The sequence below is a fragment of the Balaenoptera musculus genome, chromosome X (assembly GCF_009873245.2).
Source record: "Balaenoptera musculus isolate JJ_BM4_2016_0621 chromosome X, mBalMus1.pri.v3, whole genome shotgun sequence".
NCBI lineage: Eukaryota > Metazoa > Chordata > Mammalia > Artiodactyla > Balaenopteridae > Balaenoptera > Balaenoptera musculus.
Genome location: NC_045806.1, coordinates 87,624,986 through 87,697,074, shown reverse-complemented (window position 1 = coordinate 87,697,074; position 72,089 = coordinate 87,624,986). Strand labels below are relative to the sequence as shown.

The following is a 72,089-nucleotide window of genomic DNA, read 5'->3' as shown; positions in this document are numbered from 1 at the left end:
TGAGTTTTTAGACTTTATAAGCAATATAGCCTCTATATTTTGACTACTTATCTCAGCCACTGTAACATGAAAGCAGCCATGGACAAGAAATAAAGGAATAGGTGTGGCTATGTTCCAATAAACTTTTATTTACAAACCAGGTAGCAGGCTGGATTTGGCCCACAGGCCATACTTTGCTGAGCCCTGTACTGTGTCCTGAGTCTCATCTTGACAACATCAAAGAAAAATGAATACTGTGGTAGCCATGAAGGTGCACCAGTCAGAGACAGCCTCCAAGAATGCAATCATCCAACAGCTTCTACATGCAGGTTCCTTTAGGGCCTGCTGTTTTTAAGCTGAGGCCATGTGCTTCTCAGGCAGCTCTCAGCCTATGACTGAGCATGGTAGTGGTACAAAGGCTTGCCATTTCTGGCCAGCACAGGACAATCTTTGCACACGAGTAATCTTTGCAGAGCGCCCCATTCAGCTGGCCGAGATTTTTTAGAGCTGTGCTGCAATCTGAGGCTTTTCTTCCCCAATTCTCCTTTCTTCCCTCTCTGTTTTCACATGTGTCAGAATTGCATCACAGTCTAAAGGCATGTAATGTGATGGCAGCTTAGACCTCAGTGGTAGCAATGCTAGTGGTGAGAAGTGTTCAAGTTCTGGACAAATTTTGCAGATAGAGCCAACAGGCTTTGCTGATAGATTGAGTGTAGATTGTGAGTTAAAGAAAGGATTCAAGGATGATGTCAAAGATGATTCTGTAGAGTGAAGCTGTGTTTTCTAGTTCATTTCTGCTATTTTTATTATTACTTGCCTTCTGTTCTCTGTAGTTTTACTTGGTTGTTCTGTCTCTGAATTCTTTTTTTTTTTTAATTTATTTATTTATTTATTTTTGGCTGTGTTGGGTCTTCGTTTCGTGCGAGGGCTTTCTCTAGTTGCAGCAAGCGGGGGCCACTCTTCATCGCGGTGCGCGGGCCTCTCATTATCGTGGCCTCTCTTGTTGCGGAGCACAGGCTCCAGACGCGCAGGCTCAGTAGTTGTGGTGCACTGGCTTAGTTGCTCCGCAGCATATGGGATCTTCCCGGACCAGGGCTCGAACCCGTGTCCCCTGCACTGGCAGGTGGATTCTTAACCACTGCGCCACCAGGGAAGCCCATGTCTCTGAATTCTTAACTTGTACACTTAATGAATTAATTTTAAGCCTTTCTTCTTGTTTTAATATAAGCATTTAAGGCTATAAATTTCCCACGAATAATATTTAGCTGCATACCATGAGTTTTGATGCATAATATTCTGTTCCATTCAGTTGTAAGTATTTTTTAATTTCAGAATTTCTTCATGGACACGAGTTGCTTAGAAGTGCATTTTCAAACTTCCAAAACTATGGGTTTTTCCTAATCATCTTTTAAAAATTTCTAATTTATCTGCATTGTGGTCAGAGGAAGTGGTCTGAAGAAGATTTTTTTAAAACTTTGTTCAGATGTTGTGTCGGCTTGCTGAAAATTCTGTAATAATTTGGCATAGTGTTCTATATATTCCATTAGGTTAAGCCTGCTAATTGTGTTGTTCAAATCTATATCTTTATTGAATTTTTATCTGCCTGGTCTAAAAAATACAGAGAGAAAATTGTTCAAAATTCCCACTATGATGTGGATTTGTCAATATCTCCTGTAGTTCTGTAAATTTTGCCTTGTATATTTTGAATCTAGGTTGTTAGGCACATTCAAGTTTAGAAGTTTTGTATTCTTATGGTGACTTGAAACTTATCATTACTTGTGATCACCTTCTTTGTAGTAATGATATTTGCCCTCAGGTCTATTTTGTTTGATATTAATACAGCTAAACCACCTTTCTTTTGATTAATATTTGCCTGATATATGTCTCCCCACTGTTTGACCTTCAACCTTTATGGGTCTTCATGTCATAGACATGTCTCTTTTTTAGTATAATTGACACACAGTGAAATGCACAGATCTTAAGTATAATCATCCTTCCTTCTTGAATATCAGACTTCCTTCTCGGATTATTTTTTTTTTTCCTGAAGCACATATTTAGAAATATATTTAGAGAGTCTGTTGGCGGTAATCTCTGCTTCTGAGTTTTAAAATGACTTTATATTGCCCTCATACTTTTAAACTTTTAATTATTAAAATATTCAAACATATTTAAAAATTGAGAGAATATAATTAACCTCCATGTACCTCCTGCCCAGCTTCAACAATTATCCAATCATACCAACGTTCTTTCATCTTTACCCCACATACTTTACCCACACCTGAATTATTTTGAAGGAAATTCCAGACATCATATGAATTCATCCATAAATATGCCAGTATAGATCCCTAAAATAAAAACTGTTTAAAAATTAAAGATAACTACAATATCATTATCACACTAGGAAAAATTAATGATTATTCTTTAATATTTGAGATTATTGAATATCCAGTCAGTGTTTTTGGCTGTGTTGGGTCTTTGTTGCTGCACGCGGGCTTTCTCTAGTTGCGGCAAGTGGGGGCTACTCTACGTTGCAGTGTGAGGGCTTCTCATTGGGGTGGCTTCTCTTGTTGTGAATCACGGGCTCTAGGCACGCGGGCTTCAGTAGTTGTGGCTTGTGGGCTCTAGAGCGCAGGCTCAGTAGTTGTGGCGCATGGGCTTAGTTGCTCAGCAGCATGTGGGATCTTCCTGGACCAGGGCTCGAACCCGTGTCCCCTGCATTGGCAGGCGGATTCTTAACCACTGCACCACGATGAAAGTCCCTCCCATGTCTCTTTTAATTGATAGGATTCCCCCTCCATCTTCTTGTTTTCCTTGCAATTTTTTGTTCAGGAAATTGGGTTGTCTGTTCTGTTGTGTTTCCTGGAGTATGGATTTGGCAAATTGTATCCTTTTGGTTTCATCTGAGTTCATTCGAACTCAAACCAACTAGCTATGTACAATCCTGAATCAAAGAACACACATATAAACCAGGCCATCAAAATTTACACTTAATTTCTTCCAGAGGTATGCAAACAAGGATGGCATCACTTCCATCCAATGTGAAGTGCTAGGTAATCAGGCATCCTCCGTGTTTACTTACTATTCCTTTACAGTGTTTTACATGTATACCAAATGGTGACTTAAAACAACTAACAAAATTTAACAAAAAGATCAGATATCAGATAAAACTGGTAGACAATTTAATTTAAAAAGTGAGGAAAACATCAACTACTTGAAGAAATGTATGTGGTAACGTGGGGAAAGGCAGATGGAGAATTTGAAATTTTTAACTTAAAAACATATTTCTTTAAAAAATCAAGGAAAATGAGAACCTACTGTATAGCACAGGGAACTCTACTTGGTGCTCTGTGGTGACCTAAATGGGAAGGAAATCCAAAGAAGAGGGGATATATGTATACATATGGCTGATTTACTTTGCTGTACAGCAGAAACTGACACAGCAGTGTAAAGCAACTATTCTCCAATAAAAATAAATAAATAAAAATATACAGTTAAGACAAAAAAAATCAAGGAAAAGCTAGGTGTCAAACTCCTCTGCTACAAATGATGGTGTTTTAAATTATATAATAATTTACTTAATCTGAATTCTTTGGGGAGGTTTTAAATGGTCATACTCTCAATGGAAATAAATCTTTTAATAACTGTCTTATTTAGATATAGTCCTCTGATGACAAGGCAATTTTCTGATTGCACATGAGATAAATGGAGTTAATACCATTAAGCAAACATGAAACTTTTGTTGTACTGTGATCATAGATGAGTCACTAAGTAAAATGATTAATCACAAATCAGTGTTGCTAGGTTCACTGAGTGACTATTCTTCCCTTGCAAGGCAGTTAGAAACTCTAAATTTATAAGCTAATAAGTTTATTCTAGCTATAAACAGATACAAGCATCAGAGTATTCAGGAAATTTGTACGCAATTAACCTAAAATGATGACTATCTTAAAATATATTTTGGCATATTTCTATCATACAGGGTATTGTACAAATATATAAAATGAAATCAAATACCTGCAGATAAATTTTGAATAATGGAATACTAAGAGAACTATTTTAATGGAAGAAAATTTTAAAATAAGAGAATTTCAATACATGTCACTACAACATTAAAGAATCATAAATTATCTTCATTTCATCAGCCTATAAATGGCTGTACTTCATGTTGCAATGACTAGAACTTGTAACCTTAATAAGTAGCATTATCATGACCTAAATCATGTTGAAAGGAACAGGGCTTTACAAAGAGACAAACAGTATTCGTGCTTTCGATAAATGTCCTCTTTCAAAAACAGGAGAAAATGAAGAACAACATTGTTTGGATTTTGTAAAGAACTCTATTTGATTTTAAATCTTCATTAATCTCAGATTAACAAAGTTATTATTAATATTAAATTAGCAAAGTTCTTTGCACATGTGCAAGGAAGGAACCATGGGGATGTAAAAATGAAAATGAAGATAAGTGGGGAAGACAAATAAACCCTGCTAATTGTAAGAAAGAATGGCATACAGGCTAAAGCTCCTTTAGATTACTTCCTTCCTACTTTCTTGGCATTAAAAAATAGCTTTCCTTTAATGAAATGCATCTTGGTTCCATCTTTTGTGAAACTCTGAAAACCAAAGCAAAATAATGTAAGCTGTGTGAGGGCAGAGACTGTGTCTGCTTATTTACCACTTATCTCCTAGTGTTTACCACAGTGCCTACTATATAATAAGCATTACATAGATGAGGAAGCAGCAGCTGAGTTTTCCTTTGCAGGATAACAAGGATGCAACAGGAAGTTATTTCATTGTATATTTAGTAAATAATGTATGAGTTATCTATTGCTGCATAACTAATTACCCCAAAATTTAGCAGCTAAAAACAACACACATTTATTATCTCACAGTTTCTGTGGGTCAGGAATCTGGACATGACTTAGATGGGTGCTTGAGCTTAGGATCTCTCACAAGGCTGCAGTCATTCCAAGGCTCCACTGGGAAGGATCTGCTTCCTAGCTCACTCACGATTGTTGGCAGGATTCAGTTCTTCATGGGCTGAACAGGCCTTGGTAGAACTACCAAGGCCTCAGTCCCTTGGTTTCTTGTCATGAGGGCCTCTTTGCTGAGCATGTCACAGCATGGCAGCTTGCTTCATCAGAGTGAACAACCAAGGGGACAAGAGAGAGTACAAGCAAAACAGAAGTCACAGTCTTTTGTAACCTAATCACAGAAGTGACATCCCATCCGTTTTGCTGTATTCTGTCGGTTAGAAGCAAGTCACTAGGTCCAGCCCACACCTAAGGGAAGGGGATTACACAAAGGAGTGAATTACCATGATCTTTGGGGGCCACATCAGAAGGTGAATGCTATAAATGGTGAGTAGACTGATTGATTTGAGTGTAGGGTAAATGAAGCAATGCACAGATGATGAAGCTGGAAATAGACGGGAGTCAGGCCGACTGTGGAGGCTCTTGAGGTGTCCTAAGTTGTCTGAACTTTGTTCTGATGCTTGCTACTCAAAATGCAGTTCATGGACCAGCAGCATTCATATCACCTAAATACTTGCTAGAAAGACAGAATCTTGGGCTCCTACCACAGACCCATTTAATCAGTCTGCCATTTTAACAAGATCCTATGAACATTAAAGTTTCTAAAATGCCGCTCTTGTTGCTGAGAAGGAGAAAACAGCTTCTGTGAAAAGATTGAACATGGAAGGAAAAGGAGTAGAAATGAATCAAAGATGACTATGTTTTTTGAAAATACAAGATCGGATTTGGTCTGATCATGGCATTAGGAGATTTACAGAAGAATATGGTTGACTCTCAATATCAGTGGTTCCCACACTTAATTCTGCACTAGAATCACCTGAGGAGCTTTTCAAAAGCTCCTTGGAGAAATTCTGATTCTAGGGCTGGAGCATCATGTAGTGCCAAAAATAAAGCGCTAAAAATACAAAAGGGTATGGGTAGGTCAAAGGGACACTGGAGCCAACCTTTAAGATGGGGGGGGGACGGAGGTCCAAGAGGGAGGGGATATAGGTATACATATAGCTGATTCACTTCATTGTACAGCAGAAACTAACACAACGTTGTAAAGCAATTTTACTCCAATAAAAAAGAAAAGAGTTCCTGACATCCAAAGTTGGAAAAATGTGAGCAACAAAATAAATAACATAGTATTAGGTTATAACCCAAAGTATAAAATAAATATCCATGAATCCATACTGATATAAATGACTGAATAAATAAATAAATGGAGAGGCAAATCTCCAGGAGGTAGAATGTATTTCCTCTCACCACTGAGTATGGGATGGACTGAGAGACTTGCTTCTGAAGAACAGACTATGAAAAGGAAAACATAGTAGCTTTGCAATGGCTAACACTAGCCAGGTGACCAAAGCTAGCATGACTAGTGTTAAAGTCATGTTGATAGGATGCACCCTTCAGGATGATGTGATGAGAATGGTACCTCACCTCCCCAAATCTCAAAACCCCAGTTTAACCATGAGAAAAACTTCAGACAAACCCAAACTGAGGATGACACTCCACAAAATACCTGACCAATTCACCTTATATTTGTCAAGATCATGAAAAACAAGTGAAGACAGAAACTGTCACGGACTGGGGGAAGCTAAGTAGATGTGATGATTAAATGCAATGAGGGATCCTGGATTGGATTCTGGAATAGAAAAAGGATATTAGTGGGAAAACTAGTGAAATCAAATCATGAATGAAGAAATAACTCTGAATAAATCTGTAGTTTAGTTAATAGTAATGTACCAATGTTGATTTCTTAGCTTTGACAAATGTACCATAGTTATAAGATGTTAACATTAGGGCACTGGGTAACAGGTATACAGGAATTCTCTGTGCTCTCTTTATAACTTTTCAGTAAACCTAAAATTATTCCAAAATAAAATGCTCATTACAAAACAATAGATGTCCAGGCCTCACTGCCTGAGATTCTGGTTTAATTTGTCTGGGTGGGTGAGGGGGGTGGGTGGTTAAGCATGATTATTTTTAAAAAATTCCCCAGGTGATTCTGGTGTTCAGCCAGAGTAGAGAATTATTACTCTATACTAGTGGTTCTCAAACTCAGGTATGCGTCAGAATTCTCAGCAGGGTGGAGGTGGAGCGTGTTAAAACACAGATTGCTAGGCCCCCATCCCCTGAGTTTGTGATTTGATAGGTCTGGGGTGGAGCCTGAGAATTTGCACCTCTTAAAAGTTCTCAGGTAATGCTGATTTTGCTGGTGTGGGGTCCACACTTTAACTACTGCTCTATACCAAAATCTTATAGTGATTTCTCTCAAAACAGTGTGAAAAGTAACAGCATGATACAAAGCAGTGTTATACAGTGCAAAGAGCACTAATCTGGGCTTCCCTGGTGGCGCAGTGGTTGAGAATCTGCCTGCCAATGCAGGGGACACGGGCTCCAGGGGAGCCCTGGTCTGGGAAGATCCCACATGCCACGGAGCAACTGGGCCCGTGAGCCACAATTGCTGAGCCTGCGTGTCTGGAGCCTGTGCTCCGCAACAAGAGAGGCCGCGATGGTGAGAGGCCTGCGCACCGCGATGAAGAGTGGTCCCCACTTGCCGCAACTGGAGAAAGCCCTCGCACAGAAACGAAGACTCAACACAGTCATAAATAAATAAATAAATAAATAAATAAAAAAGAACGTGAATTTCTAAAAAAAAAAAAAAAGAGCACTAGTCTATAGCTCAAGAGACTTGGATTCTAGTCCTTAATTTGTCATCATTCAGCTATAGGACGTGGACGAAGCACTTCATCTCTCTTAGCCTCAAGCTTCTCATCTACAAAATAGGGAGACTGGTTTAATGACCATTAAATCAAAAAATCTATACCTCTTTCAACTTTTCAGATTACCATCTAGTTCTGTTATCTCAGACTTGATAAACAATTCCATAAAATCTAACCCAATATTTCTAAAACATTAGTGGAAGATTTTCCTCTAGAATACATGCTATGATTATGAAGTAATGAAGGCTATTTTAATCAATAAGCCAGAGCTAATATATTCAAATTAATAAGATCTACATTTCATGTCATCACCAAACACCTAGTCCAATGATGTTGTCATTGCCCAAAATACTTTTGGAACTCTTTTTTAAATATACATCAAAGCCAGTTTTTAGGCCATACAAGAAAGACAGTCTTTTAAAATCACACTTCATTGACCAAATGTAGCCAGCTTTCTCACCGGCACGTAACCACCAGACAGCCCTCCAAATGACCCTTGGTTATTTCTAAAAACCAAAATTGCCCTAAAAGAACAGAGTCTTAGCCATTAGGGGAAAGAAAACTCGTTTGAGAACTTGATGAAAGATACACTGCCCTCCCCAGAAAAGTACATCAGCATGCAAAAAATTTTTGCTGACAATTTTAATCCCTAGACTCTTAACTCAGAAACTCCCAGTCTGGGGAAATAAAGATGTACCACTACTAAGAAAATCTAAATGTTCTGAAAAGACTCAGAAGGAATCCTTTGGAGGCACCTTCTCTGAAGGAAACAAATGCACAATAGGAAAAGCATTGGGCTTGGGGTGTGAACAAGGCACCTCAGGATTTGGATGATTTGGCTGTGTCACTAACCAGTTTGGAGCGAAGAAGTCACTTTCCTCTGAGTGTCAATTTCCTCATTTGCAAAGTGGAAGAGGAAAAGGGATTGAGCTACATCAATGGTTCTCCATGTGTTCATTGGACCAGCATCAGCATCACCTAGGAACTCATTAAAAATGTCTACTGAATCAGAAACTCTGGGAGTGGGGCCTGGCCATCTGTGTTTTAACAAGCCCTCCACGGGATTCTGATGTACACTCAAGTTTGAGAACCACCAAGCTAAATGATCTCTAAAGTCTCTTCAAGCTCTCAAATTCTACAATTTATTTGGAAAGTATAAACTTCAGTAAGTTAAAATAGAAAACCAGAACCAATAGTCTCGGTCACATCTGTTGAAAAAGATTTTCTAAAATTAATTTCTAAGGGATAAAAGCATAAGAATCTCTATTTTTACCTTATGTCCCCTATAGTACCCATGCATAACTCTTTACAAATACTAGACATTCATATCTTTACCATGTGGTCCAATTTGGCTGAAAAAGAAAATTTTTCAACCCAGAGGTAGGCGAGACAGAAAATACCTGGTTCAGCTTATCTTGAACAGTTATTTCCCTCCCTTTTGCCTGCTATTCAAATTATTCCATGGCTTTACTAACAAAGTAGTACGGAAAAAATCTGGACTTTGTTTTTATCTAAAAGCAACAAGTATCTCGTTTTCACTGAAAATGTGCTCAAGACACACCATCAGGACTTATCAAGCAATAATAAAAATTATTATTCTACCTTAGTGCTAACAAAAGCAGAATGATTTTGAAATTAAGACTAATGGTTATGGTTTTGATTTCAAACAAGTAAACCAGATATTTGATATTAAGGAATTATTTTTAATGAGATATGATGATATCATAGTTATGTATAATATAGAACTATCCTTATCTTTTAAAAATCTGATACTGTAATATTTAAAAATGAAGTATGCCACCTGCGAGCTTTAGTATCATCAGTGTTAAGGTGAGTGGGTAGAGAGGAAAAAGAAAACAAGATTGGCCATGACAGAAGAGTTGAAATATGGGTATGTGGGGATTCATTTTACTGTCCTACTTCAAAATTTCTATAAGACAAAGCAGAAAATGTACCAATTCAATTGTCTGCTGTTCTTAAGAGAAAAAAAAAAAGCATATAATGGGATCCTGGCCACCAAATGAATAAACTGGAATGTTAAAAATGTTATTCACCCATTACAAAGGGAAGTAGCATTGTACCTAAATCTAGTATCTATCAAGCTATTACTAACAAACACAGATAATGTAATATAAACATTCCACTTACCATGAGATTCAAACTGATAGTGAGGGAGAAGGTAGAGATTGTCAGACCTAAGTAACAGTGATTCTATTAAGGCTCTCACATCACAAGAATAAAGAAACACTCTGAGGGATGATTCTGAAATTTACACTTCTACGTATTTGTAAGCACAGTTTTTAAAAAATGGAGTCTTTAAAAATCTATGTCCCAGTATTGTCACTTAAAATTGATTTTGCATCAGAGAATGATAAACTCATAGAAAGCTCCATGGTAGCACTCTTTGAAATAATCAGAACAGAAACTGGCACCCAATTTCCACGTTATTCAAACATTAAATTGTATTCATAGTCAAATGAAATAGTCAATATTTGAGAAATTTCTCCATTAAACCACCAAGTTCCCAACATAGATAGTGGCTTTAATGAAGTAGAAAATGAAATACAGCTCACTCTTCCTCTCACACCAATCACTAATAAATGATTAGTGGGCAGCAGTTCTGAGTCACTGATTACTGTTTACTGGTAAAATGATGATAGTGGTCACTGCCTAAAACATCAAATATCTAGATCAGTACTATCCAACAGAACTTTCTGTGATGATGGAAATGTTCTGTAGCTTTTCCAATATAGTAGCCTCTCACCGTATGTGGCTACCGCGCACTTGAAGTGGTGCTAATGGGACGAAGGAACTAAATTTTAAGTTTAATTTTAATTCATTTAAATAGCTACATGTGGCTGGGGCTACCATAATGAACAGCATATACAGCTGTAGACTACCTAAGAAACACACAGACACAGACACTTCACTTAATATCTAACTCACATTTATTAAAAATTGAAGATTACAGAAAAGCATGAATATTGGCTTTATTAAACAAGCTCAATTAACTTACCTTTGACTAACAAATCAAAGCATTTAATATCACAAAAGGAATTTTGAGCATGAGGTCAATTCCAACCTCTGAAATTAAAAACAAAAGAAAAGCAGCTAAGACATTTTCCGAAGGAGAGAGCAACCACAGACCTCCCTCTGGTGGCAGGAGATAAAGTTGCTGCTGAAAAGCTGACCTGCTTCTGTACCTATACATAAAACTGCTCACAGACATTTATATAATTATAACTTAAAAAGACTCTAGAACAATATATAAGGAAAATAGATCTGGTTTTTTGTAAACAATGTTAGACCTAATTTTCACTTACTATGAATGCTAATCTCTCTAGAAATCTGATCTTTCCAGGAAAAATAATGATTTGCCAATGACATTTGGGAAATTGGAGCTTTCACAAAACAAAAGTTTATGAAGCCTTAACCAAACCATGAGCAAAAGAAAAGAGAGAAATTCTTCTCTGTTGATAAATGTTCTGGGATGAGACATGAAAAGGAGTAGAATCAGAAGTATAAAGTAGTAAGCAGCAGTGGGTTTGTAAGAATTCATGGTACATCAAAAGAGACAGTTTAAAATAGTACAAGAGTTCTTAATAACCAAAACACTTTTCATTCTGATAATCAGTTTCAAAAGACAGCTCTGCCACATTGCCATTTTAATTACAACCATATATACTCATTTAGATTTAACTACTGAACTACTACTTTCAAGTACAAGAAGAAACTCAAAATAGAAATGACTTGCATTACAGCTATTGCTTTTCCCTCACAGCTTCAGGAAAAACAGCTTTTATATACACTGTAGTAAGTACAGAATGTACAGAAGACAGTTATATATACAAAAGTGCATTAATATAGTAATACATTTAGCAGAAATACAGGAAAAAAATCCTGGTTAACAACCTGATACATTACAGTATTTAAGACTACTTGAAGATTCTCCAAACCAGTCAACTTCCTACTTGCTTTGGTTATGATATTGATGCTACATAACTAACCTTTGAAACTAAAACAAAAAATTGAAAGTTTTAACCGTTTGTGAAATGTTTTACATATACTTGTGTTTATCCTTAATAGCTTTTGGAAACAGTTCTATAAAACTCCCAACACAAAGATTTAGAATGGATAATACCTATATCTAAATTAGAGTACTCAAAGGAGAAATTAAATTGATCCACTATAGGAACAGACATGGTCTGCTCCATTCCTAAAAGCCTCAGCTTGATAACCTAACCCCAAAGTCTCAACTTAAATCCAATTGGTCAGCTACTATTAAAGAGCAAGCAGCTCCACAAAACAAGCCATGGCTTCAGGCCACTGTTCCTTAGAACAATTCAGAATAGGTAAGTGTTAACTTGTCATTTATACATATTAATTCTACATCTACCTTTATATAGTCAAAATGCATATGTATAATTAGAACAACTCTCCTCTTTTCTACCCCCATCCCTCACCACAAAAAAAGAACACAGATTTCCACAGGTTCCATTGACCACAAAGATGTAACAAAGAAATTTAACAATAAAAAGTATTACATATTGAAATCAGAGAAGACCAAATCAGTTCCTCCAAGTTCAGTATGAATATCTAATTAAAAATTAATTTACCATTATGTGATCTAGGTTAAAACATTAATAACCTTAATTTAAAATATAATTGTGAAGGGGGGCTGAAAACAAATAATTTTAATATTAGAAAAAATATGAAAATAAAATTTTAGTGAGTCAACTCAGCTATACCATGCAACCTCCTTACTCTTTTTTATCCTTAAAAAAAATTTTATCAAAGTAGAGTTGACTTCTTACTCTTAATAGCCAGTTAACCTAGAGGAATTTTCATAGTTCCTTCTAAGCCTTTTGGAATAAGTAAATAAGTAAGTTATTTTCCAAAGAAATAAGAATTAAGCATTTCTAAGGAGCTATGTTCCAGATACTGACAGGGATGCCTAGGTCTAAATATCTCTCAGATACCTCCTGCCACTTAGCATAATTTCATTGTAAAGATAAAACTTATCTTACTTTGTCAGACTTAAAATGAATCCAAAGTTACCACAGTACATGTGTATACAAATACTTATTTTCTACCTAATAGTCCTTTTAAGGATTAAATTTACCTCTAAGTTTAGACATGTTGAATGTCAGTGTAATCAACATCACTACTACTATTTGAATGTAACTGGAAATTTTCCTATCAACCATCTCAAACTATATACTGACTTTAAGTAACCCCCTCCCAATTCGAAGCAAACGTTTTTTCTTCTAGATAGAAGTGCTAAAAGGTAATTTGTTAAAGGGAAAAGGAATGTTCAGCTATTACATGAATGAATACAAAGAATTCCTAAAGTTAACAAGAGAATCAACTTGCTATATAATCTCTGTTCTTGAAGTACTTTTGCCTTGAAAATTATCTTTCCAGAGTTATCTGGTTTTAAAAAGTATTCTCGGGAATTCCCTGTCAGTCCAGTGGTTACGACTCTGCGCTTTCACTGCCGAGGACCCGGGTTCAATCCCTGGTCGGGGAACTAAGATCCCGCAAGCCACACAGCGTAGCCAAAAAAAAAAAAGTATTCTGGTTTATGACTTTTTTCAGGGGAAAAAATAAAAGAATACATTAAGCTATACTTTAGTTGACTTCAATGTCCTTCCATGACCTAGCTGGGCCAAAAATCAAGTTATGCAAATGAAACTTGAGATCTGAAGGTTTTTGTTTTGTTATACACTCTTATCATTGATTACGTGGTTTGATTTAATGCCTTTGCTTACTGATATCCAACAGCATGGGCATTTTATAAAACGAATTACAACATTTAGATTACTTTTGAGTTTGGAACAGCCTGATATTGACGAAAAGTACAGAGTTCACCTTTAAGGCACATGAGGCTATACAGAGTAAGCCACTAACAAAAAATTCTGCTAGAGAATCCTGGGAACAAGACTTCTATATTTGTCATGTACTAACATTTTTGGCTTAAATATGAAGACATTTGATCAATTTCACAATTTTTAAAGCTCATCAGAATCTGGATACCTTTATACAATAGTTTCTTGAAATTTTTCCTTCATGAGGGGTTTTAGCACTTTTAAGAGCTAAATAAAATGAAATGTCCACCCAATTCATGGAGTCATCGAATTACAAGTCAGTTTCTGGGATTAATTCAGCAATATCTAGTTAACCCAAAGGACTGACGAAACGGACAAAACTGCCAACACACCTAACTAAAAATAAGACAAGTCTCAAGAAAAAAAAAAAGTTATTTTACTCTAAGTTCTTCTTGGGATAGAATGAATTAGCCCTTTATACTCCACTACACATTATACTACATTGCCTTACTTTAACTCCATTGCAAAACTGTGGAAAAAGACATGCCATTTTGTTTAAACTCAAGGTTCACACTTTTAAAAGCTGTGGTAGGGACTGACAGGCTTCTACGAAATCTTTTTTTTTCCAGTTTTGTTGAGATATAATTGACATACATACGAGATCTCTAATAAAATGTTTCTGGATAAATCTGATGTGACTTTATCATGCCCTTAGTTAACAAGGCTTATTTTTTATCATGCCCTCAGTTAAGAAGGCTGATTTTTAAAAGGAAAGACTTATTTGCTCCAACATCAACTCTCTACAGATGAGAACTGACACTGGAGCAAATAAATCTCACATTTTTATTAATTGGTTAGTTGGGGTTTATATTTAAAAAGAAATAAATATTGAGTTGGATTTGTTTTAAATTGAACTCAGAAAGAGACCAGACTGAATTTATTACTTATTCCAAGAAAGAATTCAAACTTCAATTACCTACAGGAGGCAATAAAACCAAAAAAAGTATAGCACATTAACAAAGATGAGAATTTTTTGTCTTTTTCTGCTGTTTATTTGGGGGGGGGTAGGTAGAGAAAAACTTTGTAATCTCCCTCTTCGATGATAAGCAAACCCAAGTTGCTTAATTTCTTTTCTTTTCATTCTTTCAATCTCTTCCAAGCCAACTTAATGAGCTATCTCTAATTTATGGTACCGTAAAAACAGCGCATCCAGTTTACACAAAATTTCATGGCGCACTTTACTATAAACACTCAAACCTTTATAAACTTTAAAAATTGGCTCTGTGGTGCTTTGGTAAACTTGTTTAATAGTGACTTAAGTTAAATCTAGGGTAGTAAGACTACGTGATTGTTGGGAGAATAGAGGAATTGGTCTTATTAGGATTTTCTTCTACTGGTCACTGTCAAGTAAACTGTTGCCAAGTGTTTAATAGATAAATGCTGCTCTATGATCTCCAAAAGTAGCCTGTTTTCCTTGAAGAGTAGGTAAAGAGAACAGGCAATCATCCCCTGGAATTTTGCTTTTGCTAAGAGCAGGTAGAGAATTCACCTGTATTTGCTCTTCTCTCCATTTACTCTTAATATATTTGGAAGGGAAAACAACGAGGTGGACCCTTTCTGTCTTCCTCAGAATATTCTGGGATCTATCCCCAAGCTCTCTTTGGGCCCTCTAAGCTAGTTAGAAGCACAAACAGGGGGTAAGAGGAAAGTCAGAAGGACTACTCCAACTGATAACCATATATACGTATATACTTTTTAGTAAAAATTTGAAGTATGAATTTAGTAGTCTTCGAAATGTTACAACCATACCACAGTCCTCAGCAAAGCTGCAATATATCAATTTTTTCCTCAGTTTCAATTCTTTAACCTTCGGGGAACCAAAATAAAATCAAAATTTCAAAACACATGACTGTAAGAAAAGGTTAAGCCTTTCTATCAACTGAGAATTAAGAATCTAAGTTGTTAATCTTTTTAACAGGTTACTTGATATGATACAATGTAAAAAAAAAAAAAGTAGGACTCTATCAACCGCTGACTCTAGAGTTTAAAAAATTATTGATTACAACTCCTCCTACAAAATTATGATTACCTCCCAAGTTTCCACAACAAAAAGAAAATTATGAAAGTCAGAAAGCAGCTTGATTGTCAGTAGTATCAGTTTCCTTTTTTTTTTAACCCATGTGAATGTTTAAAGATTTGTGGAAAAATAAAAGGAATCACACTACTTCTAATGTTCATAACAAACTCTCCATGAAAACATTTAAAGAGACTCCATGAGTTCACATTTAAAATTAGAGTTCTATTAGTAGCCAAGAAGCTAAGTTTTTTTTTTATATCTCACTGCTCAGTGTATTTCTAGCGATTTATAGAGTTTAGCAGAACTGTAAGGGTTTTCTTTAGTTAATTTTGAACATTAACCTGTTCACATGCCAGAAGCTGTTACACCAAATAGTTAAAAATTAGAGCTGTGCTGAAAATAAAAAGACCTACAAAAGAACTTGATAGAGATATTTTCTGCCTTTAAAACCGTTTCACAGCCTAAAATTTCAAAAAGCAGTGGAAAAGCAGAATTGGTTGTTTTGCTTAATTGATTTCTCCATTTGAATATTAATCAACATAGCATCAAGTCTAAAATTCAGCCACTAGTAACATTATTTTCTCAGTAGTCATCACTTGCAGAAAGGATTCTGAATTTACATAAAGTGAAAAACAAAAACAAACCTAACGAAAGATATCAGGGCCTGTTTTTACACCTTTGAGTTAATAATGAATGAAAACAGATAGAACTAAACCTAATGAAGGCACTATTGTAAACAGCAATCCACACCCTACCCCAACCTGGAAAAAAGATGTCCACTAGGAATTGAGAATTATGCTACGGCCCTTTAGAAAAACTAAACTAAGAAATCATAACATTAAGAAGGAAACTGAATTATGATCTCTACATATGTATACTGACATAATAGACTATTTGTCAGCAGTACCTTAAAGTCTTCTAAACTGTAAAAGTACTAGTCTTTGAAAAAGCCCACTTAACCACCCTGAAGTTTAAATAGTCAAAACATTTACTAAATCAGTGGTTCTTAAAACTAGAGTGTGTGGCAGAATAACCTAGTGCCTGTTAAAACACAATGCTAGGCCCCTCCCACAGCATTTCTGATTCACTAGGTCTGGGGTGGGGCCCAAGAGTATGCATTTCTAATAACTTCTCAGCTGATGCTGAAGCTGCTGGTCTGAGGACCACCTGCTGAGAACCACAGACCTAAATTATGAATAGTACATCAGCACAGCCCTAACCAACAAAAGTTTGGTCAAGATGCATGTAAACAAATAAGGATAGAATAATGCTTAGAAAGAACGCGGATAAATTCACCCTTATTACATCAAAACATCTACATCTGCTTCGTGGTCTTCCTCAGTCACTTTCAAGGACAGCACTTCTTCATTAAGGAATAGCCCACTGAGCCTCTCCTTCCGAGCCTGCCTCTGCTCTTTCAGCTGCCTCTTGCGCAAGGCCTTCTGCTGTAACTTCCGCTGCTTGGATCGCTTCTGTCAAAATAAAAATTTCTAAATCAGTGAGGTTCAGTTCTGGCCTATCTACCCCAAAGTATTTTATGGATCAAATTCTATATTTTCTGATTAGAGATGTTCAAATTCCTCTGCAGTACAATCCTGGTTCCAGTAAGTGAGCCATTAGCTTAGACATGAAAATGATTCTTCAAGATTCTATTTCAATGGTATTTGACCAGTGAATCTTCTTATAAGGAAGGGTTGAAACTTGATCATTTGACTAGTTATGGATAACCAATCATTTCTTAGACATTTTTATATCAAATTAAGGCACACTGGTGTCAGTGCAGGGGAAAGATGTAGTGAACAATACTGAATACAAATATAGAGAACATTGTCAAAATCTCTAATGCTTATGCTTTTAAGGTGCCTTTCATCCAAAAGCACTAGCAATTTTACAATGGCTGGGAAAGAACCATGTCTTTTTCATATTAAGCAAACACCATCTTAAAAGTCCATTAGAAACCCAGTGGGTACTCTATTCCTTGTCACTGGTGAACTGATGCCAAAAAGGAATGACCACATATCCAAAGGAAACCCATGGCAACCAACAAATCTGGCTATGTTTCTGCTACTTTGGTAAGAACCAGGGAAGGAATCACTGTGTATCCTTGTCACCACTGGGTTCCCAAAGAGTTATAGAGAAACCCTTATCATCCATAAGTTGGCTCCACACTGTCGCCACTGCAAGGAACCGAACTCCCCTGCTAAGCGTCACAGAACCATTCTATATACATTTAAACTTCTTATTTATGTGCCCAATAATATTATACAGAATTTTTTCAACTGTCAGAAGAGTAGACAGAAATTAGAGAAAGCATTATTACATTTTAAAAAGAGCTAAGAAGGAACATTCAAGATTAAAACATTAAGAAAACATTTAACACACACAAAAAACATACAGAACATTTTTAGGAGCTAATAGACAGCAACATCAGCAACATAGTAAGGTCCGCTTAGTAGTAAGCTGCAGTCAGTATTGCAATCTTGAGACTCACTCATTATTTCCATCAATTTATCTTACTTAAAACAGACATAAAAATCAGATAAAATTGAAGGTAATATGGCTGTGGGTCAAAACAGCATTTCAAAGCACTCAGCCTAGAGGGCTTTGATCAGTAGGAGAGAATCCTGCTTGTTCAATTAAAACCAAAACCCACAGGCATCTATACAGCAGGATAATTATAACTCTTCAAGAAATTTATATGAAGGAATACTAATGTTAATATTGAAAGGTAAAGTTTTGTATTGATTAGACGTTTTACTTTTGAATCCCGAATCCGCTCTGCTGCACTTGCAGACAAGTTGCTGTCACTGTGTGCTCGACTCATGTTGGCACTGGAGTTTGAAGCAGAGTTTCCAACACTGGACCCACTGCTGCTTGCAGAACTGACCATGCTGGCACTGCTGCTGCTGGCACTGGCACTGGCACCGCTCACTCCACTGGTGCTTGCGCAACTAAAGTTGCTTCTCTTCCAGGCCTCTCTTGCAGGCCGTAGGCGAGGGCTATGCTCCTTGATATAGTTTCTGACCTTGGAACAGACAGACAAAAACTGGTTACTGCTGTTCCTCGACATTCTGCCTTCAAAATAATGGAGAAAAGAAGAATATTGTACTTAAAATTGTCAAAAGTGCTACAGATGCACATAGGTAGAAAATAAAGACAAAAGAAATCTCTAAATGTAGAAACAAGTACCAGAAAAATTGACAATGTTCAAAATTCTAGAATACATATTATGAAGTTAGATTTTTAAAAGCATATAAAATATAATCAGTAAATGGAAGGCTACTAGCCTCTAGAATTTAGGATTATAAGAAAATAACACTCAGAAACAGAAACTAACAATAAAATAAAATGCATAAGAGTAGGCATTTTTTAAAGGTTGCACCTTAAGATGATTTAAGTAAGCTGCTGATTATATCTAAGATTAGAGTGTTTCCTAGATCTTAGCTAGGGGCCCACAGTACCTGTCTTCAAATGCAAGGCATCAATTTACCATACTAATGAAAAATGGGCTGGAATGTAGAAAATTATAGTATGTCTGTTGAGAGAAATACTGAGAGAAATTTTTCATAAATGATGATAAATGCAAGAAAATAAAAATTAGAACATAAGTACGCATTCAGCTATGCATCAGAGAAAGAGAAGTAAAGAAGATACCAGAAATGTGTACCTCAGAATAGCAGAAGGAAAATTCATTGTTTTATCCTAGCCAGGCTCAATTACAGCATAAGACTATTCAGATCCCCCAGCTCAGATGTTCACTCAAGTACAGCTCTCAATAATCAGTATTTTGATTCTGTCAATTGGTCTTCTGTAAACTGAGTTAGAATAAATCTATACTTTAGCATAACCACCCCTTAAATTGTGAAATTAGGTTTCAAAATCTGCATAACTAAAAAGCAGGTTCTAGATCCACATGGTCCCAGAAAGGTACAGCCAGGTGAGATGTACATAAAACCTCTTAAAACCACATGTTCTAATATTACATTTCACAGCAGTGATTTTGACCTTAATTATTTATGTATTTACATATGACTATTCAAGTATACATGTTATAAAACAATGGTATTTTCAATAGCTGTACAATCTGTATTTTCTTTACATACCTGCTTCAGTTTTTCATCTGTGAGACAGTTAAGTTCAATAATAAACTCACTGTCTGTAGGGGAGATTTGAGCAGAAGGATCAATTATTTTAATAATATCAAGTTGCTCCCGAAGACCCATCTCAGTACTGACTTTACGACTCAGATACTCAATATATTCCACCTATATGATGAAAAATTATAATAAACAAGATCAATGCCAAAACCTCTTTTAGTGTGTAATTTTTAATGTTTTAAATATCAGAAGCACTTAATATTATATTTGTTCCCTGCAAAACAATTAGTTAGAGCTCAAATTCATATTTACTAAGCAATCCACATTTATCCAGTAGCTTTAAATAGGCAATAAATCAAGCTTCACATATGTGTGGTTTTTTTTTTTTTGGCCACACCAGGCGGCATGTGGGATCTTAGTTCCCCGACCAGGGACCAAACCTGCATCCCCTGCATTGGAAGCGCGGAGTCTTAACCACTGGACCACCAGGGAAGTCCCCCACATATATGCTTTTAACTAAGAATGTTGAGATCGCTACCTGTTCATCATTTGTCATTGCACTCCAAGGAAGTTCATCTAAATTCCGGTGCTTGTTTTTCTTTTTAGGAAGCAGGCAAGGTGAACATGGAATACTGGGTATGACATCAGAAAGTACATCACTCCCACTGGCAATGTCACTGCCTGGTAACTTTATAAAAATAAGGAGAAGGGGGCAGGGAAAGAAAAATTAAAATAAATTTAAATGCCACATGTTTTGCATTGATTAAAAATGACTTTAATAAAAGACTAATGACAAATACAGAATCAGAAGACACTAACTCTGATCCACTCCTATGTTAGACAAAGCAGCAACATCAACATACTCTTTGTATATACAGTCACTTATTCAATGAGAGATATTTTCCAAAAGCTTAAAATCACAATCAAGGCTTGTTAAAATGCTAACTTAAGAGTCAATCATCATTAAGGTTTTAAATTCATAATGTGAATGTAGGACCCACACAGCATAATGAATAAGGAGCACTAGTCTCCATCTCAAGAGACCTGAGTGATCTGCCACCACCTGGCTCTTTGCCAGACACTGTGCTAGACATACTGCCAATATAAAGACAAATCATGGCCCTTGTCCTCATGTCTGTATTCATAACCTCGAGACAATTAAACTAATTTAAAATATGTTGTTAATATAAAGAAAAATACTTTAAAGACCAGAAGTATTATAAAAGAAAAATTAGAAAAAAATGGCAAGAGACAACGTGTAGACAAAGGAGAAAGCAAGCAAGCCTAACACACAGAAAATCAAATCAGCAAAAATATGTGCTATAATTTTATACTGACTATTAAAAATCAGTTAGAATGGATTTCATTTTTTAACAGCTTTGTTGAGCTATAACTGATATACAAAGAACTGTACATATTTCATATATACAATTTGATGACTTTGGACATATGCATACACCCATGAAAGCATCATCACAATCAAGGTAATAAACATATCCATCACTTCCAAAAGTTGGAATGGATTTAATTTTAAATAAGTGTGTTTAAGTCATTTTTCAGAAAGATAAAATATTTTCTTCTACCATGGGTACATAACAATCTTCAAAAATAATGTTTTCATTTTTACAATGCACAAAACAGCACCTTTTTGTTGTTTTGGTTCTATAGACTTTGCAATTATATCTGAACTCTGGGTGATTACTAGGCTTTTGAAGTTACCAAAACATAAAAGCCATTTTATCCAAGCAGATTACTGCAATCACATGTGTTTGGCCTCCTATTGTATCCACAGCACTTTAATAGGTACAGGGAATCCAAAGGAGTGTAAGTCGTGGTCCTTACACAAGAACTTTATATTCTACTTGGAAAGATAATACAATAGCACAAACATATAATTTTTGTGCTATAATATAAACATAGTGTGAGTTGAAGCTACAAGATTAAAGCTTAGAGAACTACAAGGGGGCAGGCACTGGGGAGTCAACTGCATAGAAGAGATGAGTGAAGCCACAAAAAGGGGGTTGATCACTACACAAGGTGACCATGATGTTTAGAATGAAGTTATCCACGTTAGCTATTACTCTTAAAAACCACATTTTCACTTTGACTGTCATTGATGAATCTAAGCATATAAGTGACATCCAACAACTCTGTATGACTTCCTTTAAAATCTCATTAACTAACACTGCTTGTTCACCCTTAGCCCAAATGTTACCTAGTCAGTGTAATGAAAGAATGATTGCTGAATGCACACATGAAGGCCATCTCTTTTTCAGCCTTTAACGTCAGTAAAACATTTTGCTATTTTCCCTTTGAAAAACTTCAAATCACAACATTACTATGTTAAAGATCTCCCTGGGGTTCCTAAAACAAAATGAGATGCTCCTTATCAGATGAAAGGCCTCCCCTACTTCAAGCTCCTTTGATAAATTAGGTAGAGAAAGGAACTCTCAAAGTATCTATACTCTCAAAACTTAAGAAAAGAATTCATCTAAATCTTTAGCCTATATCGGCTAAGTGCCAGACTGTATGTTAAGCATTTTAATTTGTGCCTTTAATTCTGTTTACATGTTTGTTGGGGGGTGGGTGGTAAAAGATAGGCAATTAATGATTCTTTGGCCATTTTTTTCTGGGGAGAGGTTAAAAGATCCCAAACAGAGTTCAAATCAAATCCCAGCCCCACTGCTCACTAGTCATGTGATCTTGTGTAGGTTAGTTCCCTTCTTTGAGCTTCAGAGTCTTCAGTAAGTTATGGTTACTGTCATCCATCTCAAAGGACTGTTGAGAGATTTACGTAAGGTAACATGCCTGGCACATGGGTGATACTCAATAAATCGCAGTATGTCCCTTTTTCTATACCTTGCCATAGTTTTAAACCCTTTTAAAAAAGGAGCATAAACCCTCAGAGAATACCTCATGTTGCTAAAGTGGCTGGGTTAAATTTCACAAGGTAGTCTCTTGGAATGACAGCATGGGGAAAAGGAAAAGGTATTCAGGTAAGGAGAATAAGTTAATAAAACCATAGGTGGAAGAAAAAAACATAGGATGAGGTTAAGGAGACCAATATAATTAAAACAGAAAATCAGTGCTAGGGATTTGAAAGTTTAACAAACGAACTAGAGCTGTTATATGATATGAAGAAGTAGGCCAATAACATTTCTAAGTAGAAGTAGTAATGATGAAATTGGTCTTGAGGGTAGATGAGTTAAAAAGCAGTATGGGGACAAAACAGAGGAAAGACTGGAATTAGGAAGCTCTTTTCTTGTGATCTGGGCCTGGACTAAAGATGGGAGCACACAGGGAAATTTTCAAATGAAATATAATTTATAAGATTATTTGATAACTGAATGGATAAGGATAATAGTCAAATGGCCATATGTGAGACCAGAAGAAAACTGGCAACATTTCACGGTCATACAACCCACCCTGGTTAACATACAACACTTAAAGACCTCATTTTTTATGGCAAGAGACCTGAAGTAATGTTACATAGATCTTCTAGACCTACACCTCATTTTACAAATAAGGGAAAAATGATATCCAGGGAGGGTCATACGGTTAGTGGCAGCATCCAAAGAAGGACACAAGTCTAGTGCTTTCGACTATGTCAGCCTGTCCTGCCCTGCAGGTAGTTTGGAATGAGAGAAGAATGCAATTTGGGATATGGAGAGTTTGCAGTGATAATGAGAAAAGCAAGTACAAGTGTCCTTTGAAATGACAATAATCATTTTACAATACACTATAAGACATGTCACAAAGCAGAGTCTTTTTTTTTCCCCCATGGAAACACTGTAATTGGAAGTTGCATTACTGATCAAGGACTCAGCATCAGATAATGGGCTAGCACTAAATAATAAGGTCATTCAACTGGAAATGTCAAGTAGTCAATTGGAGATATGGGATTAGAGCTGCAGATGTACAGGAGAATTAATTGTATGTGCTCCTGTGTATTTATTAGACAGCAATTTTCCATTTTATAACTGATAATATACTTCAGGATAAAAATGCTTAATAATTCTCATCTCGTATTTTTCATGGACAACAATATTTGGTGTATCTATATTAGAATCAGTAATTGTGACAAGTAAGGAGAATTAAATCAAACCTCTGCCATATTTTCTGCAGTATGCAGCAAAATTTTATGAGTAAGCTCATTTCTGTAACAGCTGATGCGCAATTTCAAATTGTACCTCTAGGTTTCAAGCATGACAGCTGAATTACTCACTCTTTAAATTTTCTATGCTTTCCTGCTCAACAATAAAATAATTTCTCAAGTTCTAGGACTAGTCAAATATATCTTTAATAGTAAAAGGACTGCAAGCAAAGAAAACTATCAGCAAGGCAAGATGTTTTCATGCTCCTTCAAATGCTAAAATGCTACTTCATTCTAAGGTTAAAATCCTGCCTTATCAAGCAGTTAGCATTTCTCTTCCCAGAGAATCTATGAATCATTTATATTTACTTTAGTAGTAACTGAAACATCTGTTTAAAAGAAAGATTTAAACAGATGAAGATTTTAATCACAACAGAGGTAATACGAATTTTTAAACTACAGTCAACGATTTTTAGCCTACATTAATCCTAACACATAATTTGTAATTATCTTCTGGGGTAATTTATTGTTCATGATTATGAGATCCCACAAAGACAAGAGAGCATTTTAAACCTTTCAGCATATTTAAACGGCAAATATCCATGGTAACAGAGTACCTACACTCCAATTTCAGAAGTGGAAAACACATTACTAAGGCAGGCCTTATTTTTGTTTCAGTGTTGTGAGTCATGTGCATTAACAGTGAGTGGTCGGGGATAGTTTTCCACTCTACTCATAAAATTAGTGAAGAAGTCAGCAATTAAAATTAAAAAGCGCCTGCCATTTTGCAACATTACGGATAACTCTAAATTAAGTCACATGAAATAAGCAGAAAAAATATTTATCAGAATTATCAGAACTCCATTTGCTTATACTGTGTTAAGAATCCTTGTGGTCTTATTTTCAATACAAAGTGTGCACTTTAAAAAAATGAGGCACTGGGAAGTAGGGAAGGGAAGGAATGGGAGCTTGGGATTAGCAGAGGCAAACTATTATATATAGGACGGATAAACAACAAGGTCCTACTGTATAGCACAGGGAACTATATTCAATATGCTGTGACAAACCATAATGGAAAAGAATATGAAAAAGAATATATATATATATATATGTGTATGTATGTATAACCAAGTCACTTTGCTGTACATAAGAAATACAGCATTGTAAATCAACTATACTTCAATAAAATTTTTAAAAAATGAGGCACTGAGAAATAAAAAAGTACCCACACAAAGATGCTCACTGCTGTGTTATCTATAATAGAAAAAGAACTGAAACAGACGTAAATAGTGGAATGGTTTCATAAGTTCTGGCATACTAGAGTACCAGGACTATTATGTAGTCATTAAGTGAATAATTTGCAGATCATGAAAAAGTTTATATGTTAAATGAGAATTTTATTATAGTATCTTACCCAGAAGAAAAGGGAACACTGCCCAACTCATTCTATGAGGCCAAAGTGATACAAACACATCACAAGAAAGGAGAACTACAGACCAATATCCCTTATGAATACCGATGCAAAAGTCCTCAACAAAATACTAGCAAACCAAATCCAGCAGCAAATTAAAAGGATTATATACCATGACCAATTAGGATTAATCCTAGGAATGCAAGGGTGGGTCATCATACAAAAATCAATGTAGTACATCAAACTAACAGAATGAAGAAACTGCGTGATCATCTCAACAGATACAGAAAAAGTGTTTGACAAAATCTAACACCCTTTCAGATAAAAACACTGAACAAACTAGGAATAAAAGGGAAATGCTTCAATATGATAATAAAGGACATTAGTGAAAAACCTACAGCTAACATACTCAAAGGTGAAAGACTGAAAGCTCCTCCCCTAAGATCAGGAAAAAAACAAGGATGCCTGCTTTTGCCACTTCTATTCAACACTGTACTGGAGATCTAGCCAGGGCAATTAAGGAAGAAAAAAAAAAAAACTATCCAGATTGGAAAGGAAGAAGGAAAACCATCTCTATTCAGAGATGACACGATCTTAAATATAGAAAACCCTAGAGAATCCACACAGAAAAAGAGAACTATTAAAGCTAATATGTAAGTTCAGCAAAGTTGCAGGATACAAAATCAATATACAAAAGTCAACTGTATTTCTATACACTAGCAATGAATAATCCAAAAAATGAAATTAAGAAAACAATTTCATTTACAACTGTATCAAAAGAATAAAATGTTTAGGAATAAAGTGAGCCAAGGAACCATAAGACTTAAACACAGAAAACTATAAAACATCATCGAAAGAAATTAAAGAAGGCTTAAAGACATTCCAGCCCATGTTCATGGATTGAAATATTTAATAATACTGTTAAGACAGTAACATTCCCCAAATTGATCTACAGATTCAATGAAATCCCTATCAAAATTCCAACTTCCCTTTTTGCAGAAATGGACAACCTGATCCTAAGCTTTGATAAAGAAGAACAAAGTGGGAGAACTCACACTTCCTGATTTCAAACCTTATTACAAAGCTAGAGTAATCAAAACATAAGGATAAGGATTTCCTGGCATAAGGATAGATATATGTATCAATGGAATAGAATCGAGAGTCCAGAACTAAACCTATAAACACCTATGACCAATTCATTTCTACAAGGGTACCAAGACCATTAGATAAGGAAAAAACTAGTCTTTTCAACAAGTGGTGCTGGGACAACTGGATATCTACATGCAAAAGAATGAATTTGGAAGTCCTACCTCATGCCATATACAAAAAGTAACTCAAAAGGATCAAAGATCTAAATGTAGAAACTAAAGCTCTAAAATTCTAAGAAGGAAACAGATGAAAAATCTGCATGACCTTGGATTAAGCAATGGTTTTTAAAATATGACATCAGAAGCACAGAACTCTAAGAAAAAATAAATTGGACTTCTATAAAATTTAAACTTTTGTGTATTAAAGGACACTATATCAAATGAAAAGACAACCTACAGAACGTGAAATATTTTTGCAAATCATGTATATGATAAGAGCCTAGTAGCCATTACATATAAAGTACTCTTACAATTCAACAATAAAAGACAATGCAATTTAAAAATGGGCAAAGGATCTGAATAGACATTTTCCCCAAAGAAGATATACAAATGGTCAATAAGACATGAAAAGATGCTCATCATCATTAGCCATTAGGGAAATGCAAATCAAAACCACAATGAGATACCACTTTACACACAGTAGGATGGCTATAATAAAAAAGACGATACCAAGTGTTAGAAAGGATGTGGAGAAACTGGAACTTTCATGTATTGCTAGTGGAAATGTAAAATGGTACAGCCACTTTGGAAAACATTTTGGCAGTTCCCCAAAAAGTTAAACATAAAGTTATCACATGACCCAGCAACTTCCAGTGTATATCCAAGAGAATTAAAAATATACGTCCATATAAAAACTTGTACCTGAATGATCATAGCAGTATTATTTATAATAGCCCCAAAGTGGAAACAATCCATCAGTTGATGAATGAATAAACAAAATGTTATGTATCCATAAAATGGAATATTCAGCCATAAAAAGGAATTGCTATGGACTAAATGTTTGTCACCCCCCAAATCCATATCTTGAAGTCCTAATCCCCAACATGATGATATTTGGAGGTGGGGCTTTGGGAGGTAATTAGGTTTATACGAGGTCATGAGGGTGGAGCCTGTGTGATGGGATTGGTGACCTTATAAGAGGACCAAGAGACCAGACCTATCTCTCTCTCCCACCTCTATGTGAGGATACAGCAAAAGGCAATCATCTGCAAACCAGGAAGAGGGTGCTCACCAGAACCTGTCCATGATGGCATTCTGATCTTGGACTTTCAGGCTCCAGAACTGTGAGAAATAAGTGTTTGTTGTTTAAGCCACCCAGTCTATGGTATTTGTTATAGCAGCTCGAGCTGACTTAAGACAGGAATGAAATACTATATGCTATAACATGGATGAACCTTGAAAACATTATGCTAAGTGAAAGACCCCAGACACAAAAGGCCACATGTTATATGAGTACATTTATATTAAATATCCAGATAGGTAAATCCATAGAGAAAGTAGATTAGTGGTTGCCAGGTGATGGGGTCAGGGGGAAATTGGGACTATCTACTAACAGGCATTGGTTTCTTTTGGAGTGATAGAAATGTCCTGGAATTAGATAGTGGTGATGGCTGCACAACACTGTGAACATATTAAAAATCTCTGAATTATACATGTTAGAATTATTAAAATGGTATATTTTATCTCAATTTTTAAAATTTTTAAATAATTTTTATCCAAATCATATTTACAACTGTATATGAAATAGAAGCATTTGAAATAAAATAAAATTTAAAAATAGAGGGGCTGTGGATTATATTTTCCTCTTTAAAAGCCTCTCAATTTTCAGTATAGCATTGTTTATAACAAGAAAAAACCGAAACCAACCTAAATATTCATTATTAGGGAACTGATTAAATTATGATGCAGTTATCAAAAAGAATGAGATATAGTACAGGTAGTTGAAAAAAGCACAGGGCCAAACAGTGGCTGAAGTATGATCCCATTTTTGTGTGTCTTTTTTTTTTTTTTGGTGGGGGGTGCCCTCACCGAGCAGTATGCGGGATTTTAGTTCCCCGAACAGGGATCGAACCTGTGCCCCCTGCAGTGGAAGCGCAGAGTCTTAACCTCTGGACCGCCAGGGAAGTCCCTTTGTGTGTTTTTAACGCTGTGCAAGCATACTTGTATCTGCACGAGCTCTTAACAGTGGTAACCACAGAAGAGTGGGACTTGGAGACTTATTTTTAATTTTATGCTATTTGGTATTATTTGATATTTTAATAAAAATTGCTTGAAATAAAATGTTTGATTCATCTTTTGGAAAACAACTTCAAGTATTTAGATGGCTTTCAAACATAGTAGATATTCAAGTATTTGTTGAATATAACAGTTGCTGTATGCAAGAAAAGCTTTTTCAAACGTTATTGTGTTTTACAATCAGAAAATGGATGTTGCCATAACATGATCTACATTTTCTGAAAGACTGTTTGGAAATGCTGCCTTATGATGAGTGCAATTTGCCACAAAGCCATTTTATGTGGTATATGTGCCACAGAAGAAAAAACATTGTTAGGTGAAAAACATCTCTACGTATGAAGAGAATACAAAATGAGAAATTATATTCCTAATAACAATGAAAAATTATGTATTATGTAGTGGTTTGTGATCTTAGATCTATAACGTGACCTTGATGTAAAGGTATTGTGCCTATAAGGACATGAAGGCCATTTATCAATAAAGAGAAAATTTGCTTGGATTAATGCACAGAAAGGTACTAATGATATATAATAATAGGAACATTATACAAGTATTAAATTACATGAAAATGTACAAAAGGTACCTGTAGCGTGAGAAGCCTAAAAGGTACGTTAGCAAAAATAAAGGATACATATTTCTTCTAATTCTTAATGCTGTCAGAGAATCTCCAAGACTGAATAAACACTGGAGAAATTTACTTTAAGGTAGAGATGAAAATACCAAAACAGAAATTCATACTTCTACTTATGGAGTAATGATGGCAATATAAGAAAAAAAATCCTACCTGCCATTCAAATTCGCTATCTGACCAATCCCAGTATGTGCTAATAGAAGAAGAGACATCACTGCAGACACTCCCCTCAGGGAATAAATCAAAAGACGTGAAGTCCTGATCATCTAATAGGGAATAGCAATCATCTTGATCTCCAACAGAAACTGATGAAAACAGCTCCTCACTGCATTCTGAGCTGGCCACACTTGTTCCACAGGAAGTTAAGTTCCACCTTAAAAACAACACAAAAGAAATCACAACAGAAACTACAGAATCCACACAATTTTAAGATACAAATAGGATACGATTAGTACATTTATGAGGAATATGAGCATATTTTTAGATACGATAATGATATTGTGATTATTTTCAAAAGAGCTCTTATCTTTTAAAGATATATACTAAAATATTTATGAATGAATATGTCTGGGATTTGTCTCAAAATTATAAGGAAGGGGCTGAGGAATGAGTAGGGGTATAGATAAAGCACACTGCCATATGTAATTGTTGAAGCTGCACGATGGGTATATGGGGTTCATTACACTATTCTCTACTTTCATATCTGTCTGACTGGAGCCGGACTGAGTTCAAATTCTTGCTCTGTCACTTGCCTGCTGTTTGATCTCAAGCGAAACAAATCCTCCCCAAGCCTGGGTCATCATCTTTAAAATGCGGTTACTATTTACATTATATGAGAATGCATACAGAGCACTCAGCAGACATAAAATGTGCTCAATACATGGCAGCTATTATTATTAAAGAAGAGAGTAGCCAGTGCAGGGCAGAGAAAAGCACCAACAAAGTACACAGGTAGAAGCTCAAAGTGTTTCTTATATTTAAGTAACCTTTACATATTGATGATATACAGGATCATTGCAAAGATGTTGGAACAAGAAAGGAGTGACGAATAAGATTAAAATGACCAATAATTCCACTAACTAACAATAACTGATCCATAATGTTTTGGCACTTTTTTCTACATGCATATGTATATTTTTACAGAATCAGCATTGTGTGTGTGTGTGTATGTGTGTGTGTGTAGATAGATATTAGTATCCTACTTTTATTCACTTAACATTATATACTGAACATTTACCCAACTATATTACTTGAAAACATTTTAATGCCTATATAATATTCCACTGATTAAATGTATCATAATTTATTTAACATTACTCCTTCAATAATAGGTACTTAGGCTGTTTCCAATTCTTTTCTTGGTATTACAAATAATACTGAGATGAAACCGTTTTGTTTATAATTATTTATCTAAATATATAATCTCTCAACATAGATTATTTGAAAGGAAATTACTGAGTCAAAGAATATGAACACTTCTAAGGGTGACAGTATACTTAGCCAAGTGCCTTTTCCGAAAAGGCTGCACTAATTTGCCTTCCCCAAAGCAGTCCATAAAAGTGCTCATTTCACCACAACCTTAACAGCACCAAAATTTTCATTTTTAAAAATTTTACCTAGCTGTTAGGAGAAAAACATTTTTATATCAATTTTTATTTCTTTGATTACTGGCAAGAGCAAAATGAAAAATAATTATTAGCTATTTTGCTACAGCATTTTACTAGGTATTAATATTTTCCTTGTTGATTTTGTTAGAGTTCTTTATATGTTAAGGATATTAACATTTTGTCTGTATTATTCGTTGCAGTATTATATATTTTTAATTTTTTTATCTTGAAATCTACAAATCTGTTTTCTTTTATAAATTTCCACTAGCTTTATATTATTAATGAGATAATCTTCATTGCTTTGGCAGTAGCCTAGGGAAATTAACCCTTAAGACATGATTTAGTATATCTGATACTAATAAGGTACTAAAATAATGACTTCCTGAAGAAAAGCTTGTTATTACCTATTATTAGGTTGTTTCTCACCTTTCATTAAATCCAGTTTTTTCCTGAATTGTGTATTCATTTTTTAAACTTCCCCTCTTATTTTATATAGCTAATCTTAATTCCAAAGTTCTTGATTTACAAAATTTGGGCATCCTGACAATTTTATGGCACCTTTTCCTTTGTACTAAAGGTAGAGTATTTTAAAGCACTGAAACACACACACACTCTAAACTATTATAGTTCAGTAATATAAAAGCAGAAGTCAACAAACTTTTATAGATAGGCAAAAACCTAAAATTCACCTAAGAATCCTAGAATACCTTGTAATATTACCTAGTTTCATCACATGCTTGCTAGGTAAGCAGTATCCTCATTTTTAAAAAATCAACAAACCTGGTAGAATTAACCAAATTGCCTCAGTCATGCAATAAGGCAATAGAAAGCTGTGAATGACAATTACAGTGAAAGTTCTGTCCTTTCACACACTCAACAAACATTTAGTCAGCATCTTCAGTGCGCCAAAGCACTGTGTCATGTACTAGGAAAAGCTGTTAGATAATTGTTTTTAATGAGAATTTCTCTTTAGCTTCGAAAACTTAGTAGAAATGTGTTTCCCTTCACGAGTAATAATGACTCTTTTTTAAAAACTAAGCCATATTTAATAACCTAATCATTAGATCACTGACAAGGGAGTCAGGAATTTGCTTGGTTTTGTGCTCTTACCTTAGGGCAAAATCAGGATGTTCCTCAGTTTTCCATATCTATAACTTTATAACAGATATTACAAGGTTCTGGGTATTCTTAGAAGCCTTAGCTCCTTGTTCTTTTCTTTTTTTTTTTTTTAATTAACAGCAGCAAGGAAATTGGTCTCATACTTGAAACAATCATTTACAAAATAGAAAAATAGTACTTTGAGTTTTTAAAAAATTCTATTATCTTCTAATATGCAAACATTCTTATTATTTTAAGACAAGGTAGATAAAAACCAAGTAGGAAGTACTTTCATCCACTGCTGGTGGGAATGTTAAATTGGCACTGGCATAATCTTTCTGAAAAGCAATTTGGTAGTGTATATATAAAGAGCTTTAAAAAGGTTCATTCCTTTGGACTCAGTAATTGCCTTGCTAAGAATCTATCCGTTTCCCCAAATAGAATTTTGGAAAAAAGATGTATACACAAACATGTCCAAACAATATTATAATAGCAAAAAAAGGAAAAACAAATGCCCCCAAAACATTGGGAATAATTAAATGATATATCTATATCTGAATAATGGTGTTTTAAAAATCATATTTTCAGGCTATTTATTGAAAAAGAAAATAAAATGTAACTGCAAATAACCTAGTCACAAATTATATATATAGCCGGATCCTGATTTTTAAAATTATGTATGTACAAAGAAATAACATTAAAAGTAACAACAGGGAATTCCCTGGCGGTCCAGTGGTTAGGACTCGGCACTTCCACTCCGGGGGTGGGGGTTTAATCCCTGGTCAGGGAACTAAGATCCTGCTAGCCTGCTAGCGATGTGGCACGGCCAAAAAAAAAAAAAAAAAGGTAACAACATCAAAATGTAGACAGCTGTTATCTTTAGTGAAAAGGATCATAAGTGGTCTTTACAGTTTCGTATATGCCCACAATTTTCTATAATGAACTTTTATAATAGAAATTTAAGAGATGCTTTTAGACTGTTCTGTTGGTTTCAAATGTGTAATGGAAGGGCACTGTGCACGTGTGCTCAGCACTGAACTCTTCAAATTTACAAAGCCCTTACATCTTACTCCACTAACAGAAAACTACCTAACACTAAGATCCTAGCTATAACCATGCAATTATTCACAAAGGAGACTTTCTCCATATTTTAAAAGAAACGTTGAAAAGAATCCATGAAATGGGGTTTAACTCAATAACGAGGCTTGCTGCCCAAATTTTAATTTAAAAAAAAAAGCCAAGAACATTTATCTGCAAGGCTTTTTCAGCAAGAATACACAGATGAAAAGATTTCAGCGGTATTTTTCTAAAATTAAGAAAAGCATGTGCACCACATACATTCTTCTGCAGCCCTTTCTCTCTCAGGTAGACCTATTACCTCCCAGGATAAGAATCCAGCCAATGAGCACTGTGGAATACAGTCCTACTGTCAAGTTAATGAAAGTCATTCCAAATCCATGCCATTTATTCTCAGTTAACAGTCCTCTTTGTATTCCTCACTGACTCCCTGCCAGAATCCCCATACAGCCACCCTGACTTCTGCTACTCCTCTGGAGCCCAACAGGCCATCAAGGTCCCAAGTTAGAGCAGATGACACAACCCCCCTACTTTACTCATTCAAATTTCCAACTCTCCTCCCAGCGACCTCCATTGTCTTGGGATCCTCACCCATCCCTCCTACCCCCTCTACAGTCTGGGAAGTAAACAACATTCCATGTCATTTCTAAGGCTAATTCTTCCATTTGGCCTTTTGAGTTAATCCCATCCATCTCCTGTCATCCCACCTGCTCTTGTATTTTCAATTTCTCTCTTTCCTGTGGGCTGCTTCTAAGGAGCTAAAATATCTGTTCTTGGAAAATACATAAATAAACAAGGCAAAAAACAAATGAAGAAACCTTCACTTTTTTTTCCCCAAATTACCACATCTCTCCTTCCTTTCCCTGCTAAATTTATTGAAAAGTGTCTTCTATTCTCTCAACCTCTGTAACCCCACAGTTCCACTCCTATCACACTACTGGAATCTCTGTTCTAGAAATCTACATTTCTAGCCTAAATAGTTCTCCAAAGCCTGATCCCCATTCTCAATTTGTCACAACAAGCCCCCAAACCAAATTCCTCTTGCCTCTGTAATACATCTCACTTCATGAAACGTGGTTCTCCCACCTGTAACTCACAACTCTTCTGCACCTCTAATTCTCTAACAAGACAGGAAAACTGTGGGTAGAACAAAAGGCACACGGTAGTCTTGGGCTTTTGCTAGTTAATGGTGATTGAAAATGGGGCTCTGAAATCACAGAACTGAGTAACTGCTTTATACAATACGTAGTTCATTTTGTATCCTGCCAATAGGGTATACAAAAGTGAGGCACTGTCCTCCCACATGCTTTTCACAATTGTTCAATGTCAAAGTACTGATGTACTCCTGAAAGAGGAAGAGAATAACACACTGAGTAGTTCATATTAACCTCCTTCATCTCGCAACTTAATTACAGAACCTACCAATATCATTATATTTTTTTTCAATTTGCTAAATGATATCCTTTTTTGATGACAGTGGAAGTTACCGTGGACAAATGCTAAGAGAAAACCCACAATTACACCAGAAAAATCCTGTCCCCCAAACTAAAAAAAAAAAAAGCCTTAGAAACTATATATATATATTCCATATTGATATTTCAATTAAAAATGAAATGTTTTAAGTTTTTTTGGCTTACTGAAGTTTATTTTATTCCCCCCAAATTCTAGACAAACCCAACTTGGTGATAAAATCCTAAAAGATACTCCTAGAAAAGTGAATTCTCAGGAAGCTGGCTATGTTCGTGTAATTTATTTTCCACTGAACCCAGACCAGTGACACACCAATCTAAGTCACAGGTGACTCTAAACGCAACAAACATTCAAACTTAGGAATCATAAGTAATAGTGCCTTGACTCTTTTGATTAATGAAGACTGCATAGATACCCCAGAGTCCAGTAAACGAGCAGACACAAAATCATCATCACCATAAGGCCCTTATCAACAGCATTATTTAAACAATCTCCATAGTTTTGTTATCAGGTAACAAGGAAGAAGCAAAATAAAGGTAAATCAAGTACCTACCCACTGACAAGCTTTCTATTTTCAATGAAACTTGTTTTATAATGATTAAACCCAAGGCACGATATCAGAACTCAACTATTCAGATCTGATTTGTTTTGGATTGTTGCTTGAATTGGTGAATGATGTGCTGTGACCCATACAACTCCAAAATAAAAGAACTCCCTAAACTAAACTTTGCCCACATACATGATTTAGCTGTTTTCTTCTCCCTGAAAAGAAATAACTGGAAGCATATGGTCCTCTCAAACGCCATCCTGAGGAGCGGGGTAAGAAGGCAGAACGTTCCAGAAGGAGAAAAGATTTAAAAAGCAAGGTAGCCTAGGGCAGAAGCATCACCTGCTGTAAGAATTGCTAATTCTGCTTCCCCTTATCTCAGCTGAGGAGGGTACAGAGCAAGATAGACTAGACCTCCTGCTACCATTCGAAGCCTTGTGAAAAGTAGGGTAGCAGAGGGGGGTTTTAAGAAAGCAGGCAGTAACTAGAAAAAATGCTTGACTTGGGAAAACTGGGGCTGAACAAGAACCTCCCCCTCTATCTTCACCACCTCATGCTGGAAACAACCTTGACCCTACCAAGGTCTGTAAGACAAGGGGTAGAAAAACACAAGGAAAAAATGGGGAGGAGGAGAAAGAACAGAACAAGCTGTAAGAAATGTATTATTCACCATGCTTCCCTCCCCATCACCCCCACACATTTTGGCAGCACTTACCCTCAGCCTCTGTCCCCACTCCTTTGCCCTCATCATCAGAGCAGGCTAATTCTGAGATCATTTAACTTTCCTGTGTATATGATTTATTCCAGTGCTGCAAAACTTAAAATATCCAATATGTGCACAAGTATTCTTTTACCTTATTTTCCAATGCAAACAATTCTAAGCACACTTGATTTCATAAATATGTTACATTCATGCTATAGTCACATCATGGGTTTCTGTGAGTTAGTCTAAGAAACCATAACAACCATTTATAACACTGGAGCCATTAGTTCTGTTCCAAGTTTCATCACTGGCTCCGAAGGAGTAATCCTGGCTTTGCCTGACTCGGTTTTATTAACTTTAACACAGTCTTTTCTCTCTGGGCCTCAGTTTCCTCATTTTTGCAATGAGGATTTGGAACAGTTGTAACAAGTTTACTACCGTTTTCTTTTCAAATGTGTTATAGCGATGTTCTGTATGATTATTTAATTGTAACACCTTGTTTCCAGACTATAACTTTCTTTTAGGTAAGAATCATATTTTATATATTCCTTGTACTTGGTAGAAGGTTAGTAACTCTGTAGATTGATTTAAGGGGTTGGGGGGAGCATGCAAAAGGCATTAGAATGTGGAAGGATTTGTTTGTGTTCATATTGTAAAGTGGACCAGAAATCAGAACTAGACTCCTTAATGCAACTCCAGTATTTTCCATAGCTGAATCCCTCTCTCTCTCCCTCCTCCCTTGTTCTCCACCCCCTCCCAGGCTTCTGTGTGTGTGTATACACATATATACATATAATATGCACCTATGTTATAGGTTGGGGTATGTGTAAAACATCTTCAAATCCCCCACATTTGATATAACACAAATGCCTGCATCAGAGAATTCTCCAGAACACTCTACCTTCCAATAAAACCAGTTAGGGGATGCACCCTCTGAATAAATTTGTATAAGCAAGCCCATCCTAAGCTTCGCTGCATCCTTCCACTGGGGGAGCAAACCAAAGGATGTGCTTCAGGAAGGAATCTTCCAGATTTAAGCTTATACATTTTGGCAGGGCCTAAAGCGCTAGGGCAAAGAGTTCATTGAGCAAAGAAAAAAAAAGAATCGCCTGGTTTCCTAGAGCTTCACTAAAAAATGGGGGGTTGGGAGGTGGAAATAGGGCTATGAAACAGGTTAAAAATTGGGAAAAGGTAGATTCTAGCTTTTAAAGTGCCACCTTTCAAAAAGATCGACTTTTGATTTTGAGCCATCCGAAATCCTCTCTATGGAGGACTGGATTGTACCGGAAATGGAAGGGGTTAAACTTTTGAGGGTGGATGAAAACAGGGAAGCATCTAAGAATCAAGGGTTGGGGTTTGGGATTCACAGGGTACAGATGGGGCGGGAGGGGGAAGGGAGGAGTCGCTGGGTCAGAAGATGAATGGGGGAAAAGAGAGAGAGTAAAATGCCGGCCAAAAGGAAAATCGGAGGACAGGGGTGAAATAGTGAGGGGAAGAGGGAAGGAGCCCGGGAATGAGCGCTGGGCGGAGGAAGGTGGGGGAGGGGGCGACTGGAAACGCAGACCCGAGGCGGAGGGCCAGAATGGGGGGAACCCGGCGTTCTCCGGCTGGAAGCAGGGGTGTGGGCAGTCTGCCCCTGCCCTCAGCGGAGGTTTGTACCTGTTGGTGTGGAAGCGGTGGAGCGGATCCGTGCGATGGCAAGACGAGAGCTGGCAGCCGAAGTCGCTGATGTCCAGGCAGCCCGGCTCCTCGCTCGGGCAGGTGCCCACCCCGCGAGGGGGTCCCAGAAGCGGGAAGGGCTCCTCGGGGGTTAGAAACTTCTCGTACGAAGTGGTGGCTGACGCTTCGTCGGACATGGTTGGAGATGGCCTGGCTCGGGCTCCCTCTCCGGCCCCCGACTGCTCCCGCGACCGTCCCTGCCCCCACTCTAACCTGTCCGCTGTCGCCGCCGCCGGGGTGTGCCCGCCGCAGCTCCCTGGCAGGCTGCGCACCGCGGCCCACCGCTGCCCGGGGAGTGCCGAGCGGCACGAAGCGGCTGCTCGAGGCTACAGGCGCCTGCCGGCCACTCAGTCAGCGCCTCAGTGGCCTCTTTAACCACCTCAGCCGTCGCTGCCGCTGCCCGGCCCAGCCCAGTCAGCGCAGCGCCGCGCCGCCGCCGCCAACCGGCCCGCCCACTGCGCTCGCCGCTCGCAACTGCAGCACTCAGCCCGACACCCGCAGGGAAGGGAAAGGCGGTGGGAACCCGCTCCCTGTGCCCCCTGCTGGCGCGGAGGAGGAACTGAATCTCCGCCCGCCGCAGCCCGCGCCTCCGGCTCCGCCCCGCCCCGCCCTGCCCTCCACGCGTCGAATCAGGGATTCCAGGCGCTGGAGAGGCCCGGCGCTTCAGGTCAACCTCCTCCTCCGCTTTCTCACCCTCGGCTGATTACTAAGCAGCAAGCCGCAGTCCTGAGAAAAGGGACTTAGCTAAGGTCACACTGCGGTGCGTGAGAAAGAATCCGGAGGCCCTGGTTCCCAGCACACTCGATCACCCTGTCCCAATTCAACAAGTAATTATTGAGCTTCTGAAGTGTGTGTGCCCAGCACTGTGCAATGACCTGCAGGGGAAGTGGGCCAAGTAGGAAGAAATAGTCCCTGCTTCACCCTTGATCACCTAACCCCAGAATTGCGCAACAGCCACCAGGCTACTTAGAGTTGCTGGACACGTAGTGTTCTTTTGTGCTCTGTGCTCTTGCATTCTGCTTGGAATGCCCTGCCGTTTCTCCACTGCTAATCCTTAAAGCCCAGCTCAAACGTTACCTCCTCTGTGAAGCCTTCCCTGACTCCCAAATGAGACTTAGGTATTCCCGCCAATGCTCCCGTAGAAGATATATTATGGCGCTAAACTTGTTCAACTTAAATCAACTTACATGCTTTTCTTTCTTCCTACCTGTTTCTCTTTTCTCTGTTTTCTAGACAGCGGTTCCAGATCTTGGACACGTAAAATTTTTAAAAATAGTCGGAGGAAAACACAACATTGCCAATTACTTATTTTGCCAAACAAAGACAATTTTTAAAACTACCTACTACTATTTTATAAAAGGAAGCACATTTTAATATAAAATGATAAGGGCATAATCTCTCAATAAAAAAATATATTTAGCTTCATGGGAAAGCATCACAATGAACTTTGAGGGAAGCATAGAACTAAAGTAGGTGGAAAGGAGAGGAACAGTGAAAGAACGCAGGAGGAAGGGAAGGAGAAAGGGGGTTGGAGAAGTGGGGAGTTTTCACACGAGCCCCAAACAGTCTTAAACTCGGTGCCTTGTCCTACCAATGCAACTTATAATGAAAACAGCTCCTCAACCACTCCTTAAAACGTCTTGCTTCAGTTATTTGGTTACCCAACTGTTGAGTATGTGTGTCTTCTTTCACTTAATTTAGAGATCGTAGAAGTGAGAGTGATGATGGTTTGACCTGTGGTCCCAATGCACCCATTCTCAGGGGCCTGGGACTAGTGAGACAGAATGGCCCATAGCTTAGTCCCCACAAACAAGAGACTTGATTGTCCAAATGAAGCAAGAGTCAAGTGCTGCATTATAATGTAGGTACTCAGGTAATAGCACCAGAAAGTATTAATAAAAAGCTAACAAAATAGCCTAACTTAAACATATATTTTGTACACATACTTTAATAGGACACTGTTTTTCAAACTGGAATCCAATGACAGTCTGAGTTTTTCTACAAGCATGTCTTACTTTTACATCCAGTGTTAAGCATATTCTGGAGTGCCTGGATGACTGAATGATAACAGCTGCCACATAATTTGGACATGTATTTGAGTCTGTTTTTAAAATCAAGTTGGCACAAGGTAATACTACTTTGTCATAAGTTAGTGAGAAAATAAATGAGGTGAACCTCCTACTTCATGGCTTACTGTACAAATGAAGATTTTCCAGTAGTTTGCGAGAGGAAAGTGATGGGAAAGGAGAGTCCTCACAAGACATACAAGCATGCTGAAGGTCAAGAGCACACGCTGGCCAGTCAGTAGTATGTTCAGGTTTCTAAGGGCAGTTTTGTCTCAGCAAACATCATGTATCACATTAAATGAACATTATTTTTTATTTGTGCATAATTTGTAAATTTACGTTGGTGTTGAATTTGTATAAGAGCTTTATGAACAGCAGAGTTCATATTTAGTTTTGTTTGTTTATATTTAAGAAATAGTAGTATAAAAAGAATTTACATAAATGATTGGGTCTGAGAGAATGTTTTTCTTTTAAGAGTTCCCTTGAATATATTTTTCAGCTGAGAAACAGTGATATAGATAATGACAGTACATAGAGTCTGTGCACTATGTGTGTAATGTTTACTTAAATACGTGGTAATTATGTACTAATACATCTTTACTATGCTCTTAGCCACTAGGAGTTGATGACTGTTGTGCATCCTCCCTTCTTGCCCCACTTCAATTTGTTTGGTTTGTCCCTTGGGTGTACCTAGTCTGAATGCATTTACCCAATTCGTCCCTCCCTTCCATTATAATGGAATGGAATAATTCTAATATGTATGTATTAGTTCCCTACCTTCTTTGAGGGTCTGGGCCTGGAAGGAAACTCTGGAGTGATCTACCTTCCTCAGATGCATAACTTAGCACCCAGAGAGTTGATGAACTGCAAGAGTGTTGTGAGAGACTGAACAGGATTGAGAATTGCCAACCAATCTTTATCGTTTTAGTTACTATTGGATAAAAAAATATTGAACTTGACCCAATGATCTATGATCTAACCCTTATAATTTTTTCATGTGATTGATGGATGCAACGTATGAGTGTGTATGTATTGACATCTATATCTACATCTATATATATTAAATAATATATATATTATATATATAATAAGCTCCCCAAATATCACCAACACAACCTGAAAAACAAAGCTTGAGTATATTACTTATCACAGCAAGGGAGAACATCTATTCCACAAAGATTTGGCAGTGTCTCAGAGGGAAGAGGTAAGGATAGAATTCATTAAAATTGGAAGTTTGGTTTAAAGTAGAGATTTCAGTGTGGAGACTCGATTACGATTCAGAATCATGATACAACAGTCCAAGAGTGGTGGAAGCAGCAAGGCAAGAATTGAGGTAAGAAATTCAGAGAATCTTAGGGTGCAAACTTTGTTGATGCTTCCCATTGAAGAGTTAGTGGGTCTTTTGGGAAATTCTTATGAAGGGTATATGGTCTGTGTCTAGACTAATTTTTTTGCATGTGGATGTCCAGTTGTTCCAGCACCATTTGTTGAAAAGGGTATCTTTTCTCCATTGTACTGCCTTTACACCTTTGTTAAAGATTATTTTATGTGGGCCTAAACTGGGACTCTTTGTGCTGTTCCACTGATCTATTTGTCTAGTCTTTTGCCAATACCACACTGTTTTGATTACTGTAGCTTTTATAGTAGGTTTTCAGGTCGGGTAGTGTCAGTTCCCTGACTTTTTTCTTCTTCTTCAACATTGCGTTGGCTATTCTGGGTCTTTTGCCTTTCCATATAAACTTTAGAATCAGTTTGTCGATATCCACAAAATAATTTGTTGGGATTTTGATTGGGATTGCATTGAATCTATAGATCAATTTGGAAAGAACTGACATCTTGACAATATTGAGTCTTCCTGTCCATGAATGTGGAACATCTCTCCATTTATTTAGTTCATGTTTGATTTCTTTCATTAGAATTTTATAGTTTTCCTTATATAGATCTTATATATATCTTGTTAGATTTACACTAAGTATTTCATTTTGGGGGTGCTAATGTAAATAGTACTGTGTTTTTAATTTCAAATTCCACTTGTTCATTGCTGGTATACAGGAAAGTGACACTTTTGTATATTAACCTTGTATCCTGGGGAAGTTCTTGGGATGAGCAATCAAACCATTTACCTGGGCAGGACAGTCCTGAAAATAAAGAGATGCTCATGAAGACAGAGGAATAGCAAAGTTATATTAATATAGACAGTAAAGCATAGTTTTGGTTCTCAGAGTCCAGGCTGAGTGTGGGGCTAGTTTGGGCTCTCAGTTTTTCCTTAAATACATCATTAATGTCTAAGGTGTGATCATTCTTGATTTTCACTGTTGCTTGAGGTGTCACAATCATATTTCAAGTTTCTGTCTATGGTTGTTCCAGTCTCCAAGTTTCCCACAGTGGTTGTTTATATCTCTGTATCAGGTTTTTCTGCTCTTTCTGCTATATAACCATTTGCTCGATTGTTTGACAGAACAACAGCTGTGATGGAGATCATAAATCTGAAACCGCAAAACAAACAATACTAAATACTAAAGGAAGGATTGTGATCAGATTTTGTATGTTTGATTATGATCAGAGTTTGTGGTACACTTCTCAGCCAGGAGCCAAGAGTGCCTATATTAAACCAAGGGAATATATCCCATCTCTGATCTGAAGAGTCTGCTGAACCAGCTATGAGGTCATTCTCCAGATTACCCAATTTCTGATTTCTTGGTTTACTTCCTGGATTTTTAGTAGTATCACAGATCTCAGAGAAGTCTGCAGGGATGTAAGCACAACATTCTACTGTTAAAGTAGCTCACATTCTCCCTCAAGAAGCCAATCATATCTGAGACAGTTCAATTCTGAACCATGGCCTGCTCAATTCTATGAACTTCTGAGGCAAGAAGTTCTATCATCTTAGTGGCTGTATTAGTTTCCTAAGGCTGTTATAACAAATTGCCACAAACTTGGTGGCTTAAAACAACAGAAATTTATTCTTGCACAGTTGTGAAGGCTAGAAATCTGAAATCTGGCAGGACCACACTCACTCTGGAGGCCCTAGGGGAGAAGTGGTTCCCTGCTTCTTTCAGCTTCTTGTAGCTGCCCTGGCATTAATGGGCTTGTAGCCTCATTCCTTCAACATCTGCCTTCATCACACTGCCTTCTTTATGTGTCTGTCAAATATTCCTCTGCCTCACTTTTATAAGGACACTTGTCTTTGGATGTAGGGCCCACCTGGATAATCTAGGATAAGGTCTCCTCTCAAAATCCTTAAATTTATCTTTTTTTTTTTTTTTGCTTACCATATATTGTAATATTCAAAGAGTTCAGGGATTAGGAAGTGGAAATATCTTTCAGGGGGTTACCATTCAGCCCACTGCAGTGGCATTGTCTAAATCGCTTGATATTCTCTGAACCACAGCATGTAGGATTTGCTCTACTTTCTGGGCCTTTTATAAAGCATGAAATTAAGAGGCCTGAGGAGAGGAAAAAGAAATCCAGAATTCCCCAAAAGTAGTTAGGGTTTCAGTTCTCTAGTCAGAGTCCCCCTCCCTTTTTTTCTTTCTTGAATTAAATTATCTGCTTATCCTTTTTCCTAGAAGACAAACCAATGGGCCAAAATGTATGATATAAAAGACAATCCCGATAATAAAGCCAATTCCCAAAGTTTTAGACAAAATATCTATAAGGATAATGATTAAGCTTATTTTCATCAGACAGTAAATGTTACATCTGATTTACAAAAAAAGATGAACATAGTTTTTATAGAGGAAAAAACTGTAAGATATGTAATAATACAGAGATATAATGTACATTCTATACCATGAATATACCAAACATACAGGAAGAATATATATTGACAGAATATCAAGAACACCAACTAAAGAGATTCAGTAAATCTGGAGCAGGTACCAAAAAACCTTTATTTTAATGGAACTCCATAGGTTAAGTCTGATGCACATCCTCATTTAAAACCCACTGGCCTTGAAGATGCTAGATTCAAATTAATAAGAAGTAAGGTTGTGGCCAAGAAACGGTTTAAAATAGTAATTGAAATTATAACCGATAATGCTATACTGCTATTGCCTAATATTCTCAGGCAAAGAATCACCAGGACTCTGAAAAATAGAAACATCATGGAGACCAAGGGCCTTGAGAAATCTCTAGGTACTTCCCATTTAGCATACAATTTTGAAATTTTTATGTTAATAACATTTTGCCCATACAGATTTAACCTGGAGAAGGCTGAGCATCTCTTCTGATTAGATAACTCTTCCCATGCGTCTCATCAATAGTAACATTGAATAAAGATAATAGTTTCTAGCATCTTTTTCCAAGGTGAAAGAACAAGTTTTTGATTGTCCAGGGGCCTGGTGGAAAATATATCCTGAAAGTTATTTTATTTCATTTTACATTTAGGAGTCAATCTTAGGAAGGAAACAAAATCAAAAGTCAGGAGATTTGGATACTTAAAATAGGAGAGTTGGTGAAAAGAAACGATATTTGGCTATTCATATGAAAGGAGCAATAAAGCATTTAAAAATAAACAAAGAAGTAATATGACTATCAAGAACATTAGCTCTTTCATAAGTGAGGAAACTTTGTTTTCTTAAATAATCAAGGACATGATAAAGTCAATACAAAGCACAGAAAATTATTCTGGTAAAACATGAGATCTTTTTTATCTAGGCAGATTACATGGAATAACCCTTCATATTGTAGGTGAAGGAAATGAACAGCAAACAATGTCTTGTACTATGCTAGGCCCTGGAAATACAAAATAAATGTGACATACTCTAAACCATCCAAGATTTTACAATCTAGGTAAGGAAACATATATGAATTTTTAAAAAGTGAAAAACATGTGACAGAGATCGCTAGTTGTCTGTCACATACCTTTCTCCCCATTCTTTCTAAGTGATAAAATGTGGTTTTGTTGGGGGGTGGCTATGTACCCAAATGGGAAAGAATGTAATCTCTCAGCCTTCCTTTCAGATAGGGGTGCCCATGTGACTAAATATAGGTCAATGGTACGTAGGTGGAAGTTGTTGGGTGGGGCTTCCTAGAAAGCTTCATAATTTTGTCCATGTGTATGTGTGTGCACATACATGCACTGGGGTGGGGGAGGAGGAGTGATGGTGCTTATGAAGTTGCTAAGCTGGGAGGCATTACCTTTTTACTCATTCTTGCCTAGGACACGGGTGTGATGGCTGGAACTACAGCAACCATATTGTTACACTGAGGAAACTTTGCGTTAGGAAGGCAGAGCTTGAGCTTGGAAAACATAGCAAAAAGATGAAAGGAGCTGCTGTAACAATATTGAACTGCCTACCTTCGGATTTCTTTTATGTGATAGAAAAATAATGGGTTTCTTAATGACTGGCAGACACAATTGCTAATTGATGCAACATATAATTATAATGTAGTAAGATGTAAGGTCTAAAAGAGGTATGTATAAAGACCTATGAATGCACATTTAAGGAAAGGATGAATTCTGCATAGGAAAAAGGAGACTGGGAAGGTCTTCACAGAGGGAGTGACATTTGGCCTGGGCTTTCAGAATATGAGTCTCTGTCAACTAGGCCAGGAAAGATGGGCATTTTGGATCAAACAGTGACACTGAAATTTCATATAATTTCTGTGGTGAAACTGGTGAATGTTGAAAGATAGATGAAGGACTTAGAAAATGTTTTTTTATTAGAAATGGATGATGTGATATTAATCATATACAATCATGGAAACCCTTAAGGGTTGGTGGCTAGAAAATGTTTGAGAAATACCAACAGAGGGTACTATTGTAATAAAATGTACATATCTGCCCTCATATAATTTTCTTATTATTTCTGAAAAAGAAATAAGATATATCATTCCCCTGTATAATTCTATCCATTCCAATGTTTTAGCACTTTAAAATTTTTAATGAGTAATTCTCCATTCTTCAATTGCTCTTACCAAGACTTCATTTAACCATTATTACAAGTAAGTTAGGAAAGTCATCTCTCCTCTTCAGTATACCTGTGTTATGCAAGTTAAAATAGTATTCTTTCCTATGCTATACTGAAAATCTTGTACAGAACTAAAATACTACATAAGACCTATAAACATTGAGATTTATTTGACTAATGTAGAAAGGGCTTTTCAGAAACAACCAATATTTCTCAGATTAGTATAATATATTAGTATATTAGTATATATATTAGTATATTAGTATTTTTAAATAATGATATTTTATTCTTACAAAATAGGAAACGCTTATTTCAGTTACCAAATCAAAAACAACCACTTAAAAGACCCTCCATAATCTGACTTTTTTCAAGGGAGGATACAATCAATATATTTTGCTAAATAACAAATAAAAAGGAATTGAAATAAATAATAACATAACATACAAATAAATACATGTAAATAAATAAAAATAATAAATAAAAAAGGGAATTAATGATGAGAGGTAACACTAAAAGGAATATATTCAAATATACACAGAAATAAGTTTTCAGATATGTTTGGGTCTTAATTTAGATGGAAGTTAATTGAGAGGATAATCCCAGTGAAAAGAATTGCCTTGGCTCTTTTATTTTAAGCCAGAAGAGTGGATTTAGTTAACTGTTTTGGTATGGGTGGCTTTACAAAGGATATATAATAGGATTTATGTGTTGGAGGAAAAAAACCGAATGTGATACCAGAAGTTAAGGATTTTGTATGTCTGCAAATGTAATTTTAAAAATCTGGTCATTTTCAACCTGAACCCTTTTTCAACCTGAACCCTACTCAACCAATACCTATATACTTCTACAATATTATGATCAAGGTTTATAATAATGACCCCAATATGTCTTCTGAGTCATAGCAGAATTATTAAATTAGGATATATTTTTATTATTTGCAAACTGGCAATCTGGTCTGTTTTTTTAACACTTCTAGATTAATCAGAGCATCTTTATCGGGTATCCAACCTTGGGCTTGTTCTTTGGCCATCTTCAGTAACAGTTTACAGTTAACAGAAATGAAACAACCAACAACTGATAAATTTAAGATGCGTGTTATTAGAGCAAGAATATCTATCACAAAATAATTACAATCTAACCAAATTTTTAAGGAGTGTCACATAGCTTTTTCTAACAATTATAAGATTTTTTTCAGATTCTGTATTGAAAAAGAACTACAATGAAGCATGAACGAATTTACTTTCATTTCTAATTTCAGAGAATGTAGTCTGTTAATGTCAGCAAGACAAGAGATGTTATGAATAGGCTGAGCCTCATTTTCATTTGTTAGGTCATATGTCCAAGTTTAATTTGAGGGTCCCTATCTAGTTGCATCTTAACTCACCCCTGGCTTCCCCAGAGATGGTTATGACTGTTCTGCCTACAATGGGGGGCCTACAGAGGGCCTTGCTTGCTTAGTCCTCTGATAAACATGAGATAAAAATAAGTCTTAGGAAAGGAAACCCTCCTACACTGTTGGTGGGAATGTAAATTGGTACAGCCACTATGGAAAACAGTATAGAGTTTCCTCAAAAAACTAAAAATAGAGTTGCCATATGATCCAGCAATCCCACTCCTGGGCATATATGCAGAGAAAACTCTAATTTGAAAAGATACATGCACCCCAATGTTCATACCAGCACTACTTACAATAGCCAAGACATGGAAGCAACCTAAATATCCACTGACAGATGAATGGATAAAGATGTGGTGTATATATACACAATGGAATACTACTCAGCCATAAAAAAGAATGAAATAATGCCATTTGCAGCAACATGGATGGAACTAGAGATTATCATACTAAGTGAAGTCAGAGAAAGACAAATATATGATATGAGCTGTATGTGGAATCTAAAAAAATGATACAAATGAACTTACTTACAAAACAGAGAGAGACTCAAAGACATAGAAAACAAACTTATGGCTACCAGAGGGAAAGGGGGTGGGGGAGGGATAAGTTAGGAATTTGGGATTAGCAGATACAAACTATTATATATAACATGGATAAACAAACAGATCCTACTGTATAGCACAGGGAACTATATTCAATATCCTGTAATAAGCCATAATGGAAAATAATATGAAAAAGAATATATATCTATATATATCTGAATCACTTTGCTGTATACCAAACTAACACAACATTGTGAATCAACTATACTTCAGTTAAAAAAAAAAAGTCTTAGGGAGGGTTGCCTGAAGCAGAGCCTGAGACTGAGGTGCGGGGAGTGTGGGTTCTTCATGTGATTTATCGGGGGAGTGCTCTCAAGTGCAGGGGAGTGACGGAAGCAGGATACGGCAGGGGGAAATAACTTAAGCCTACTGGAAACCAGCTTCAACCTGACCCCACAAGGAGTGCTGGGATAGGTTTTGCACCACAAAATTGGTCTACCTTGAGGTAGTCTGGCATTATATACTCTCATCATCAGTCATTGACTGCAGGTTGCAGGGGTGTGTGGGGAGTAGAAGTCTTGTAGAGTACTGAAGCTCTTATTCTGCAGAGTGCAATTATCCAGAAAAGGAAGTGGGCATAGTTAGCTGCTAACACCCACAGCTGCTGGGGGTGCGTCCATCTGCCTTGCAAAGGGGGCCTGAACTGGGCACCAGCAGTGTGTGTACACTACAGTATAGAAACACTGTCATATGTGTATTAGGACCCCAGATCAGCCCTTAAGAAACATAACTGAAAAATACCACAGAAAGCACTGCAGAACTTGAACACAAACTATGTATGACACTTTCTAAAATTATGTTATGAGAAAAACTGGGATGAGATGATGGGAACACATCTCCCTTTCTAACATTGGGTTTAGGAATATCCTCTCCCCTTACCTACTCTCTTTGCTAAGCAGTAGCAGCTGGTGGTGGCTTCTGTGATCAGGGTAAGATGCCCAGCAGTGAAAGAACAGGGTTGGTTGGGAGAATTTAAAGCAGATGAAGGCTCTGGAATGGGGATATGTGGTTTAGGGTGAAAGGAGCTGTAAGGGCAGGGTCTCTTGTTTGTGTCTGAGATCTGCACCCAACCTCTCTGCTTTGTTTATTTCTACTGGCCCTAGGGACACCCTTGTCTGCTTGTTTTCCCTCTGTCAACACTTTTGCTTTGCACCAGGCCTCTGGAACTGGACTTCTCTCAGCTTTACCCTTATGCTGACATTTTCTAATAGTTTGACACTAGAAATAATGGAGGAAATTAAGTTAAAACCTTTCTCATGCTATCTCTCCTTCTTCTTTTTAAACTTAGCCACTTTTTAAAAAAAATTTTATTGGAGTATAGTTGACCCACAATGTTGTGCCAGCATGACGGCCTATATGGGAGAAGAATCTAAACTTAGCCACTTTACGTAGAAAACCAAGCCCAGACACGTGTGCTATTGTTGGGTGTTGTGAAGAAAAAAAGGCAAGTTGATTCTTCTGCAATTCAAGCCCAGAGGCTTTCCTGGGTGTGCAGGGTAATGAGTTCTGAAGTGCCATAAAGGAGTAAAGAAGGTCAGGGAGCTACAAAAGTGGTACAGGAGTGGAGACAAAGCAGTACTTGGTTTACCTTCAGCAAATTTGGGGACTTACCTTCTTCTCCTTCCCCAGTCCCTTTATCATCACCAGTCTTTCTCCTGAAAACAACCATTGTGGACGGCCTGAGAATAAGTTGGGAGGTGGGAGTGGGTAGGTGTGGAGCAAGCGTAACAAGACCCTGGGTACTGTAGGTTCTGAGGGAAAGGAGGGTATTCCTTTTTTGTTTTTATCTGGGAAAGAGGAGATTTCCCTGTGCTCTTGGGCTGAGGTAGAAATACCTTATTCTACCTGCTGCTAATGTGGAAATTACTACCACTTTGTCTGGAGTCAGAAGAGTATATTAAAGAGTCTCTTGGTGCTGTCTTAAAACAAGCAAAATCTTTTATAATATCCAAGTTTTAGAGACTGATGGGGTGAGTTGGGGGTCCTGCACCTTTTATCTCCGGTGGCCTTAGGCAGTATGGGCAGTAATGGGGCCTGTGTGGCACAATAGGGCACAATAATTGAGCTCACTCTGACTTGCTATTTTAGTCATCTTTGCTGTCAGCCTTCAAAGGAGAGACACTTGCTTTATTGCCTGCTGTCCCTTCTGTCTCTGAAGAGAACCTAGCCTTCCTGACCTGCATGGATATTGAGGCAACTCTTAGGGAAAAGAAGAGCACTCAGAAAGAATTTACGGCCGTTTTCTCAGTGATATTTGAGAAGGGCCAAGACATCTCTGAGTTTAAGTCTCGGCTCTATTTGTTATTAGCTCTGTGACCGTAGGCAAGTTATTGAGTTATCTGCTATCTCACTGGCCTGAATTTTCTCTTTTTTTAAAAAAGATATATGAACCCTTATGTTCTTTTTTTAAAAATTAATTTATTAATTTATTTATTTTTGGCTGTGTTGAGTCCTTGTTGCTGCACGTGGGCTTTCTTTAGCTGCAGCGAGCGGGGGCTACTCTTCATTGCAGTGCACAGGCTTCTCATTGCAGTGGCTTCTCTTGTTGTGGAGCATGGGCTCTAGGTGCACGGGCTTCAGTAATTGTGGCACACAGGCTCAGTAGTTGTGGCGCACGGGCTTAGTTACTCCACAGCATGTGGGATCTTCCCGGACCAGGGCTCGAAACCGTGTCCCCTGCATTGGCAGGTGGATTCTTAACCACTGCGTCACCAGGAAAGCTCCTGGCCTGAATTTTCTTAGCTGCTTAGAGAAACAAAGAGGAGGAGAGAGAAGGATAGTACTTACAACTACCGCCAATTATCATGAGGATTAAACAACAACAACAAAAATGGGTGTAAAACACTTAACATAGTACCTGGTCCACAGACGCTCAAATGTTAACCATGATTGTCGTTTATTATTTATCAGCGAGAAGGTCTTAGCTGAGAAGACATATCCATTAATGTCAATAATTATAATTTCTATTTCAATATACCGCTTAACTCTGTGCTAGGCAATGTTGTAGGTGCTGCTTGCATGTGACTTTTAAAATTCTCACTACAACCTACTATCATACCCATTCTACAGATGAGGAAGCCAAGGAATAGCGTGCTTAAATCCCTTGCCCAAGATTCCACGGTTGCATAGTGGTAGAATGGAGATTCAAACCCAGAAAGTCAGGTTTACAAAGCCTGTGCCCTTAACCATTGAGGTATGCAGTTAAATAATCAGACAAGAATCAAAAGGAGATGGGGAATGGAGGGTAGAAAAGGCACAGGTTTAAGGTGAACAGTTAGAAACAGGAAATTTAGAGTTTTGGTAGGTCCGGAAGCTTAAACGCATCATTATAAACCGTTCATGTTGTCAACTTAACAAGTTAAGCTCCTATTTAAAAATGAGTTAGTAAGCTTACAAGTCAACTTACAAGCAAGTTGAGAAAATCTTCGATAACTATAACTAAGGGACAGGCCCGGTCTTTTATGTATTTTACCAATTAGGTGTCCGGGATTTCACGAAGCAATCTGCGTGCCAGGGGGCGTCGATGGGCCAATGAACATGGACGTGAAGGGGTTAATACCGGAGTTTGGGGGTGGACCGAGCGGAGGCGAAGAGGACTGTGGGAGCTCCGTTGTACGTCGCCCCAGGGCGCCTGGGAAATATCCAGTGCGCGTCTCTATTATGACCAACCCTAAGTAAGGGCCATCGGCAGGCTGGATGTGGCCACTGCCGGCGCAGCTGCTCTCAGAGGCCGGAAGGCAGGGGCCGTCGGCCGCCACCGGGAGGGCGGACGAGGCGGAGGTTTGTAGCACTTGTTTTGGGCTGAAGGCGTAGGCATGTCCTGCCTCCAGCCGCGCTGGGACAGGGGAACGGAAGTGAGAGGGGGTGAGGAGAAGGGGGAACTGACAGAGTGACGGACCCGGCGGCGAAAATTGAGGGCGTGGGTGTCGGAAGGGGGCGTGTAACTGTGTTACGTAGGTGATGAGTTGTGTGAATCTTTTGGGAAGTATTTGGGGATGGGAGAGGTGGCGAATAGACGAATGGAGGGTAAAATCAGCAGGGTGAAAACGTGTTGTTGGCGGGACACCAGCACATATGAATCGTACCTATATGGGATGATTTTATTGGAGTGATTTTATTGGGCTTCTGGTTTCAGATTCTACTTTTGATGGGTTGACTCCCTTTAACAAATTACCAAGTACTTGCTCTGTGCTGGGTACTGTACTGGAAGCTCTGTATGAGGAAAGGAATTAGCCTTTATCCTCGACACTTACAGCTTGTCAGTTACTATATGCATTTGGAGACAGGCAATTACAGTACAAGGAGATAGAGATACCCCAAGTGTTTCGATAACCTGCTGGGTGCCACAGACTCTCCTGAGGTTGCCATCTGGGATGATCTTTGATGTGGTGATTTGACATATATTTTAAAGATAAAATAAGCAGGGCAAAACTATGTGCAATTTTCTCCAAGCGTGTTCCCTCCCTGTTTAGCTCGGGTGCAGCTACCTGGAGGACTGAGTAGCACTTAAGGCCCAAACTCGTTTATTCCTGGTGAGAACATTTGTCCATCACAGTGGCACTTCCAGGACCCCTGCTGGAGAGTCACTCTTAACTTGAGATCAAGGCCTCCCCTTGCACGCATAGCCTGTAAGCTCTGGGTAGGACCAGAGTGCAGAACTCAAGGGCTCTCTGCCTTAACCATATGAAACACTTCTGTGCCAGCTCTTTGGTTTTCTAGCATACTCAGTTCATAGCAGGGAATTGTGAATTTACCTGGAATCCTAAGCAATCTTTTTAAAAGTTTGAATCATCAAACCTGCTGCTTTGTTTACCAGAGAAAAAACAGTATAGCAGACAGTCCAAGTCAATGGTTCTCAAACTTTCCTGTGCATCAGAATCAGCTGGGGGGCTTGTTAAAACATAGATTACTGGATTCCACCACAGAGTTGCTGATTCGGTTGGTCTGGGGTAGGCCCCCAAATTTACATTTTTAACAAGTTCCCAGGAGATGCTGATACTGCTGGTTCCGGGACCACACTTGGAGAAGTACTGGTCTAAACAGAACTGAGATGAGTAAACCAGAAAGGACATCTCTAGGGAAGACTGGGCACACTCCTAAAGGTTAGACAAGTCTGAAATAAGTCATGGTAGATATGAAATAAAACGGATGTGTTTTTGTTGTGCATTTGTATGTTTTGAATGGAAGAGCAAAGATGAATCTTCCTGAACTAAACAAAGTAAGGTTTGCATCAGCTTTTTCTTCACTCATAGGGTTCAGAGTTGCTTAAATTGTTTAAAAAACAAAGTATTTATTTCCTTTTCAGATCCCTTTCTGAGTTATATTCAAGTAGCTAGTTATTTACAGAACTCACACCCCTGCTTGTGTCATCACCCCCCCCAAAAATGAGGTGTTCTAACTTGTGGTAATAAATTATGTTTGAAGTTAAAAAATGAAAAGACAGTTGGGACAATCTAATGAACACAAAGATTTGTATAAGCAGCCAGAATTGAGATGGTGTGATAAGTAGTTTTATTTATTTTTTCACCCTCAGTGAAACCCCTTCCTCTTCAGAAGAAATAATCAGTTTATTCGCTGTAAAGCACAGAAGGGACCAGAATTCTCACTGTGCCAGAGATTAACTTGAAACCTTCCTTGAGGGATTGACCTAAACAGCCTACTGGATGGTGGCAGTCCCCAGTTCTACCTACCCTCCATACCCTCCCACGAACCTGAAAAAGGCCAGGACAGATTTTTAGAAATGTCACTCATTCTAGACCTGTCAATGTTGGATCCCAAATTTCCCCACAGGCCAGTTACAAAACCAAACCAAACCCCAAAACCAAACATGCAGACACACATAAAACACACAAAAAAGTCCAAATAAACTGGCCTGGGTCTATTGTGAGCCTTTTCAGGGGCCAGCAAGATGCTAGGATGACCAGTGCCCTGGATGTTTCAGAAATCTAAAGGGCTGTCATATCCACATTGCAAGGGAGTCAGCAGGACACTGTAGGGGAAGAAAAAGTTTTCCTTGACTCTCTTAGGGTCCCTGGCTGGGTCTGAAAATTAAACTGACAAAGACAGATTAACAAGAGAGAAGCATACAAATGTATTTAATGTAAGTTTTCCATGACACAGGAGCCGGCATAGGGAAATGAAGACCCAGAGAAATAGAGCTGAGTATTTTATGCTAGGTTTGACGAAGAATGGGAAGTCATGGAGAAATATGACAAATTAAGGAGTATGAGGGAAGTGTAGTAAACTGGGGGAGACTTAACAAGTCCTGTTTGTTAGGATTTTTCTCTGTATCCCTTTGTATTTGGAGATAAAGATTCTCCTTTCCTCTGGATATAGGGAGGGAACCTCTCACATGAGGGTTTTATGACCTGTCTCAGGGGAGAAGAGGGGCAAGAGGTCAAGTGTCCTTCTTGTTTCTGCCATTTACTCAAATTCCTTCAGCTTTAAAATATTCATTGTGCCACGGTGCCATATTTTGGGGTAGCGTGTTCTGAACCTTGTCGGCAGTCACACACACGACTCTTGAATATCAATTAAATTTCACTTATGGTTGGTGAGCCTTTCAGTTATACTTGTGCACTGACTCCTCCCCTCCTCACCAGTCCTCATCTCTGCCTAATTCGCACTTAGTCTTACAGACAGTATAATTTTCTATGAAATATGAGGAGATAAAAAGGAATAAAATAAACCTATTATTTTGAACTATGTATCACTGTGTCCTGAGTGATTCCTAAGCAGGAATGATTTAATTTTGTTGCTTGAACACTCAATAGCTTATGGACCCTGTGAGCAGACAGATGGATGCTGAAGAGAATTGGGGGCCATCTGTGTCAGAGCAGCAAACACATGATTACTCCAGAATTCAGATTCAGACAGGATTGTTTGCAGTCCAGACTTCTTGCTTGTTACAGCTGATTCCCTAAACAACTTTAAATCAGTATGTATCTGTCACCTGAAGTGGAGTGGGGTTTTAGGTCTGGCACTTAACCACAAGGCTATGGATGTCATTGTTTTGTTTGGAATGGTTTTTCTGAGGATGAGACTTCTTACATCAAGTGAGTGAGAACTATAAAGTAGAGGGGAGAAGGGTGATTATCATAATTAATATCACGTTTCTTTGCAAAATAAGATTAGAGAAAACTGAAGAACTCACTAGGAGGAAGGGGAGGCAGAAATATATTCTGGAATCTGGAATCTGCAACTGATGAGCCAGTTGCTGCGTGTATAACTTATTGCTTTTCCCACAATAGAGGCCTAAACACCCATGTGCCTGCAGCCAGGTTCCCCTTAGGTCCTGTGATCTGTTGCGGACAGGGTAGCTATTGCCGCTATTTATCATGATAACTTTTCTGCACTTGATAAGGTGATGAAGAAACCCTGATAACCTAATCTCATATAAATATGTATTTTTTTTAAAACGATGGAAGCATTTTAATAGCCTCTGGAGATCCAAGGAATTCATATAATTGTCTTCCCAAACTGCATGTAAAAGAGCCAAATCCAAAGTCTTACTGAAAGCTGGAGTTCAGGAGGTCAGAAATGGCCTTGCCAGAAATGTGTTTTCTAATTTCAAGGTCCTTAGAGGAGTTCCAGTGCCCTGCAGCCAAAGTTCACCAGGAACATATCTATGGTTTAACAAGTCGGGTTGATTAGTTAGTGAGTTGAGGGAGAATGCACACCACGGGGAACTCGTGAAACGTCTCAGAGGGTGTTAGAAAGGACTTATTACAGGATTTGGACTTGTGTTAGGTGATTTGGGGGAGGATTTAAAGAAGCGAGGCTTTGCTCTGGGTTGGATTCTGTTAGGAAGTAACAGACTGTACATAAGGGTAATTGCTTATTATTACCCCTATGTAATACATAGGGGTAATTCCATGATTGGGTATCTTAATGAATCTTATCTAGGAGGATAGACTAGAAGGAGGCTCATCGGTAAAGTAGCAGCTATTAGCCAGGATAGGAGGACGTCTGCTTATTTTGTGGTTTGGTCAAAGTGCATGTTTTGTCTCTTTTCAGACATGACTATGCAGTAGTCTTGCTTTTGTCACAGAGTGGCCTTGTCTGATGTTGGTGGTCTGTGAAATTGGTTACGCTCATCAGGAGAACAACAAGGCCTAGCTGTGAGGGCCAGGACAGCTCCCATATGTCAGTGGCTGCTTTTCTCCTCAGAGTGATCAGTGCCAGGTCCAGCAGCCTGTAGGAGACCAAATTCCCTTTCTGCCAGGAGCCATATATAGCAGAGAAATGGTTAGATGTGTTGAACAGGAAAGATTGAGGGTTGGGTGTGGATGAAAGCATCTGGTTACCCTCTAACAGAACTTAGGAGCCTCAGTGAGAAATAGCAGTCTCCTGAGATTGTTTCCCTTTAAAAAAATCATAAGAGTATACTTAAGCAAGGTAAGTGGATGGGAGAATATAGCAGATTGTATTTTTCAAAGATGGCCAGAACAGTACCTCTCATCCCATGCTCTCTTCTATAATGTGACCTTGCCACCCTTCCATTGAGAAGTCGGGTTGATGTCCCCTCTGCTCTGAATCTAGGCAGACTTTGATTGTCTAAATCAATAGAATAGGGAGAGATGAGACTCTGTGACTTCTGAGGCTAGGCCATAAGAGGCAGTGTGGCTTGTGCTTTATCTGCAGGGACATTGACCTTTAGAGTCCTGAGCTGCCATGTAAGAAGTCTGACTACCCTGAGACTGCCATGCTTTGAGGAAGCCCAAGTTCATGGTGAGGCCACCTACAGGTCCTCTGGTCAGCAGTCCCAGCTGATAGCAAACATCAACCAGGAGACCTGTTAATGAAGACACCTCTAGATGATTAAAGCCCCCAGCTGTTGAGTCTTCCCAGCTGAGGCTCCAGACATCATGGAGTAGAAGCAAGACATCCCTGCTGTATCCTGAGTTCCTGAACAGAATGCGAGAACAAAATAAAATGATTGTTTTGCACCACTGAGTTTTGGATTGGTTTAGCACAAAGCAATAGTAACCCAAACAGAGGTAGAAATGTTGGTTAACACAAAAGAAATGGAGTGAAAGGAGCAAGGAAGGCAAGTAATTGTAAGAGGGAAAACGGGCTAGGGACAAAGCATTTCGCTTTGCTGTTGCTCCTGCTGCTGCTGAGCTCTTTGATTCCAGAGTGGACGGAAGAGGGAAGAATGGAAAGGGAGGTTATTCAGTACACTAAATGAAACTTCTGTAGATAATTGCACCTCCTTTTAAAATAAGATCTGGAACTATTCAGTTATTTCTTTAATTGAACATCTTGATTAACAGAAGTATGTGGGGTTTTTTTTTTTTCCATAAGGAAACAAGTAGTGACCCTAATTAACAGTATTTATTAACCAGAGGGTGAGGGACGATGCTCTCCTCTATATCATTGTATGAGGTTGGAGGAAATCACAGTGTTATTTCCAATGACATGTATAGAAGTTTTATTCTTTTAATCTGGCAGAATATGGTTCACTTGTAAAGCCTCCATATGTGTCTATATTTTACACACACGAATAGCTCTTGCTGGGTAAGTCATTCAATCTGTAAGTTAGAATAGAAGTCCTAGTACTATTATTGGAATTGTGTAATCGGTGGACACTCAGAAGATATTGGTTATAAATGTTGAGTACAACCACCAACTGACCTCATGGTTATGGGCCAAGTACAGAATGTCTCAGTCTCTTGTTTCCTTGTAAAAATTCATGTGAATTTGGTGTTTGGCTCTTTCAATGTGTTCCAGCCACACTGAACTCCCCCATTTGAACCTTGATCACCCCTCTCCTACTGCTGGTTCTGCTTATTCCCTCTACATTCTTCCTTGAAAAGTATTCCTGTCTGTTCACACATATCCTAATCTTTTCCAACACTCAAGGCCCAAAGTCAGTGAGCGCCACTTGTTTGGAAACCTAGATCTCGTGTTCTCCTCTTCATAACCTTTCCTTGTTTCTCTTTTCTGCCACCTTCAGTTTGCATTATAGTTATCTGGGCATGTGTCTGGCCCTCCTACCAGTCTGTGAGCCCCTGGAAAACAGAATCTATATTAGATTGATTTGGGGGTTCCCCACAGCTCCAAGAGGGATGTTTTGTTCATCTTTAGGATCTGCAGAGAGGACACCTGAGCCTGGAGATGCTAATGAAGATCATATAGCCAATCAGTGGCAGAGCTAGGGCCAGAACCCGGGTCTCCTAATTCACCGCTTGTTTTCCACTAGATGAAGGAGAAGAAGAGGAAGCAGGGGAGAGGAAAAGCAGGAGGAAGTAGTATGCTTCATGAGCACAAACCTTTGGTATCTGTTTCATTCACTATTGCATTCCCCAGTGCCTAGAGCAGTGCCTGGCACATAGTAGGCACTCAGTAAATATTTACTGAAATAATAAGCAATTGGGGTAAATAGGCATTCATGTACAGGGATGATAACAACGACCTTAGGGGGCATGGGTATTGTTTACTTATCACAAGTTCTTATCTCATGCGTTGCTTTGATGCGTGAAAGGAGAAACACAAAGCCAGAAAACCCCAGCTTTTCCTGCGCTTGTATTTTTCCACTGCTCTCTTGCACCACTTATCTTTCCCTGGTAGCAATTCTGAGGACTGTGAGACAGCTCCCACTGAACTCTTGCATTAATGTTCTGATAAAAGAAAAATATGATGTGCTGGGCACAAAATGTCATTTTATGTAAAAACCTTGGGAAAGTTAGTATTTCTTTAAAAGAAAAAAAAAAGAGCTCATTACTAATGGCTGCCTTTTATTGGCCTTGCTGGGGGCATCACAGTGGGACAATATGGCTGGGGTCTAGGGTTGCCCAAGAGGTCCTGCTCTCTCAGTAGAGCTGACCCCAGGTAATGGAGGCCATAGGTGTGGCTGAAAAACAGGTAATAGGATGGATAAAACCATATACCTTTTAGCCCCTGTACTTACTGGCCTGTGGTCATCATCCTGATAACTCCTACCTCAAATCTCACTAAGGAAAATCCCATATGCCCTCCCTTCCCAATCTGAATTCTTCCTCCTTTGGCATAGTGATCTTTTGTTTCCTTGCCTTTGCTTATTCTATTCTGAGAAAGGTATCTTTTCCTTAGCTCTACTCCAATCTTTCTTCTTCCTGATTCCCACACCCAGGGCCAAAGTGATTTTGACTAAATTTATATAGGAAAAGTATCTCCTTGTCTGTGGTACCTGAAGGTACAGTTTGTAAGATTTAAAATCTGGGGCAGTGGGAGTAGGAAATGCACTTTGGCCTCAGTCTAGTCCTAAGCCACATGGTTTATAAAAACCCCTCCATCTGAGGAGTTAAGGGAGCTTGCCCAGATGAAAAGCACAGCCTCCGGAGGAAGACTGCCTGTGTTGCAGTTTGGGCTCCACACCCCATAGGCTTTGATGACTCTGGGCAAGGTAGTAAACCTCTCTGTGCTGTAGTTTTCTTATCTGTAAAATAGAGAGTTGTTAGGGGGATTTGCAGAGTTAATATAGGTGAAGCACTTAGGATGGTGCCTGGCAAACAGTAAGTGCTGTTTATTTTATTCTTTTTTTGTATTAGAGTATAGTCGATTTACAATGTTGTGTTAGTTTCAGGTGTACAGAAAAGTGATTCAGTTATACATACACATATATCCATTCTTTTTCAGGTTCTTTTCCCATATAGGTTATTACAGAATATTGAGTAGAGCTCCCTGTGCTATACAGTAGGTTCTTGTTGATTATGTATTTTATATATAGTAGTGTGTATATGTTAATCCCAAACTCCTAATATATCCCTCCCCCACCTTTCCCCTTTGGTAACCATAAGTTTGTTTTCGAAGTCTGTGAGTCTGTTTCTGTTTTGTTTTGGATTGTTTGTTTGGTTGGTTGGTTTTGGCTGCGCAGCGCGGCATGCAGGATCTTAATTCCCCAACCAGGGATTGAACCTGTGCCCCCTGCAGTGGAAGCACGGAGTCCTAACCACTGGACCACCAGGGAATTCCCTGTTTCTGTTTTGTAAATAAGTTCATTTGTATCATTTTTTTTTAGATTCCACATATAAGTGATATCATATGATATTTGTCTTTCTCTGTCTGACTTCACTTAGTATGATAATGTCTAGATTCATCCATGTTTAAACAGTAAGTGCTGTTTAAATGTTAGGTGTCATATCTGTCATTATTATTAGTAGTAAAATTATTAAAACAGACCCTTGTGTGTATGTGCCATCAGAAACCTAAGGGGAGACGTGAGTGGCACCCCACATACGTAATAAATAGGTGTTAGAGAAGCCAAACATGCTGAACAGACCCAAAGAATTAAGGAACTATATCTAAGAAAGTGTTTTCAGGAGTTTTATTTTGGTTGTTTTAATCTTGTACTAAAAACAAATCTCAATTACAAGCCATCGCTTGTGCTTTTGGAATCATGTCTAAGACACAACTGCCTAATCTAAGATTGGGAAGATTGACACCTATTTTTTCCTCTAGTTTTATATTTTAATCTCTTACATTTAGGTCTTTGATCAATTTTGAGTTACTTTTTGCATATAACGTGAAGTAGGAGTCCAACTTCATTCTTTTGCCTGTTAATATCTAGTTGTACCAGCACCATCTGTTGAAAAGACTATTCTTTCTTATTGAATGATTTTGGCACCCTTGTTGAAAATAAAGGTCTGAGTTTATTGCTGGACTCTCAATTCTATTCCACTGATCTGTATGTTAATCCTCCGCCAGTGCCAGTCTTAATTACTATAGCTTTGGGGTAATTTTTGAAAGCATGAACTCTGAGTCCTATTACTTTCTTCTTCCTTTTTTTTTTCAAGATTGTTTTGGCTGTTCTGGACCCTTTGAATTTTCATGTGATTTTAGGATCATCTCATCCATTTCTGCAAGACAGCAAGGAGTTTGATAGGGATTGCATTGAATCTGTAGAACAATTTATGGAGTATTGCCATATTAACAATATTAAGTCTTCTGATCCATGGGCATGGGATTGTTTGTATTTATTTAAACAATTGTTTTGTAGTTTTCAGTATACAAGTCTTGCACTTCTTTTGTTAAATTAGTTCCTAAGTAATTTTTATGCTATTATAAACGGAATTGTTTTATTAATTTCCTTTTTGGAGTGTTCATCGCTACGGTATATAAATGTATTGGATTTTTGTATGTTGACCTGCAACCTTGCTGATTTTATTAATTATAATAGGACTTTTGTGAATCCTTTGGATTTTATATGTAAAAGATCATGCCACCTACAAATACTTCTTCCTTTCCAACGTGGATGCTTTTTATATCTTTTTCTCCCTTCGTTGCCCTGGCTAGAACTTCCAGCACAATGTGGAATAGAAGTGGCAAGAATGGAAATCCTTGTCTTGTTTCTGGTCTTATGATCTGTCTAGGTGTGAATTCCTTTGAGTTTATCTTGGAATTTGTTGAGCTTCACAGATGTATAGATTAATGTTTTTCATCAAATTTGGAGAATTTCAGGCATATTTTCTTCAAATATACTTTCTGTCCCTTTCTCTTTCTCCTCTCCTTCTGGGGCTCATTATGTGTATGTTGGTATGCTCATAGGTCTCTGAAGCTCTGTGCATTTTTCTTCATTCTTTTTTCTTTCTGTTCCTCAGTCTGGCCAATCTCAATTGACTTGTCTTCAATTTTGATGATTCTTTTTTCTGCCAGCTCAAGTCTGCTGTTGAGCCCCTCCAGTGAATATTTTATTTATTGTACTTTTCAACTCCAGAATTTCTGTTTGGCTCTTTTTAATAATTTCTGTCTCTTTATTGATATTCTCTGTATGGTGAAACATCCTTATCATACTTTAAATCTCTGTACATGGTTTGATTTAATTAGTTCTTTCAACATACTTATAATAGGTTATATGAAGCCTTTGTCTAGTAAGTCTAATGTCTCAGCTTCCTCAGGGACAGTTTCTATTGACTTTTTTTTCCTGTATTTGGGCCTTCCTTCCTTCCTCCCTCCCTCCCTTTCTCTCTCTCTTTCTTTCTTCTTCCTTCCTTCCTTTCTTTCTTTCTTTCTTTCTTTCTTTCTTTCTTTCTTTCTTTCTTTCTTTCTTTCGTGTGTCTCATATTTTTTGTTTAAAAGTGGACATTTTGAATACTGTGGCAACTCTGGAAATCACATTCACACTGCAAGGGTTTGTTGTTGTTGCTGTTTTTTGTTGTTGCTATTTGTTTAGTGTCTTTCTTTGACTAATTCTGTAAAGTCTGTATTTCCTGTTGTGTGTAGCCACTGAAGTCTTGCCCAGTTATATCACTGTGGCTTAGTTGTCAGCTAATAATTGGTCAGAGGTTTTCTAAAGTGTCTTGAACCAATAACCCTCCCACTTTTTGCAGAAAGGCTCTGCGTGTATTGTGGTACACTGTCAGTGCTCTGGTAAGCGGTTCACAATTATGCCTTAGCCTTCACTTCCTGTTTTCACAGACTCTCAAGGTTAGCCAGAGGTGAGACATGGGAGCCTTCTAATGTCTTTCCTGGGCATGTGCACAGCCCTTAATGTGTGTGTACTTTTAGATCCTCAGGAATGTACTGTAGCTTTTCAAAGACCTTTTTGGACATCTCATTCTCCAGATCTTCCTTTTAAGTTTTTTGGTCAGTCTTTTGTTTTTCCCAACAGGTATCATGGCCTAGGCAGCTGTGATGTTAAACAATTGCCACTGATAATGTTTGGCAAATGCCCTGTAAATAGGGCTTTTCCCACTATCTCACGCCCTGCTGAATCATGTCAAATAACTACAAGCCATGGGAAAGAGGCTTTTTCAGGGAGCTGACAGATCAAATAGTCATAGTGCTCTGAGGATGGGAGTTTTTGAGGAGCTCCAGGCTATTCTGCCCCCACCAGTGACTGTTAGGCAGCTGGCTTTCATGGCCTTTTACCATGGGTGTGAGGCTGCTGGTTTTCAAGGCTACCACTGAACAGGAGAGAGGGGGTTGAAATAGGGCAAGTTAAAAGGCCCCAAAGATCAGTGTTCTTAGCAAGACTCAGTAGTTTTCTTGAATAAATGCTCCTCAGATTGTCTGCAAACTTTTGAATCATTTCCAGTTCTGAAAAAGTTGATTTTAACACTTTTTGCCAGTGTTCTCATTGCTGTTTTGCAAGAGTGGATCTTCAGAGGTTCCTACTGTGCCATTCTGAAAGCTCCTACTCATAGACTTTTATTCTGTTTAGGGTACAATCAGATCTCCATCTAAAATAACAATCTTGTGTGGCTATTTGGCTCAGAACTTCTTAGCAGTGGGCAGGATTTGGACTAACAATGAAAATGCTGAAGATGGCCTCTTCCTGTGTCTTCAGGACTCTAAAAGACTGTCCTGGACTGAGGCTGGGCTATGATCATGAGTAGGACAGTGGGTGAAAACTATGGGCAGCCAGTGAGATAATTTTGTTTTTTCCCCAACTAGGTTGTTTCTTTCTGTGCTCATAGGCATCTGAAAACCTGGAGATATGTTTGAGCCAAACTTCTCCAGAGATGGGCCAATTCCCCTTTACTGTTCACCGTATTCCCCAGAAAGTTTATTGGACTTGGACCTTTCCTTGAGAAGGAATTTGGGAGAGAATGATATTAAAAAGGGGGAAACAAACACTTACTGAATGAACCAATGAGTAGTGGGCTGGAGAGATCAGGGAAGGCTTCCTGCAGGAGGCACGGGTTTGATCTGATCCTGCAAGAATGGGTGCATGTTGGTTAGCTGAAGGAAATGTGTGGTGAGTAGGAAAGCAGTTAAATTTAATGCAACTGACTGAGATATCTGTAATTAATTCCCCTCACTGAGCCACTGTAAGAATATATCCCAGGCTTATCCCTGGGAGAAAGCCAGAGACTAGGCAATGATCAAAAAAATGGGGGAGGCAGTATATCATAATGGTCAAGAATTCAGGTTCTGATGTCAGACTGCTTAAGTTCAAATCCCAGACTTTCTGCTTATATGCTTATTAGCTGTATGATCCTGGGCAATTTAACCTCTCTGACCCTATTTATCTGTGAAATAGGGGTACCTTCCTGCCTCACAGATTTGGTGAGAAGATTAAATGGGATAATGCATCAATAGTGCAAAATACAATGCCTTGCACAGAGTAAGTGCTCACCAAAAGGCATCCATATATTTTTTTCTTCCAGTTTTGAGATATAATTGACATACACCGCTGTATAAGTTTAAGGCATACAGTATAATGATTTGATTTACGTATATCATGAAGTGATTATCACAATAAGTTTAGTGAACATCCGTCATCTCATATAGGTACAGAATTAAAGAAATAGAAAAAACAGTTTTCTTTGTGATGAGAAGGCTTAGGATTTACTCTATTAACAACTTTCATATATAACATAGAGCAGTGTTAATTGTATTTATCATGTTGTACATTATATCCCTAAGGCAGCCAGATTTTTAATCTGAGTCCAGCCACGAATCCAGATACCAAATGCGCAAAGCTGGAAACCATGTCGGTATGGTCAGAATTGAAATTGTTTTTGAATGCTTCCTGCAATTGCTTTGTTTATTTCTGTTCAGTTCACCTTTAGAATTTGGTAGCATATTATTGAAAATGCCAGCATGTTTCCATATGTTAGGAAGAATTGTATGGAGTGTTTTCTGTTTATGTTTGAGAGACAGAACATTAAACAGGGCACTGCAATAGAGGCAGGGATCCCACAGAGAGAACCCCCAGGGCCTAGGTGAGATTCAGAGGGATGGAATCAAGTCCTTGATCAGCTTAACCTCCTGGGAGTAGATTCTACTACCTGAGCTTTTCTCTCCTTGGGTTTCAGAGGTCCAAGGTTTTTATTTATTCGCTCATCAAACAGGCACTGGGGAGGGTAGAGGCGCAGTGGTATTTTTTTAAACTAGAGCAGGGGCTCTGGACCCAGGTCAGGCTTGAATCTGAGCCCTAACGTTTCCTAGCTCTGTGACCTTGGGCAATTTGCCTAACCTTTCTGTGTCTCTGCAGGATAATATCTGTCTCACAGAATTACTGTAAGAGTTAAATGAGTTAATACATGTGTACATAAAGGACTTAGACAAGTTCCTGGCATATAGTAAATGTTCAACAAATGTTAAATGTAACTAATTTTATAGTGGGTGGGAAGGTGATTATTTTAATTTTCTGTTTACATGTTTAACTCTGTTTATATGCTCAATTAAACAGAATTCAACTGTTCACTCTTGTGTCTCCCATGCCTAGTAATTTTGTTAGGTGAATGAATGTTCACTGGTAAACAATCCTAATGTAGTGAGAGGTGCTATAACAGAGCTTGAGTACAAGGCACTTCGCAGGACATGAGGGATATGATATGTTATGCTCAACTTTGAGCAATTCAGGGAACATTTGGTTGAGAGGGGCTGTTCCCTTCTAGAATTTTCAGTGCAGTCAGATCTCTGAGAGCCAACTGCATCCAGGAACTAGGTAAAGCGATGCTAGAGAGCCACCAGGTGGCAGTACTGCACAGGGATTCAAGTAGCAGAGGAAAAGAGGAGCCCTTTCCAGCCAAGAGTTCATGTTTATGTCTGACGCAGTTTTTCTCTCCTCTCCACAGAAATTCAAGCCATGATTTCTTCCCCTTTGTTGTGCTGTTTTGGAGCACTGCTATTCCTACCCAAGGCTGCTTGGGAGTCATCTGGCGCTCAAGCCGCTCTGTCTTTACCAGGCAGAGGAGAGAAACGATGCTGAGTATATTTCCAGTTCTTTGCATGTTGGGCTTCTAGCTCCCACACCACCGACTTGTTTCTCCTGCTTTGCCCTGGATGGAATTAAAAGAGTGAGGTGAGAAGCAAAACTAACATTTTTTGAGACAGCAGGCACTGTATCAGAAACTTTATATAATCATGTTGTTGAATTGCCACAGAACCCTGAGAGATTAATTTTGTCATTTATTTTGTCCATCATCTTGCTTCAGCAATTATTAACATAGGCGTGGCCAGGCTTGTTTCAGCTATACCCCCCATCCAACACCACTGGATTATTTTCAGGCAAATCCCAGATAATTTTTCACTGCATAATTTCATTTTTAAATACTTTCTTACATTCCTCTAAAAGGTAAGGACTTTTAAAGTATTTGTTTATTTATTTATTTATGGCTGTGTTGGGTCTTCGTTTCTGTGCGAGGGCTTTCTCTAGTTGCAGCAAGCGGGGGCCACTCTTCATCGCGGTGCGCGGGCCTCACTGTCGCGGCCTCTCTTGTTGCGGAGCACAGGCTCCAGACGCGCAGGCTCAGTAATTGTGGCTCACAGGCCCAGCTGCTCCACAGCACGTGGGATCCTCCCAGACCAGGGCTCGAACCCGTGTCCCCTGCATTGGTAGGCAGACTCCCAACCACTGCGCCACCAGGGAAGACCCTAAAAGGTAAGGACTTTTAAACACACCACAGTATCATTATAACACTTTAAAAAAACCCAAGCAATAATATCCTAACATTATCAAATATATACCAAGTATTCAAATTTACCTAGTTGTCTCATTTTTAAAATTGCATTTGGTTCATTCAAATCTGGATTCAAACAAAGTTCATAGACTTAATTCATTTGATATATGAGCTGTGAGCCATTTTACATAGAGGGAAACTGAGGATCAGAGAGGATCATCAGTTCAGTATTCAGAAACAATTCTCTATTGAATCAGACCTGGTACCAGATGTTGGGGATACAAAGATTAGGAAGACCCCAGTCTCTGCTTCAAGGAACTCAGTCTTATGCTCCTGTAATGCTCTGTGAATATATCTATCACAAGACTTAATACATTATGTTATTAGTATGTGGTTGTGTATCTGTCTTCCCAGATAGGTGGCAAATTCCTTAGAAGGCAGGGGCCAGTTCATGGTCAACATTGTAATCTGTAACATCTTATGGAAAAACCCAAACGAACTTTTTGGCCAACCCAAAACTTAACATAGTCCCTGGTACATAGTAGGCATTTAACAACTATGGGGAAAGGAATAATTTTGTCTGACTGGGCAGTGGGAACCAGTGAAGAGTTTCAGACAGGGCGGTGGCATGATAAGGTTATCACTGTAGGTAGGTGACACACGTCATCATTTGGATTGGAGGCAGAGAAGGGGCTATTGCTGAGTTCATGCTACAGAGGAGGAGTGCCAGACTAAAACAATGGCGGTGAGTATGGAGAGGAGAAGACAGACTGGAGAGTTACTGAGGATGTGAATTTGGCAGTATTTGGTAATTTCTTAGATGTAGAGAATGAACGTTTCTGGCTTGGATAATGGTGGTGCCACCAGTAGATTCAGTGCAAAGAGGAGAAGCGAGTAGGGGTGGAAGATGAGTTCCACTTTGGACATGCTAAGGTTGTGTCCTTGTGATCTACAGGAGGATGTGTGAGACCAGAGCTCAGGTCGGCGGTCAGGAGTGAAGATCAGGGGATCACAGCGTGTAGGTGGAGCTTGAAAGCCTGACGGTAGATGCCATCACTCAGGAGAGGACATGCAGTGAAACAGGGAGTGGACTAAGAAGGGAACCCTGACACTTACCAAGGGAGTGGAAAATGAGAAGCCCATGAGAAAGATGAAAAAGGAACAGCCGGGGAGACTGGAAAAAAATCAGAACAGTGTGGTGCCACAGAAGCCAAGAGAGGAAAGAGTTCAGGAGAGAGAGAGTGGGAGTGGTTGACACTCTTGAGGCAGGTAAGGAAGTGGTGGTAGAGGATAGCTCAGTGCTGCAGCCAGGGTGTGGTCGGTGGTGGAGGAGTGGCAGGTGGTGAGCCAGTGCCAAATGCCAAAAAGGCCTTGGTCACCCAGCTGTGGAGTTAAGACTTCATTCTGTAGATAATGGGGAGTCATCAAGACGGTTCAAAAAGGAGTGACCTGGTCAGATCGGGGTGCTCTAGAAAAATCAGGCTGAGGCAGTGTGGAGGATGCTGTCGAGGAATAGGACTGGAGGCAGGGCTCCTTGGAGTGGAATAAAGTGGCACTTGGGCAGTGGAGGTATGGACTGTCTTCCAGGACTTTCAGTAGGTAAAACTGGCAGGCATTGAAAACGGTAGCTAACACTCACTCAGCGTTTATTATGTGCCAGGCGCTACTCTCAGTGTTTATGTGAATTATCTCACGTAATTCTCACAACCGATCTATGGGGTAGATAACATTATTGACCTCATTTTATGCCTGAGGAAACTGAGGTACAGAGAGATAAAGCAATTTGCGGAGGATCACAGAGCGGGTAAATGACAGAGCCTAGATTTAAGTCCAAGTGGTTGGTTCTAACCCACTCTAACCTGTTTCACTGCATGCCACTCTTAACTTCTAGATTGTTTTGCCTTGATTAGATGTGGGGAGTGAGGGGGTTAGGATTAGGTTCAGCTGTGAGCTATCAGACATCCAAAATAACAGTGGATTAAACAGGATAGAAATTCATTTCTCTTTCATTAAAGAAAGAAATTCATTAAACCCTAGAAGGCTTAATGGCCTGTCATCTCCACAGTGTGACACTTGTCCCCATGGTACAAGATAGAGTTTTAGTCATCACGTTCATGTTCTAAGCAGCAAAATGCTGGGTGGAGGGAAGGAAAGAACAGATAATGGGGACAACTGGCAGTCTCTGCTGTAAGGGAAGTTCCAGAACTCTGCCATGGGTGATTGCAAGGAGGATGGGGATACCAGGAGTTGAGGTAGAGAATACAGGAAACCTGTTGGACCTTTATTATTTTTGTTTGTTTACCCAGGGTTTTTCCCTTCCCTTGGAAACAAAACCCTGTTTATTCAGGGGGAGTGCTGCTCCTTTCCTGTCCAGCCATGGAGTTCTAGTTGGGGCTTCCAGTCCAAGTACCCTATCATCTCCCCAGTCACAGTTGATTTGATTGGTTGACATATGGGCGTGTGATCTAGATCAGAACAATCAGAATCCTTCTCTTCAATTTTTTAAAACCAACTTAAATGGGGGAAAGTATTGTGTCCCACTTTTGTGGCATAGCTTGGAGATGTGTGGCCAGGACCTCTTGGTGGCCCTTTTACAACTCCAGGGAGGAAGCTTGTCTGAGAAAACGCAGTCAGCATGCAGGATGAGCTGTAAAATCCTATTAGTGTTCAAGTCTCTGGTCTTGTCCTTGAGGCCCATCCACATCCTTGCCCTTTGTATGATTATGTGAGACTTCCAATAAATTCCCTCTTGTGTTCAAGTCAAAGTTGTGTTTCTGTCACTTGCAACCAATAAAGTCCTGATTAAAGCTGTATTCTAAAAGTTAATTCTGGAATCAATGTAGATGTGCTTAGGGTCTGTGTGTGTGTGGGGGGGGGGGGGCATAGTAAATAGTAACCAGAAGCAGAAAGATAATTTATGAGACTGTTTTAATAGTCTACATGAGAAACAATGAGAATCTGAACTAAGGGGATGTCAGTGGGTACTGTCGCTCCTGGCCAGTCTTGCCATGTCTCTTCTACACCTTGAATCAGTTGCCCATATCTACATATTGATCATCTCTACCTGGATGGAATGCAACAGGTTGCTGTTCATTTTGAGCATGTTTTCCTCTGTATCCTTGGACATAGGTATAATAGCTGCTTAAAAACTCCTCTCTGTTAATTCCAACATCTATGTCATCTTGGGGGCTAGTCTTCATTACCTTTTTTCTTCAGTATGGGTCACATTTTTCTGTTTCCGATATGCCCAGTCATTTGGATTTGTCAGAGGACATGTTGTAGAGAATCTGGATTCCATTGTGTCCCTCTGAAGAGTATTGATTTTTTTGTTTTAGCAGGTAGTCAACTTGACTGAACTCAAACTCCATACTCAATTTCCCCTGCAGTAAGTACCAGCTGAAATTTCTATTTAGTTCTTTTAGTTTTATCTGAGCTATTTGGAGACTGCCCTGTGCGTGCATGGTTCAGAGGTTGGCCAGAGAGTTGGACAGAGTTTATACACAGAATTTAGGGCTCCACCTGTCAAGATCTCTCCATTCCAGTATTTTACCTCCATAGGCTCCAGCTGCTGAAATCCTGAATTCTGTCTTCCGGTAAAGACTCAGTTTTACAACCTATCTGGTCACTGATTGGGGCCTGCTCTGTGGCTAAAAGCCTTAAAAATTGGGAATCTCACCTGGTTCTAATCCTATCCTTTAAGTGTAGTTTCTTTTCCAGTTTCTGCATGCTTCAGGTTGTTTGTCAGTACTTTCAGGTAGTTGTTTTTTAATATTTTGTCCAGAGTATATTGTTGTTATATCTGAAGGAAAGGTGGCTTGATAGAAGCTACTCGGTCATTTACTGGAAGCCAGAACCTGCCTGGTCACTATTGTATAACCTGTGGCCAATGTAGCAAGACTCTTCTAGTCAGGTAATAAGAAATTATACCCAGATTATATCCAGATGTTAGCTCTCAATGATGTGACTTGAAAAAGGCAGTTTTATAACCGGATAAGCTAAATGTGATGAAGTTTCAGGATGACAGGTTTGGAGGTATGAGAAGCTTGATAAGCCCCCACCTGGGCTTTCCCATGAGCTAAAATGAGTTCACTCTGGACAGGCAGGGCCCTGCTGCCACAAACCTGAGTGCCTTTTTCCATAAGGAGATTCACTTTTTAAATATCCCCTGTCCTGATATCTCTTAGTCACCTCCTCTTTAAAAAAAGTTATCTGAGTTTATTGTAGTAAATGTAACTTCTATATAATTCATAGATCAGAATGAGAGGCCAAGGCCCCTACCCAGTCCTCTGCCAGATCTAGTATCGGGGATGGAGAAGAGTGGATAAATTGCAAAACATTTTAGCAGGTTGAATGGTTGGGGATTGGTGACAAAGTATTTGAGGTGGAATTAGAGGGTAGAGTTAAGGATGACTTCCAGATTTCTGCCTTGGGCATCTAGAAGGATGGTCAATACAAAATAGAGGATGTAAGAAAGAGAGCAAGTTTAAGGGGGAAGATGAATTCAGCTTTGGCCATGTTTGAGGTACCTGTGGGGCATCCAGTCAGAGTACATCTGAGTCTGAGGACTGGAGAGAGATCTGGGATGGAGATGTATAATGGAGAATCTCCAGTGGATAAGTGATAGATGAGGCCATAGGTCTAGATGATGTAACCAAATAGCATGTACAGGGTGAGAAGAGAACTGATAACAAAGCCCAGTAGTTAAGGGGAGAGCATAAGAAATGAGTCACTCTAGGAAACTGAGAAACAGTCAGAAAAATTAAAGACAAACAAGGAAAGGTGGTATACAAAAGTCAGGGGAGGAGAATTTCATGAAGGAGTTAGTGGTCAGTAGGGTCCAGTTCAGCAGAAAAAGCAAGCAAAGCAAGTACTGAAAAGCCGGCATTGGATTTAACAACTAAGAGGTCTTTACCTCAGAAATTGCAATTTCGGTGGAGTGGCAAGGAGTGTTGCCAGATTGCAGTTTGAGGAGTGCATGGGTGTGGTAGACTTTAACATGTGTTTTCTGTTAACCATTCCTTCCAGTAATCATACTCCTGTATAGTCCCCTAGTCTTGAATCTGGTGAAGTCTCTAAATAAGTTTAACTGATAGAATGCAGGGAAGTGATGGTGCTTGACTTATGAGAGTAGGTCATAAGAAGCCTTGTAACTTTTGCCTTGATCTTTTGGAGCTCCGAGCCATCATTTAAGAAGTCTGATCACCCTACTAGAGAGACCACATGGAGAAATTGTGAGACGACATGGAGAGAGAGAGAGAAGCCCGGCTGCACCCAGGGTTCCAGAAATCCCCACCAAGATGCCAAGCATAAAGGAAACCAGAACCATCTTGGCTCCACCAGATCAGCCTAGCCGCCAGCTGGATGCCACTGAGTGACTCCAGTAGATGCCACATGGGGCAGAAAAACTGTCCAGTAAGCCTTGCCCAAATTTCTCACCCACCCATTCATGACAATAATAAAATGATTATTGTTTTCAGTCCCAAGTTTGCAGGTGGTTTATTACACAGCAGTGTATAACTGGAACATTGGGCATTGAAGTAATAGAGATTGTAAATGCATGTTGTACTTCCAATAAGCTTGTAAAGGGAAAGATCAGATGGCAGCTGGAAGGTCTCATAAGATTGTGGTAGGATTTTTTTAAAGATAGTAGGGACTTGAGAATGTTTGCAGCTAATGGGGAAGGAGCTAGGAGACAGAGAAGGTTGAAGATACAGAAGAGAGAGGTGATGACTGATGCATGAAATTTCTGAGAAGGCAAGGGATGAGATCCAAAACTCCAGTAGAGGAGCTGATGTTAGACATAAGGGTAGTGGGGCACTTTAATCTCTAAAATAGGAGATGTCTTCCCTCCTCTGAATCTTTAAAAATCTCAGGCTTTCCCAGGTACTGGACATAAGAGAGTATATGAAGGTTGGTTGGACAGTAATGGATCTCCCAAGAATTGGTTGACTGTGGTACTTTCTTTCGCTTACTCACTTAACCTAGACCAGGAAGTGACTAGAATTCACATCCTTAGTTCTGTTTTTCCTGTTAACAAAGAGTTTATTCTGTGTACTGAGAATGTTGGGAGCAGGAATAGGTATTGGGCTTGAGGATAGTGATGAAGATTTGGAAGAGCTATTGTGAGAAGTGAGAGCAGGAACTGACTGAAGTTTTGTGGGAGGATTTCCAGGTGGTATTAGATTGAAAAAACACAAAAATGAGAGAGTACTGATCATTATACCCATGATATTTTCATTATCAGTTCTTAGAACCCATAGCATAAGATAGAAAAGACAATTCTTGTGTGGATTCAGAGCTGATATCTTGGGGGCAAGGTT

The 72,089-nt window shown here is 38.5% G+C and overlaps 1 protein-coding gene and 2 long non-coding RNA genes across 5 annotated transcripts; 1 reads left to right on the top strand and 2 right to left on the bottom strand.

The window, feature by feature from the left end:
- Positions 1-12,428: 12,428 nt before the first annotated feature.
- FAM199X (family with sequence similarity 199, X-linked) lies at positions 12,429-37,904 on the bottom strand. 2 transcript variants are annotated; one of them, XM_036840355.1, is made up of 6 exons: positions 37,402-37,904; positions 29,394-29,613; positions 20,261-20,410; positions 19,729-19,890; positions 18,384-18,650; positions 12,429-17,097 (listed from the first exon to the last, which is right to left on the bottom strand). In XM_036840355.1, exons 1-6 carry the CDS (start codon positions 37,596-37,598, stop codon positions 16,927-16,929), a joined length of 1,167 nt encoding a protein of 388 aa, XP_036696250.1. In that variant the 5' UTR covers positions 37,599-37,904; the 3' UTR covers positions 12,429-16,926. The 2 variants fall into 2 exon arrangements, with proteins under 2 accessions (XP_036696250.1, XP_036696251.1); XM_036840356.1 differs by having other exon boundaries at positions 18,513-18,650.
- A 12,174-nt stretch (positions 37,905-50,078) lies between these two features.
- On the bottom strand, positions 50,079-51,041 carry LOC118888145. Of its 2 annotated transcripts, none has more exons than XR_005018260.1 (3): positions 50,910-51,041; positions 50,295-50,361; positions 50,079-50,179 (listed from the first exon to the last, which is right to left on the bottom strand). It is a non-coding gene; the product is annotated as an uncharacterized LOC118888145 (long non-coding RNA). The 2 variants fall into 2 exon arrangements; XR_005018259.1 differs by having other exon boundaries at positions 50,844-50,961.
- A 46-nt stretch (positions 51,042-51,087) lies between these two features.
- LOC118888144 lies at positions 51,088-71,252 on the top strand. The gene is made up of 4 exons (XR_005018258.1): positions 51,088-51,217; positions 64,945-65,171; positions 69,105-69,154; positions 70,942-71,252. It is a non-coding gene; the product is annotated as an uncharacterized LOC118888144 (long non-coding RNA).
- Positions 71,253-72,089: the final 837 nt, after the last annotated feature.

Coding starts and splice junctions, on each gene's coding strand:
- FAM199X (XM_036840355.1), bottom strand. CDS start 37,598: ATGTCCGACGAAGCGTCAGCCACCACTTCGTACGAGAAGTTTCTAACC. Junction 20,411..29,393: donor ATAGCGAATTTGAATGGCAG/GTAGGATTTTTT, acceptor ATTTTTATAAAG/TTACCAGGCAGTGACATTGC. Junction 17,098..18,383: donor AGCGGATTCGGGATTCAAAA/GTAAAACGTCTA, acceptor TTATTTTGACAG/AAGCGATCCAAGCAGCGGAA.